This window comes from Arvicanthis niloticus, chromosome 8 (assembly GCF_011762505.2).
Source record: "Arvicanthis niloticus isolate mArvNil1 chromosome 8, mArvNil1.pat.X, whole genome shotgun sequence".
Taxonomy (NCBI): Eukaryota; Metazoa; Chordata; class Mammalia; order Rodentia; family Muridae; genus Arvicanthis; species Arvicanthis niloticus.
In genome coordinates, this window is record NC_047665.1 from 54851986 (window position 1) to 54923864 (window position 71879).

A 71879-nucleotide genomic window follows, 5' to 3' on the forward strand; every position below is an offset into this window, starting at 1 on the left:
ACCATTTATATATTTAAAAAATTGCCTTTCAGAATAAAATTTGTTTCACTTGGGATTTAAGATTTGCAAATATGGAGTGTCCTAAAGTGTTTCTAATTGTTCAATAGGTATTTGAATTTGAGCTACCATCAGAGGATATGAAAATCCTAGATAGCCTGAACAGAAATTTAAGATATGCACCTGCTCCATTGTAAGTCACTCTGATAAATAAGCCACAATTTATTTTACTTTATGTCTTTTTTCAATGAATACTTATTCAGAAATCAAAAACTTCATTAGTTTCTTGAAAGCTGTCATTAGTACATTTATTTTAACAATTTTTTTCCATTTCTGAGTTATAAATATGTTAATACTGAAGATAAAGTTTATGCAGAAAAAGATGTAAAACCAAGGATAAAATATTCAGGAGGACAAAACTCCTTCACTGATTAAATTGATAGTTGTTAAAAAAAAATCTTTTCTCTACAGGTTTAGGCACATCTTCTCCCACTGAGGCCATGGTTATATAATCTGATAGTTCATACATATTTCAAATAAAGACAAACACAGAATATATAATCCCTTTTTACTAGTGGAGATTTTAATTGTCAATAGAAATAAATATAATAATGTTTAAAAGTGATAAATAGTTTGCAAAGACGAGCATGTACATTATCATCACTAAAAGAGGTTTTACTTAATAAAGCAAAATGAAGGATAAGACGAGACTTAATGCAAGAGTGGCAAGCCAGAGAGTGACAAGAACCTAGGAATTCTGACCACCTATTAAGTAGTTTAGTAAGTAATGATTTTTGTCAATTTATGTTTTGTAATAGTGCTAAAGTATAAAGATATACAAATTATATGATAACCTTGCTCCTTAGACATAGAACTTTATCTTATCAATGACATTTTTTATCTGAATGTAACAGAATGTATTTGATGGGTAGTGCTTAAAAACAAATGTTAGTCAAATGAAAATAAACTAGTACTTAAAAGCTGCCTTATCCACATTATTTTGTAATGATTAATGTTCAGACTCATATTAAACAGGATATTCCCTTTATGCTTTTACTGACTGACTGAAATGTGACCTAGTCTTGCCTTCTGTGCTTTGGCAGGCTGAGTGTAGAAGCCAAAAGAAAGGTGCACTTTGTGAATGTCTGTATCATTCTGATCTTAGCAACGAAATTTACTTTGAAAAATCCAGTTATATTTTAAAAACATTTCCTTCACAGTCAAATATATGAAAACAAAAATAGCAAATTCCACAGTCCACAATCGGGCAGGAAAACAAAGTGGTTAAGTCTAATGATAGCATCATAGATTTTGGCTTCGCCTAAAATTAAATAAACCCAAGAGTTAGTGTTTTGCATTTTTCTTTTCATTTTTAGTGGAGAGGGACACCCAGAATACCCCTTTTCTGATGAATTTTAATGTGGAGACCTGTATCATGACTTCAACACACAGTCTCAAAGTTCTTCTATATGGAAAGTGATGTATGTGACATCCCAGCTGCTGCTGATTCAACATATGCCACTTCTGCTCAGTCTGAGCTTCCTGACAGGCCTCCTTCTTCATGTAGAGCTGCATCCACCAGTCCAGAACATGACATTACATTTTCATTATTCTTTGAAATTGTTGTAATGCTTGTAATAAAGGTCTTTCTTTGGTCAGGATTGGTGTGTTTCTTATGTGGTTTGCTCCATTTTGAATCATTGAGACCAAAAATTAACTTCTGTGGAAGCCTGTGGATAGAGTTTAAGAAATGATAACCAATGGGAAAATAGTGGATGGGGACCTTTGGGTCTAAAGAAGTTGCAGTTCTCAGGTATTTATGAGAGTTTATCTGGCCTGTGAGCCAAAAAGAAGACATATTGCATGTAGTTCATGGTCCTCAGTATAGAAGGTGAGGCATTCTTGGAAAGACTGACCAGCAGTGTCTGGCTTTTTTTTCACAGCATCTAAATAACAGACTTCTGGATTAGGGAGTGAGACCTTTTAAAACAGTAAGGGCCCATGAGGTGACAGGAGGATTGAACAAGGCCCTGATCTTTGGGTATAGTGTTATGTCATTAGGAGTCATTCTGTTGCTATGTTGCTTTATCAGAGTAATAGTAGTAAGTTTCCCCTGGTTCCCATGACCTATGTAGTCTCAGGTTCTAGGCCTCATTAACCATGTCAGGTTAGTTGACACTGTTGGTCTTCCTATGGGGTTGCCCTCCCCTTCAGTTCTTCCTCTAACTCTTCCACAGAGGTCCTGATTTCCCCTGGTTTCCACAGGTTTCCCCTGGTTCCCATGACCTATGTAGTCTCAGGTTCTAGGCCTCATTAACCATGTCAGGTTAGTTGACACTGTTGGTCTTCCTATGGGGTTGCCCTCCCCTTCAGTTCTTCCTCTAACTCTTCCACAGAGGTCCTGACTTCAGTCCAATGGTTGGCTGTGAGTAACTGCATCTGTCTCAGTATAGGTATGAAAGGGTGGGGCTGAGGTAGAAGGCAGGATCAGATATGGAGGGAGACAGGAGAGAAGCCCAGAGGGCTGGGAGAATGAATATGGAAATATGCAGCTTAAGGGGGTGGTGAACCTCTCTAAAGTCCCAGAGATCTGGGATGTGAGAGGCTTCCAGGACTCAATGGGAATGACCTTAGCCAAAATACTCAACAATGTGAAGATGGAATGTCTATCTAGTAGATAAAAAGGGCTCCCAGTAGAAGAATGGGGTCACTAAACTACCTTCAAATTTTTTGACCCAGAATTCTTCATGATTAAAAGAAATGCTGAAACAAAAATGGAGCAGAGATTGAAGGAAAGGCCATCCAGTGACCACCTCAACTTGAGATCCATCCCATGGTGGACACCAAACCCTGACACTATTATTGATATCATGTTGTGTTTGCAGACAGGAACCTAGCTTGGCTATTCTTTCCAATTTGTATCCCCTTGATCTTTTGCTTTTTGTTGTTGTTGTTGTCTTATTGCTTTAGCTAGAACATCATGTACTATATTGAGTAGAGAAAGAGGAGGTAGCCTTGTCTTGTCCCTGATTTTATTGGGATTGCTCTACATTTTTATCTAATCAATTTGATGTTGGCTATTGGTTTGCTGTATTAGTTTTTATTATGTTTAGGTATGTGCCTTTTATCTCTGATCTCTCCAAGACTTTTAACATGACAGCATGTTAGATTTTGTCCAAGGTTTTTCAACATATAATGAATGATCATATAATTTTTTTTCTTTAATTTTTTTATATACTGTGGATTACATTGATGGATTTAGAACTATCACTGCATGCCTGGAATGAAGCCTGCTTGGTCATAGTGAATAATTTTGATGTGATGTTTTGATGTGTTCTTGCATTTGGTTTGTGAGAATTTTATTAAATATTTTTGTGTTGATATTCATAAGCGAAACTGATCTGAAGTTCTCATTATTCTTTGTTGAGTCCCCTTCCCTCCACTAGAAGTCCCACCTGGCTATAGGAAGTGTCCATTTCACTCTCCACATTCCCTGCTGATAGAAATCTCAGCTGTAGTCACCCCCATAGACTCCAGGGAGCCTTCTCAGTTCCAGATCTACAGCTAGTCCCATAAATGCCTCCCATCAATTTCCAGTTTCAATCCCAGCCCCCTCTCCACATGTGATCCCTATTTATCATTTCTATATAGGAGTGCTATTTGACTTTTTTTTTAGTTAATTTTGTATCCAGTTACTGTGCTGAAAGGGTTTATCAGCTGTAGGAATTCCCTATTTAGGGTCACTTATGTATGTTCTTTTATCATCTTCAAATAATAATACTCTGACTTCTTTCTCTTCCATTTGTAGCCTTTTGTTTTCTTCAGTTGTCTTATAGTTCTAGCTAGAACGTCAAATACTGTATTGAATAGACAGAGTGGAAAGCCTTGTCTTATTACTGCTTTTAGTGGAAATGCTTTGAATTTCTCTCCATTTAACTTGATGTTGGCTACAGCTTACTCTAAATTACCTTTATTATACATAGGTATTCGCTTTTATCTTTTGTATCTCTAATCTTTCCAGGACCTTTATCATGAAAGAGTGTTGGATTTTGTCAAGAGAATTTCAGCTTCTATTGAGATGATTCAGTAGTTTTTTTCTTACACTTTGTATTGTGCATTACATTTGTTGATAGTTGCATATTGAATTATCACCATATCTCTATGATAAAGCTTCTTTGATTGTTGTGGATGATCTTTCCAATGTGTTCTTGGATTCCATTGCAAGTATTTTATTGACTATTTTTGAGTATATGTTCATAAAAGAAATTATTCATGAAGGTAATTCTTATTCTCTGTTGTGTCTTTATGAGGTTTTGGTATCAGATTTATTGAGGCCTCATAAAATGAATTGGGCAATGTTCCTTCTCTTTCTATTGGCATTAACTCTTCATTGACTAGAATTTTGCACTAAAACCATCTGACCCTGGGCATTTTTGGGTTAGGTGACTTTTATTGACTACTTCTAATTCACAAGGGACTGTAGGTTTCTTTAAGTTTCTTATTTGATCTTGATTTAAGTTTGGTAAGTGATACATATCAAAGAAATTATCCATTGCTTTTACATTTCCAATTTGGTGGAGTACAGATTTTTAAAGTATGCCCTTATGATTCTCTGGACTTCCTGGGTTTCTGTCACTATGTCCTCTTTTTTGTTTCTGTTTTTGTTAATTTACATTTTTCTCACTATGCCTTTGAGTTAATTTGAATAAGGATTTGTTGATCTTATTGATTTTCTCAAAGAACCAATTCTTTATTTAATTGATTCTTTGAATTGTTTCTTTGTTTCTATTTTATTGATTTTAGCACTCAGCTTGATTATCTTTTGCTATCTACTGATTTGGGGTGTTATTTCTTCTTTTCCTAGAGTTTCCAGTTATGCTATTAAGTTCCTAGTATAAGATACTTTCTATTTTTTAAATGTTGGCTCTTAGTGCTATGCACTTGCCTCTTCAAACTGCTTTCATTGTGTCCCATAAGTTCAGGTGCAATGTATATTCAATTTGAGAAAATCTTAATTTCTTTCTTAATTTCTCTCCCTACCCATTTTAATTGAGTAGAGAGTTCTTCTGTTTTCATAAGTTTGTAAAATGTATGGGTTTTTTCTTATTGTCAATATCTGTCAGGAACTGCTCTGCTAAATGTTGGAACCTACACTGCCCCAAGCTTGGGGGCTAAATTGTCCCAGTTTGTACTGCTGCTCTGGTCCATAGGTCAGGGTTCAGCAAGAGAGAGAGAGAGTGAGGACAGACGTAAAGAATAGAGACCAGACAGAGTGTGATTCAGTCCCATTTATTCTTGTGTCTCTCTCTTTCCAAATTCCTAGTCCTAAGTCCCTAATCACAAGTCTCAAGTCCTAAGTTTTAGTCTCTTTCCAAGTTCTTAGTCTCTAGTCTCAGGTCTCAAAATCCCAAGTCCTAAGTTGCTAGTCTCTTTCCCAGTTCCAAGTTACTTTCTTCTGTCTGCCTCTTGCCTTTTATAAGTCTCACTTCTTATGTCACGCCTTTAAGTCTCACACACCCAAGGGAAAATCCTGGGTATCTAAAACAAGATGTTATCCAAGTGTGCTCAGCTGTTGTAGACTGTTGTAAACAAGTCTCTTGTCAGGGTATATGGGTCAAGATGGCTGCAAGGATGATAGCCACCTTCTGTCAGCTTCCCACAAATATCTGTCTTTAATCCCTGGTGATCTCTTAGGAATTATTTTAATTTTCTTGTATCTCATGAGACTTGCTTTGTGTTTGAGTATATGGTGAATTTTAGAAAAAGTTCTTGGAGGAGCAGAGAAGAATGTAAATTCACTTTTGCTTGGGTGAAATGTTTTGTAAACATTTAGTCCATTTTGTTTATAATGTTTGTTAGATTCAGTATTTTTCTATTTAGTTTGGTCTGGACGACCTACCAGTTGGTGAGAGTGTCTATAGAAGTCCCCACTCTCAGGAGGATCAATATTTGTGAGTGTCAAGTTGTGATTTAAGCTATGGTGGTGTTTGTTTTACAAACTTGGGTGCCCTTGTGTTGAGGATACAATATGAAGTGTCGTATTGGTAATTTTTTTCTTTGCTAAGTATATTAGAATAATCAGTCTTGTGTTAGGATTGTTGGATCTAGTGGAGACATATTGTCCTGGATGTTAGAAGAATGTAGGGGCTGTGTTTCCTGACAAAAAATTTTTGTAGGACATGATGGTTGTGGCCATTGGAAGCTCCAGATAAAATGTGTTTCTAGAAATTGGGAGCCGACATTTGGAAAAGGCGAGGCTTCTAAATGTATTACAGAAATGAGGAAGTCAGAGTGTTTCAATCAGATCTATTTACTTCAGTTGGGAATAGAGGGTGAAAAAAGCTCACCAAAGAAAGTCAGAGATAGAGTTAGGGATGAGACTGGGAATTAGGTCTGGAAAAAAAAAGGAGATGGGGAAGATCTATAGTCAGCCTACCTGCTTTTCTGGCAGGAGTAGCCTGTGGGTTAGCAGTGGGTATTGCTGGAGTTGGGGACTAAGATAAAAAAAAAATGAGTGAATGGGAGGGAAGTTAAGAAAGAAAGATCATCACTTGGTCCTGTGGAGGCTTGATGACCCAGGATAGGGGAATGGAACACTAGGCTACTGAGGGAGGAGTACCTTTGTAGAGGCAGTGGGGAGGGAGGAGGGGATGGGGGCTTGTTGAGGGGAAACTGGGAAGGGGATAACATTTGAAATGTAAATAAATAAAATAACCAATAAAAAAAACAAACAAAAAAAGACACTATCTGTAAAAGAAGAAGAGAAAGAAAGAAAGAAAGAAAGAAAGAAAGAAAGAAAGAAAGAAAGAAAGGAAGGAAGGAAGGATCTGTGAAATCCACAGTAGAGGTGGGGAAGAAGGCTGCAGCAGGTGTTCTGTGTTGGAGTTAGTGTAGAGATTACAGGATTGGATTTGGAGGAGAGGAAGAAGTGGTGAAAGTCTTCAGTTAAATTGCCTGGTTTTACTGGCATGCTCAGCTGGTATGTTCCAAGGAATGCCTTCTAGTGTTGGAGCTTGGGATAATGGGAAGACATGAGAAAAGGAAGGTTGGAGTAGAAGATCTTCCTGATCCATTGGGATCAGAGAAGAACTGGGGGATTGAATCTAGATGAACAGAAGAGAGGTGAGAAGATCTTCAGTCAGACTAACTGATTCCCTGGCAAGAGTGGTCTTTGAGTTAACAAGATATGCCCTCTGGGGTCCAGTGCTAGGATAAAGCAACGAGTCAAGTTGGGGGATGAAGATTTGGAGATCCTGAGGATCCTGTGAGATCACAGGAGATGGGTGTTTGCTGGTAATAAGGAAGACTAAAGCATGTGTGCAGTTGTAAAGCTGGTGCTGAAACATAGTGGTTGGGTCTGGAGGAATAGAGGAGAGGTGAAAATCTGTAGTCATCCCTCCAACTTCCCTGACAGGGGTGACCTGTAGGTTCACCTGTTGGATTTGGGTGTTGGGATAAAGTAACAAGTTGAGGGAGAGGGTCAGGAGGGGAAGATCTTTGGGATCTACTAGAGATAAGGTGAGGAAAGGCTGCCACAGGTTTTCTACTGCAGAGCTAGAAATATATTGGGGGATGGATCTGGGAACAGAGGGAGAGGTGAAGATCTGCAGTCAGACTACCTGGTTCTTTGGCAGGAGTGGCCTGTGTGTTAGAAGTCGGTGCCTGCTGGATTTGCAGGGTGGGAAAAACTTTAAATTGAAAGAGAGAGAGGTTAGGAAGGAAAAGACTGTGGGACCCACATGAGATGTGGGCAGAAGAAGAAAGAAAGGCTACATACAGCAGGTGTTCTGTTTCAGAACTAAAGATGAGACTGGGGAATTGGATTTGGAGAAGAAAAAGGAATGGTGAAAGTCTTCAGTTAGTTTAATTGTTTCTCTGGCCCGTTCCCAGGAATTCTTAATGTTATTGAAGGCTGGGATACTGGGATAAGTTGTGAACGGGTCAGACAGGAGGAGAGACTTCAGTAGGTGCTCTGCTCTAGATCTAGGGATGAGACTAGAAGAAAAAACAGAGATGACAATCTGCAGTCAGATCTGCTTTCCTGGCAGAAGTGTCTTCCTCATTGTTTTAATTTTTTATTTTATTGCTTGAGATTATGATGTAGTTGCATCATACTCCATTCTCTTTCTAACCTCAAACACTCCTGTACACTACTCTTGCTCTTCTACAAATTCTCAGCCTTTTTATAGTTATTGTTATATGCTATGCATTATATGTTATATAGTATGTAGTACATAGTATATATTGTGTATTATACATTGTAAATTGTATATTATATATTGTATATTATATATTATGCATTATATATTATCTATTATGCATTATCTATTATCTATTCTATATTATGTATTATATACTATATATTATATATTATATATTTATTATATATGACATATTATGTCAAACATAATTTAATTAAATTTTTGACCAATTGTGAATAAACAGTATAATATTATGTTGTATATATGATATACACACATATTTATAAATAAGCAAATGTAATGTGCTCGTTATGTATTGTGTTACTTGTATATATGCTTTCAGAGCTGACCATATGATATCAGATAATCAAGTGATGTATTCTTCCTTGTGGAGGTCTCTTTCTCCCACTCTCAGTATTTCTTAGCTAGTCTTATACATTATTGCTGTGGTATTGGCACTCTTGTCATAGTTCTATTTTTTTTTTTAAGTGAGTAGCTGGATGATGCTACAATGAGTCACATGGACTCAAGCATGGGAGTTGAAACAAAGAAAGCAGCTCTGAGGGTCCCTGCTGGGGAGTTGCAGGCTGCTCTGAGTCAGGAGAGAGAAGGAGAATGAAAAAGCCTACTTCTTAGGGCAGGTATTGATTTAACTGTGATTTATAACATTGGGATTATTTGCTTTTAGGAAAGATTTATATACAGATTCCATCCGAATCACGTGGGGTATTTTGCCCGCAGTTTGGAACTAGGATAGGGAAAATTAGTCACTGACTTCAAGTAGAGAGTGATAAATCATTACTTGCTCTGTTCAGGTATCAAATAAATGTCTGTGGCTCCAGGCAGAGAGCTAAACAGATAGATGGTATAACAAAATGGCTGCTCTAGGCAGAGAGCTGAACAGTAAGTTGGTATGAAGATAGTTTGCTTTAATAAGTCTTACAAGATACTCAAATTCTGTCTACTATGGGCTCCATGGGAATTCTGAGTTCAAATCCTGCTTTGACTAGCTACCTGCTTATAAGCAGGTATAGATATGTGCAAATCAATTGTTTTAAAGATGGTATAAAGATATATTGATTTAATACACTTCACAGGATACTCAAATCTATCTAACATGGGCTCCACAGGGATCGTGGGCTTTTATTCTGCTTGGCAAAATGGACAAAGCCTAACAAGAGTCACATACACTACTTGAGTTTACTGCATTTGTTTTACATTGTTTTAACTTTCAAAATGAGTGTGATTTTGAGCTTTGTGGTTTTATTATTTCTCTGGTAGAGAGGGCAAGATACAAGCTTTCCTGGTTGCCAACTCAAGGATATGCTGATTTGGGAGAAAGGTTTTGTCTTTGTATTATTAGAAAAGGTGTCCAGTGTCTATACACCTTCCAGAGTAATATGGATCAGATTTGATAGAGGGGGACCCCCAGAGAACTAGATTCCAGGGAATCAAACAAAGGCTGCCTTACTATGGCTGCCTTTGTTTTCAACTATTATCCTGGTTTTATAACAAATATACAGGAGAACTGTGTGTATAATGAAGAGTTCTGCTCTTACTGACATGTGTCCATGTAAGTAAAGCTGGGTGCCCATCTTATACATTTGTATTCATTTGGACTATAGTAAAGTAGGCATGACTAACCTTCAACACTTTCCAGGCAGTTGTAAATCTAGGTAAGATGAGAAACCTCTCTCAGTAAAATCATCATGGTCTCACTGTGATTTTAACAGCCAAGCTTTTCCACTCCAAATTAATTGTTTCAGGCACTCATGATAATTTAATTGACATTTTCACATAATCTCCAGGGCAAAGTGAGCTGCAATCCATTCCTAGCCAATGCTACATGAGTGAGAACCATGTATCAGGCAGTATCCAATTCTATTTTCTGAGTGATGTTTTTAAAAACATCACTTAGTGATAGACATTGTATCACGGCTCCATAGGGTATGAAATTACAGTAGCTTCATTCACCCAGCCGGACCTGAGGTCAACACACAGGACAAGTGCTGGTAAAAGATGAAAGAAGATAAAGATGATCAATGAGCAATATCCTGAATTTGGTTTCTCATCAGGCTTATCATGCAGGTAAATATTTCTGTAATATTTAAGCTGATATAATGTAGGTTTGTAATCAAGAGATATCCTAACAATTACGTTTGAAGGTAACAAATTCCTCTATGACACACCAATCACCCACTTTCCATATATTCAAAAACACCTAGAATTTCTGAACGTTTCTCAATCCATCAAGATCATTAACCTGTGTGAATCTAAATAAATATCAAAATATTGCATCACAGAGCATGAAGATATGGCTCAGAAGTTAGGAGCAATTCTTATCCAGAGGACCTAGATTTAATCCCTGGCATCTCCATGATGGCACGCAACCAGTTCTAGAAGACTAATGCCCTTTTCTGACCTCCATAGGCACCAGACATTCATGTGGTTTTCTGTCTTATACACAGACAATCATACATACACATAAAATATTTTAAAAATATATTGAGAAATAGTAAATAAGAATTAATACAAGAAACATAATGATGTATAAAAGCTGCTTCATGCTCTCCTAAAAGACTAAAATTTGGCCAAGCGTTTAGTAACACTGTTGGTCACCATTTTAATCATTCTTTCAAATATAAAGAAAATAAAATTTATTTTCATATATTTTCTATGGTACATGAAGATTCTGTAGGAAATACTTTGTAAAATTTCTAAAGAAAGCACCATAAACCTAGACTTGCTATCTATTGCCAATTGATATTTATGAGGTTAGCTTGTATGTAGAAAGTACTCAAAAAATTGTTCTGAAATTATAAGCACAGTCTTAGTACGATGGGTCTGTCAAATATTGCAACTTATAATATCAGTTGCAATAACTGTGTTGAAGAAAAAAATAAACAGTAACTACATGCCAAGACCACTTAGGCAGTTCTCAATGTGATATATAAAACACAATAAAACTACCACTTTGGGAATCCTGTTATAACAAACTGTTGGTTCTTTACTTGGTTTAGGTAGACAGCCGACTACTTACTGGAGCCTGTATGATGTCAGTTAGCCAAGGTCACACAGTTTTCTGATGTTTCTATAGTGAAAAACTTGAAGCTTCCTACTCTAACATTGTGCTAACATCTTTGCACACCAAATTCTCAGGGATTTTTAGATCCCATTCCATCACAATTCTTATAAGTATCTTTAAACTTTATTATAATTAAAGTTGGTGCTGTTCCTTTCTTTTAAAAAACAATGCTAAGAATAACTACCATACAATTGGATTTTATATGTGAAAATGATCTTGTTTGTTAAGATGTAAATATATTATATGATTATGATATTTATAGTATTATATAAATATAACTTTGACATCATTTATAAGTGCACCTATGATCAACTCTTTTCCTGAAGTCCTCCATCCTGACTTTTAATGATCCTACTAAGCTAGTTCTCATGTCCCTTCTTTAGCCTAACATATCTCAGGAATGCCTCACTTTCCAGTTCCAAGACTCTAAAGCTAAGCAGCTGAAGAAAGCCCTGACATTGTTGGTTGTTAACCTTGTCACATGTGACTAACCTTCCAGACTGAGACACGTGTACTATGTGCAGTGTGTTCTTATTGAATCATTGAGGATTGCTGACTCATAAATTATCACTATCAGCCATTCCCTGGACTGAGAGCACCATCTACACCAAACCTGAAACATCTATAATATGGGAATCGTTATCTGCAAACGCCATCCACAGCCTACCAACGAAACTAGTTTTGTATTATAATGATTCACAATAAATAAATAAATAAATAAATAAATAAATAAATACCAACAAAAACCCCAGAGAAATATATTTGAAGAGAAAAATTTATATTTATTTCAAAACATTATAAAAACTATATTCCTCTTCTTTGAGATCATTAAGTAAAGCTTCAGCTGAATGTGAGTTGCTAAGCAACCCAGATTGATCAGAAATGACATTTTTATCCAACAGCATCTAGGTCACATCACCAGCATCATGGTCCACATACAGGGACTTCAGGCAGAAGTCATGATTAGGTCCCCATGTTAATATTCCTCCAAAAATGGATATTCTGTGTGGTCAGCCAGGCTAAACAGGAAATGAAAGCAAACATGAGCTGAATGGTTTATATCTGCATCTAGAATGCCACCATCGAGGTGAAAGCTAATTGTTTCATTCCCTGATTAGTTGAAGAATAAGATATTCTTACAGTCATTTACAATAATTTATCAGGAATGTTTTTAAATATCATCTATAATTTTTTTAAAATTATGTCCCTTCACCTAGAACAGAAAACACAAAGACCAGTGTTCATAAATATTCATCTCCCTTAGCTTCCTTCATGCATCAATCAAAGAAAAAAAATGCCAAAAATCTTTTGCAACTTTAGTCTCCAATGAAAAAAGAAAAGCATTATGTCATCTTTAGTTCAACACTAAAACATCTTACCATGCACATTGATGCCTACCACTTTCACTTCTGTTTACCTCTCAGTAATCCGTTAATTATTCACTCATTTCCATCATCTACAATGTACTGTATTTGATTGAGTTAGAAAAAGAATGTCAGTTTTAAAAAATGGGCTTCTATGTCCAGGGAAAAAACAGTAAAATTTATAAACCTGTATATATGAATAACAATTCAAAAATGCAGTGATAAAAATTTTAATTGATAAAATTGGGCAAGAAATGTTTATTATTTATACCAGTGACTCAATAACTCAGCTATATCTCTTCCTGTGCCTTCATTCTGCTCTATAGTAACAAAATAATAATGATAATATATACACCAATTTTATATTGTAGATTTTCTAATCCTCCTTCAAACGTTTTCATATTTATTGCTGCTGAGAATAAAAATTTTCACAAGCAGAAAATATATTGAAGATAGATGATAGATAGATAGATAGATAGATAGATAGATAGATAGATAGAATAAATATGCACATATATGTGCATATGTGCATTCTATGTTTGTTGTCATTTATAACCTATGGTATAGGTTATTTGGTCACTCTGTGAACCCCAAGATTTTGTTGTTTACTGGAAAAAACTGTTTCTAGCTCAGCCCTAGCACACATCTTTAATGCAAAAGCTTTCTGATATTAGAATAGGATTAAATAAAGCCAACCATAGGTAACAAGGATGAGCAAGCAAACAGTTGACAGGAAGTGAACATGGAAAAAAAAAAAAAAAAAAACCAGAGAGAGTAAAAGGAAATCAGGAGAACAGAAGAGAGATACACAGGAAGTAGAAAGAAAGGACAATCAGACTGGGGGATTTTTCTTTTTTCCTTTTCTTTTTTTTCTTTCTTTCTTTCTATTCTTTTTGAGACAACATGTAGGAAAACATCCTTTTGAGACATTAGCTGAGGAGGAGCAATAAATAGTTGGATGCTTCCTTCCCTGACCTAGCAGGCTTTTACCCCAGCATCTGCCTCCTGAGTTTTCATCAGTAAAGTTGAATGATTGGGATACTGTTTTAAAAAATTAGTACCCAAAGTGGGCTTGAACTGTGGTCCCTCAGACTGACTCCCTGTCAACTGGTTGCTTGCTCTGCATCTTGATCTATGGTTGACTTTATTTAATCCTGTTTACAAAAAGCAGACAGATCTTGGTTTAAAGGTGTTTTCCAGTAAACAACATAATCTCAGGATTTACAGCATGAACAAATACTCTACAACAAACCTATGTCCAGTATCAAATCTTGTAACCATAAGAACATGAAGGGAAATTAAGATCTTTGGGTAGCTATTAAAGCTCTTAAACTTTTTCTTGAAGGTTCCCTTCTGATTTTTGAATATGACTTTCAGAGCCTTCTCTGTGTTTTGTGCTGACATGTCCACATCTCAGAAATTTGGAAACAAATGTATTAACTAGATCTATGGGAAACATACTGCAGACAAATAGGCATTTAGTTTCTGAACCCGCATGAATGAGGGAAGAAACCACTTGAATTGAAACACATTGAGCTAAGGTGTTCCTCAACATTACTTACAATTCTGCTGCAAGGTATCGAAAATTTTTGTTCAGGGCATCTAGTGTTTTCATATCCTCAGAGGACAACTGAAATTCAAAAACCTGTCAGAAAAATTACAAAGGTTTTAGCATTTGAATGACACACATATTAAGCATCAAAGGGAAGGTATGTTCCTAAAAATGATGAACATTGTTTACCAAAACATTCATGGTTAATAAATACTAAGTAAAAATGAAAGAAATTGCTTTTGAGACATATTAAAATTGCATAATATTGTAGACAATAGGTAAGCTTGTGAAGAAAAAATGCTGACTTCATAAGCAGGCTATGGTACAGTTTCCAAGGAATCTAGGATAAACTTTGAAATACAAATCATTGTCTTGTATGGGGAGTTAGATTTCTGTGATTCATCAATAAATAAAGTGCAAACAATGCTTTTTCGACGTTATGCAAGTTAAGACTTATCCAAACTCATGTTGAATAAAAGAGCTGGCTTTAAAAGATGTTCTTATTTCAATTTGAGATGTTTTAACTTTAAAATAATTTTCTATATATGCTCACATCTTAAAACATACACAGGGTTAGGTTCTTTGGTGCTTTAAAAATATGGATACAGAAAAAGATGGAGAGATGGACAAGGAAATTTGTCAACAGTTTAACAACTGATAAATCTACTACAAAGCACAATCTGGGTGGCAGGTGAGAGTAAATAAAATAATTGAACAAAGGAAAGAACTCATAAATGTAATTACTTTGAATAAGTTATTTAAAAATTACACTCATACATGGATTTATATTTTACACCTCATGACAACAGCATTCTAGAGAACAGTTTAGGGGAAAAAAATTACAAAAACCCTTGCTAAAATAATGAAATAGAATCTTTTGTCTAACAAGCAAAAGGATGTGATCTCAAACATAAAGTAAAAGTATAAAGACTGTTGTAAGTCCCCTTTGTTTCTGAAATAATGAAAAGAGAATGAAAACAAGAAAAATTGGAAGAAGATAATTCATAAAACACTTCTGAATTACATAAAAATACAATTGAGACTATGCAAATGCAGCAGACTGATTATAATCCACAGTTCTTGGTCTGTACACTGTTGAAGCGGTTTATCTCCTTCACCCCCTGAGTGGTGTCTATTTCTACCCCTTGAATCTTGGCTGCTGTATAACTTGCACTGGACATTTGAATTTTACAGACCAAATGATGGATCTATTCTGTATTTGTCATAAAAGGTTTCTCATTGCCTTGGTTTAGAACTAAGTCTAGGAATAAAACCTGGGAAGCTTGTCAACTGTATGAAATGTATATGGAATTGAGGAAAAGCTCAATCAGTCCTCTGATTTATGGCTTTATGGTCTATAGTCTTGAATTTTGAACCATAATAAGTCCTTTCTCCCTTAAGTAACTTTTGTCAGAATATAGCTTCAGAGGTCTCATCATCCTGAAAATATAAACAATAGTTCCTTGAAGCTATGTGAAGGGACACAGTGTAGACAGATAATTTTCACTAAGCTTAGGCTAAGGTAAGACAAGTTTTTATATTAACAAACGCTAAGGTAAATAAAGTTCTATATATGAAATGTCTACTTAGTTTTTTTAGTAACTGCTCATATTTTATACTATAATAAAATATACTTAGTTGACATTTTAAAAAAATTAACCTAGGGAAGTAAGTATGACAGGAACATATAATTAACTGGTATATGTGTGTTCATGTATGTATGTATTTATATATGCATGTGTGCATGTATGTTAGTATGTATATAAATATTAGAATATGTAAGCATATATGGAAATATGAGTAAACCAAAAGAATTTCTAGAATCAAATTTATTGACTCCAGATTTCTCATTTCAGAAAATAAAGAAGTCCATGGAAAAGGTATAGATGATACTTGGCTGACAATGCAAACCAAATTCTACATAATTTCCAACATAAAGTCATGCTGGATTTATATCATAGACAAAACATTTCTCAAAGCACTTGAGAATTCACATGAATAGGAAAAGCCAGAAATATGGGCTTGATATAAGAAATGTCCTGATAGATTTGAAAGAAGCAATCATATGGAAGATACTGTATAAAAACCCCAAGGACCAGAGCACATCACCTGCAAATTCTCTCTCATCTCATTCTCTTTGAAATTCTGAGCCAGGGGCACGACCCCACACTGAACAAGGTATCGAAGTGCAATCAGGGCAGGACTTCGATTGTTCCTTTTGGCCATATCACCAAGAACTAGATCATTAAAGGGAACTGGGGAGTTCTGGTTCACCCTAAAGGGAAAGTGAGAATGAGTTCATAAGGCCAAGCTTTTGGTTATATTACACAACTTCAAAACACATTAGATGCCCATTCTAGACTGGGTGTGATAGATATGGATAATTTTCAACTGGACAAAATCTAAAATAACTTGTAAGATGAGTCTATCAGATGCCTGAGGAAGATTATTTTATTATGAAAATTGATGTGAGAAGACCTATTTTAATTTTGGCTGGAACCATTTCCCTGATCAGGGAATCCTGGCTGTGTAAAGTGAGAAAGTGATCTGAGTCTTAGTGTCCATCATTCTCTGCTTCTTGACTGTAAGGAGAAGTGGCTACCTGGTTTAAGTTCCTGACACCTTGACTTCATGGCTTTATGGTCTATACTCTTGAATTGTGAACCATAATAAGTCCTTTCTTCCTTGAGTAACTTTTGTCAGAATATTTTAACAAAGCAACAGAAATAGAAACTAAAATACTGCTTCACCAGGTTCTTCTAAAGAAAGATCTCCCCTCTCCTGGAGAACTGAGTGTTGGGGTACTAATTAACAGCCTTCCTTTAGGTTAACTCTTTATACCTTATTACCATTCTTTATATCATTGGGTTCCCAGAACACCATAAGCAATGAGAACAATGTCTTTTGATTTGCAGTAATCTAGTAGCTTACTCTGGTTCAAATAAAGATGACATTCAACCTACAATAGAATATGATAGAAAGATATAAGATTTTATCAAATGCATATATTATGATGAATATAAATGCTTAAAGTCAATAAAGTAGAAAAAGGAAATTTTATATAAAATATTGCCTTTGAATTAAAAAGATCAAACACTGCAATTTTTCTTGAGGGATACACAAATAATTTGAGGGCATCTTCTGTTAACATTTGACTGGGCAAGTTTTATGTCAAAAAATATACTTAAAGCACAGCTAGAGAGCTCATTGGGTAAAGATGTCAGCTGCTAAGCTTAATGGAATCCTGAGGGTGGACCATAATAAGATGGTGAGAAGCATTAACTCTATACAAGTCCTGGTCACAGAATAATTTTTATCTTCACCCATTTTTTTCAATAAACTATTTCATGTCTACTCAGTATACTTACTTCAGGGAAAAGCTCACTTTCCCCTGCCCTCACATCTGCCTGATGGACCAAAGCTAAATCTCCACATTGTTTAACAGTTGGGCACCGTAGCATGTCTCCATTCTCACAAATACTCTAAGAGTCAAAGGTTAAATTTAAAATCCCCTGGGTCTTTGAAATAATGATGTTGTTCTTAGAATCTTTTTCACAAGGTGAAAATCACTTGGACAGAGGGCAACTAAATGGGCTTTTGTCAGAGTATTTTATCAAAGCAACAGGAATAGAAACTAAAATACTGCTTCACAAGGTTCTTCTAAAGAAAGATCTCCCCTCTCCCTGAGAACTAAGTGAAGGGGACTAATTAACAGGCTTCCTTAGGTTTACTCTTTATACTTAGTAGTACAGAAGTGAGGAAAAGCCTGAGAGGTGGAGAGAGAATGCAGATACTCACCTGGTTGCAGACAGGTTTGTACTTCAGTCCTGGCTTGTTGAGGATTCGCTCCAGCTGCCTGTGGTTAAAGTTGGACACCCCAATGGACTTCACCAATCCTGCATCCTTGCACTTCTCCAACATCTGATGATGAAAAGGGGCAATAAAGGGTCATACTTCAAAGAGACTACATGGATATAAATATAACATGGATTAGTTACAGGAAATTTTTTCCAGAATTAAACATATTGTTCAGTGGTAGACACTTGCAAGTGTGTACAAGACCTTAAGTTGGTCACGGAAACTAAAGGTGTATTGCCCAAGTTATCACTGAATTTAAATCCAAAGAAGTCAATATAAGGTGATAATAAATCAAAAGATGTCAGCCAAAGAGGAATTTCTGTAATATCACTAGAAAATCAAGGCTATTGCTACATAAGGTGTCAAAATATCCATATGCCTCCTGTCCTGAGCCCTTCTTCATTTCATCCCCTTACATTTTAGTGATGCCTTCATCCCCTACAACTCCACTAAATATGTATGAGTAAAAATGAATTTCTACACCCAAGGTAACATGGGCTGATTATCCTTTTCTTTTCTTGCTTTATTGTTGTTTTGGAAAGTACTCACCTCCCATGTGTCACAGAAATCCACAGTGTCCAACAGAAATTTCCCTTTTTCATCTACTGGAGATTCGTTATCCCCTGGCTAGAAGAGAAGTAACTTTAAAACAATATTACAAAACATGCATCTTGTCTACAGTAATGTGTTTAAGACTGTCTGGAAGGAGCTAGCAAGATAGTTCAGTAATTAATCACTGGCTGCTCTTTCAGAGGACCTGGGCTCAATTTCCAGAACCTACATAGTTAGACACAACTAGACCATGCCAGTCCATGGGACCCAATGCCCTCTTCTGGTTTTCATGTGCACCAGGCATGCACATAGCAAATAGACATACACACAAGAAAAATACCCACTCATGTTTTTTAAAACATTTAAAAGAGTATCTTGGAAATAAGACAGTAAGCATCCATAAGAGAATGAGGCATCATTCTGTATACTGTGTTTAAAAACTGATATGTGTATAGAATTATATTATCTTTTGAAGCCTAGTTTATTGAATTCACTTGACTTGTGTGAATAATTATATATTTACTTTCTTATAATAATTTTAATTTTAAAAGTATAATGTAGTTAAATAATTTCCTGCTTTCCCTTTACTCCCTCCAATTTCTCTCTATTTATTTTATTTGCCTACATATGAGCTTGTTATCTCTCAAATTCATAGCCTCTCTTTCTTTAATTGTTGTTACACATACACACAAATACACTCACTTATATATTACTGAACTTCTCATTAAGTGTCTTTATGGATATATATTCCCTACACTTAAATAATTTCTAAACAATGAAATGAGACCTCCTAGTTGACTTGTATTCTTTCTTTTGAAAAGAAAATCTTCATATTTTCACTGGGAAACTCAACCATTGCATGTCCTTGACCTACAGCAAGAATTTATATTAATCCTGTCCCAGAATAAGTAATGAATATGAACACATGTGGGCCCAGGTACAGACATGTGTGCCAAGGATGGCCAATTGGGACTGTACACTAAATTGATTTTAGTAAGAAAAGATGCAGAGAAGCTATAAAGCGTTAATAAACTTGAAGCTGAAACTGTCTTAAGGCAACATTTGCCACCAAGAGAGGAAAAAAAAGGGAAAAACTTAATAGATATAGAAAAGATGTGTAAATCCAAGTTTTCCTGGAAGTTACCTCTAATCCGTGATTCTGGACATTGCTTGGTCATGTCAATTCATAATCCAATGAATGCTTTGTGGAATCTACTCGAAAGTTTAGTGACATGTAAATTAACTTTTATGAAGTTATAATAGTAACTTATCTCTACCATCCATAAAAATGATATTCAAGCTGCTATCCAAAGATATGTACATTTAACAATTCAAATCCCCTACCTTCATTGGCACTGGGTACTATATAAGGAAAAGATCAACATAATCTAGTTGAAGGTTTTTCAGTGATTTTTCCAAAGCAGGCTTGATCAGCTGTGGTCGAAAGCAACCACACCAAAGCTACAGATGTTGAAGAATGGAAATTATGCAGGAGTAATAGATGACCCAAATATGCATATTCATTTATTCTACTGCTGAAATATTTTTTTTTGTACTTGAAGGAAAGTTATAAGCATTCCTTTAAACTCAGTGTTTACTTTTACTTAACAATGAGAACTCAGCTATAGTTTGGGGTTAATGTTAGTTCATTTATTAAACAATAAAAAATTACTCAAGGAATAAAGTATATACTAATAACTAATAACTAAGCTATTTTCATATAGAGTTAAATCTTCTTCTACTTTCCTTGACCCATTAATTCAATTGACATCATTAACCAACTTCTGATGCAATAATATCATTTCTGCTGCCTTACTAGATTTCAATAGTTTGCATACTTGTGTACTATATCTTTGTAGAGATGAACAAGTCTTCTCTCTTTACAACCCCAGCTTTAATCTTGTTTTGATTATCTATCTCATCTTCCTATCTCGTCTTCTACTTGGTATGCATAAGCAGTATCAATATGGTGGTATCCAGCATCTAGAGCTAGGCATGCAGCCTCCAGTGACTTACCCTTGGGAACCTAGGGAAGAAACCAAAGGAGGTATTTAGAGATGTTTGTTCTGAGAGCCAGCTCAAAGTGAGCCTAGATGGAAATTTACTATACTAGAAAGAACTTTGTCTTTCAAAGTCATCCTAAGACCAGTTGTTAGGCAAGAACCTAGTACCCTGATCCTTGCATTCTCATATCCTATTCTATAAAACACAATGAAATCTCCAGAGATATTGTAATTTTCACAGAAATATTAGTGTCTTCACAGGATCAAAATTAGCCCATATTTTGTCCCACCTTTGAGCTAATGAATCAAACTTGCTTTCTCAGTATCTTTATTAATTAATTGCAAGACTTTTGTATCCAAGAACCTCCTTACACCCCTGCAATATTGGTTACTTACTGGAACTGATGGATGCTCACCCTATGTTCAGTTGCCTCCTAGCAAGTCACACTAAACTTATGTAATAGAATATCTAGGCCATATGAACATGAGGATGTCTGCTTGGGACAGGACACAGTTACACAGGCACTCCTCCTTGCTCCCAGATAAGACACTGATTAAAAGATTTAAAAAAAAAATTAAAAGAAAATCACAAAAACCAAGCAACACCAGTTTAATAATATAGACTTGGACAGTAAAAACTATCCCATGTTAGTCTTTCTATATATCCATTCTCTGTCTGACAAACCTAAATTGATGCAGAAAAAAACTCCTCTAAGAATATATCCTTATTAAAAGTAACTTGCATATATTATGTTGGAGATTGTAAATTTGTGGTATCAGCCTCTTCATACAAAGATTACCTATTTTAAAAAGACATGATTACCATCTCTCCAGCAGCAGACACTAACCCCCTCCCCACCCACACAGACACCATTGCTGATGCCAAGCAGCACTTCCTGACAGGAGCCTGATATGGATGTTTCCTGAGAGGTTCTACCAGCAACTGACCAATACAGATGCAGATACTCACAGCCAACTATTGGACTGAGCCTGGGGACCCCAATGAAAGAGTTAGGGGAAGTACTGAAGGAGCTAAGGTGATTGCAGCCCCATAGGAATAACAATATCAACTAACTGGATCACCCAGAGCTCCCAGAGATTAAATCAACAGAGTATACATGGAGGGAGCCTTGGCTCCAGATACATATGTAACAACTTTGATATCTTAGTTTCGAACCCACAGCACTCTGTAAAGCAGAGTATGGCATGCAGCCCTAGCTCGAGGAGGAAGCGTCAGGGTGATACATGGAGCATATCCTTGAGCACTACAGACTCGGTGAGAAACCTGGCCTCACACAAACTGAGCAATGGAGAATGGCTGTGACTTCTAAATCCCCAGACATTGTCCACAACACAGAAACACATATACAATCACACCACACTTACAAAGGGTTTAAAAAGTCAATCACAGTACCTTTTCTGATTGTTTTAAGAATCTCTAGAGTGATTTTTTTTTTTTCACAATAAAAGACAGGAACTAAAATTCTGTCTACTAACACCTATTCTGGAAACCAGTCAGGACTTATCTAAGAATAAGGACACTGAGTTATCAACGCTGAGGCTCCAGTAGTGGCCTTGACCTGTTCCTGTGTTTTATGCAACTTTGCAAAAGTAACAAATCCTGAGTATATGTCCAGATTTCTCTGGAGTCTAACAAGAAGGAGATAGATAAACTTGAAGTCAAGTGAAGAGGTCCTTTATCACACAATTAAAAGGTCTAAGGAAGGCTAGAACACAAGAAAGTCCCTCCAGGTTACAAAGAGTCCACCAAGATATTTTTCATTCTGAGGACAAACATGCTCTGAATCCAACATACACTAAGGAATACCAATAATTCACATTTAACTTTACTAGGTCCTCCTCCCCCATCTGAATGATGCACTACAAACTCCAGTAGGTTTCCCACAATTGAGAGTTATACATGGGAGACCTCACTTAGCTCTAGAACATTCGCTGTAAGACGTTGGTGGCTGCCCCAAAACAAAACCAAAGTATTTGTCAAATATTTGCTTCATGCATTAGTCTACAGCAGTCGTTCCCAACCTTCCTAATGCAGCAACCATAAAATACAGTTCCTCACGTTGTGGTGATCCCCAACCATAAAATGATTTTGTTGCTACTTCATGACTGTAATTGTGCTGCTATTATGTATCATAATATAAATATCTGATAACTTGGATACCTTATATGCAACCTCTGTAAAATTACAAAGGTATTGTGACTCACAGATTGAGAACCGCTGATCTACGGGAAGCCACCCTGAGTTACTATGTGCATTTCAACTGTCTTGCCTTTTGCAATGAGAAATGTTGGAGACTGAGGACATAAACAGAGAAGTCCCCTCCCACACTGCAACCAAGAAAGCTGATAGGCAGTCTGATGACTATCTTCTCCTCTATCAAGCAGTGAAACATGGACATAGGAAAAGCCAAGTGCCTGGAACTGTTAGGTCATAGGTCTATCCCTTAAAGTCAGAGCTCACAGACAAGTTCATTCTTAGAGCTGACAGACCCCAAATGGGAACAGTAAACTCACAGGCAGGCCTAGGCCAGAAAAGTAAATCCAAGAAGAAAAAAAAAAAAAAAAAAACCCACAGCTACAGCCTGCCAAGCCCAGATTGCCTAGCTCACATCAAGAATAACAGAGAAGATAAACAAACTTTCTCCCTGTTCCTGAAGTCCCTGAATTATAGCAAAGGTCCCAGTGCCCTATAGCTCCATTGAATGCTGCATTAACATCCACCACCAGAGTTTGGCTTTCCCTTTGTTCCTCACTAAGCCTGCCTCCCTCCTGACTTACCAGGAGCAGGGATCTTCCCCAGAAAAGAGCAAGCATGAACAGAGACCAGCTCTTCTGCCTGAATCCTGATGCACCCTACCCAGGGAACCAGCTCAGTCTCCTACCCACAGCCACTGATGGCAGCTGAGGCTGTTACCTCTATTTAACAAGAGAAAATCAACAAGTGGGGACACAACCAGACTCGATGCAGGGCAAACCTAACTATCTGATCTCTTGTACATGGCTTAGCTCTAGCCTGGAAACACTGAGAATCCTGTATTCTTACCTCATTGGGTTTATAGGTGCCAAAGCCCAGGGCAGGAATGAAGTGGCCATCATTTAGTTTGACACACTGCTGTTTGGAGCTCATTGTCTCTCTTTGCCCTGGCTAAGCACGTCCTGAGTCTTCTGTTGCCATGAAGGGGAAGTGGGCAAATGTCATATATCAACTTCCTGTCTAATGGTTAACAAGGGACACTCCCTTTCTGAAAGTTAGCCATGCCTACTCACCAGCTAATGTTTAAGCATCTTTATCCCCAGCTAATGATTAATCATTGCTACTGTCTAACTAAGGGTTAACAGTACTGTTGGGTGCCTATTGTTTAAATACTACTACTGTTTATCTAATGGACATTTATTTTCGTTTGGCCATTATGAAGCTTCTACTTGATTATGCATCACTGAAAATAATGATGTACCGCATACCATACAACAAAAAGAACAAAGAAGCAAATTGTGTTCTTAAATGGTAAGGACACAAACTACTCACAATATTTTAATCCAAAATTTGTCCCATCTACAAGAAATGCAGGGACAAAGATGGAACAGAGACTGAGGGAATAGCCAAGGAATACCTAGTGCAACTCGAGACCTATCACATGGGCAAGCATCAATTCCTGACACTATTAATGATACTCTTTTGTGCTTGCAGTCAGGAAGCTAGCATAACTGACCTCTGAGAGGCTTAACCTAGCATCTGAGTGAGACAGATGCAGAGACTCACAGCCAAACTTTGGATAGAGCTTAGGTACTCTTGTGGAAGGGTTAGGGGTGGGGGTTGTGATTGAGCATTCTGAAGAGGATAGAGATCCTATATTAAGACCAACAAAGCTGGGCCCTTGGGGACTCTCAGAGACTGAATTACCAACCAAAGAACATACTCTGGCTAGACCTTACCACCTCCCCCCACATATGTAGTAGATCTTCAGCTCCATCTTCATGTGGGTGCCCCTATAGCTGGAGCAGAGCTATCCCTAAAGCTGTTGCTCTTGCGTGGAATCTGTTCCCCTAACTGGGTTACCTTGTCTCCTTTCAATAGGAAAGAATGCACCTAGCCTTGCAGAAATTTGATGTGCCAAGGTCAGGGAATATCCAGGATACCTCCACCTTCTCAGAAGAGAAGGGGAAAGGAAAGGAAATGGGGGTGGAGTAAGGTGGACCATGGGCAGAGACAGCAATCAAATGTAAAGTGAATAAATAAATTATTTACTGGAAAAAAATAACTCATAAACTGACTTTAGTCTTAGAATTTTATAAAAAAGGAGATCAATGTTTAAACTTTAAAAGTTTAAACTTTTAAAAATTTTTCTCTGCAAATTTTTTTCCTAAATTTTTTTATTTTTTTATTGGATATTTTATTTACATTTCAGATGCCATCCCTTTTCCCTATTCCACCCCCCTGAAAACCCCTATCTCATGCCCCCTTTTTCTTTTTGTTTTTATACACTTTTTAAAAATGTTAATCAAAGGCTTTATAAGTTTGGTAATGCTCAATCAGAAGTGTAGCCTAATACGCAGCCTAGATATATCAACTATCTTAGACTGGTGGAGACACGTGAACAACTGCCTCCATATCCTCCCCTCTCTTTCTCTTTCTCTCTTTCATCATCTAGCTTCTCCTCTCCTTCTTCTCCTTCTCTCCTTACTCCTTCTCTTCTTCTTGGTACCCCTCCCACCTTAGCTCCTCCTACATATCACCCTTCCTATTAAAAGAAAACTTTTCTCTCTCAAAATACAGTTAGAGCATAATTATGCCAATTTGTACTAGTGAGGTACAAGATAGTCCTAATACCCAGTCTATCATTTTGTAGACTAACCAGAATACCGGTCAGCTCTCCTAACTAAAACACTTAGTTCTGAACCTGGCTTTTTTTTCTTGGCTTTAGAATGAATGTCAGCTGAAAACCATCCACTAAGATCTTTTCTCTCAAAGTAAATAGCCAGGATTGGCTATGAGACTATAAGTCTTCAACCCTGTCAGAAATCCAGAATGACTGAGTTAACTAAAATTAAGGGAAGCACAAAGCATAGCTTCTAAAACTTAGCCAATTTATAGAGACTGCTGAACACCTGGACACTCCCTATACTACAAAACATTGGAGCATCTGATCTTTAGCCTTCTGGCCCAGGATCATCTGACAGACCTTAGTGATGCAGAATTATTAAGGGCTGATTACTCTGTCTAGGCAGATATAATCAGTCGACTATTCTGCAAGTATGTCCTTTTCTGGACAGTAATTTGTCTGTAGATGGAAAGAGGCAATTCTTGCTTAGTGGCTGTCTCACCACAACTAGAGTAACTCCAAAGATGCACAATTTCTTCTTAGAATCCATGACAGGAAGCTGTCAGGAGAAGACAGGTCTCTAATCAAAATGAACATTAATACAGAAATATTTGTAATATCAATTCTGTGGACTTCTGACGTTTTGAAAACCAACTATTCATGTAAGGTAATCTGGACTATTGTCTGTTAACTCCACTCAGCTATTTCTAAATAAAATATAGAAAACACCCTAACAATAAACTCCAAGCCATGAATTTGCTATAGTCCCTTAACTCACAGGCTAACCATCTCAAATCAGTTGAAAAAGTTAAAGAAGGACTGGGTCTAGGCCTTGTATTCCTAATTGTGCTATACAGGCACAATGCCTATGAGAGTGTCAATATTCATCTCACTTTTATGTCAATAAGAAGCTTGTACCAAAGAAAACCTTAAATTTGAAATCAAATTTAAGAAATTATAACTTCATCTTGATAATAATTATACAGATTTCTACCAATATGTTATGGCTATGCAATAAGTCCTAGCTAATCCTCCCTATTCCCACAAAAGCCACTACTTTTCCCTAGAAAGACAGCCCAATATTAACCACCTTAGTCTCCAAGCCCAGGGAATAGGGGTGCTGACTCTTCATTAACTTCTACAAGCTGATTACGGGCATTGAGATATTAGAAGAGGGGTGGAGAAAGAAGTAAATTGATAAGCCTCTGACGCTGTGTCTTCTCTGCATCCAGTTGGAATTCCAGGACCTCAGAGGTTTGAGCAGGTCTGCTCAGCTTGCTTGATGAGTAGATATACCAAGGCTGTGTATTCTGCAATATACAATTCTCATAACAAATTTTAGTATCAAGATAATTTTTTAGAGGGCTGACATTTTATTAAAGATGTTGGTTCTAACAGCTTTTCTTTTTTCCCCCTTTTTTGGAAATAATATTTACATTTAGAATTTTATCCCCTTACCCCATTCCCCCCACCACCCAGGAACCCCTTATCCCATCCCCCCTCCTCCTGCTTATATGAGGGTGTGCCTTCACCTACCCCTTACTCCCACCTCCCCACCCTCAGATTCCCTCCTACTCAGTGTTCAGCCTTCATGGGACCAAAGATCTCCTCTCCCACCTATGCCCAACAAGGCCATCCTTCCCTACATATACAGCTGGAGTCATGGGTCCCTCCCTATGTGCTCCAAGGCTTGTGGTTTATACCCTAGGGGGCTCTGGTTGGTTGGTATTGTTGCTCTCCTTCTGGGGCCACCAACCCTTTCGGCTCCTTCAGTCTTCCCTCTAACTTCTCTATTGGGAACCCTTGATCAGATTAATGGTTAGCTGTGAGTATCTGCCTCTGGGTATGTCAGACTCTGGGGGACCTCTAAAGAGACAGCCTTATCAGGCTGCTGTCATGACAGCATGCACTTTCTGTCATCCATATCAGTGTCTAATTTTGGTGACTGCACATGGGATGAATACCCATGTGAAATGGTCTCCATACAACCTCTCCTTCAGTTTCTGTCCCACACTTTGTCTCCATATTTGCTCCCTTGGGTATTTTGTTACTCCTTCTAAGTAAGACCTAGGCATCCACACTTGTTCTTCCTTCTTCATAAGCTTCATGTGGTCTGTTAGTTGAATCTTTGTTGTTTCAAACTTTTGGGCTAATATCTGCTTATCAGTGAGCAAATACCATGTGTGGTTTTTTTGTGATTGGGTTACCTCACTCAGGATGATATTTTCTAGTTCCATCCATTTACCTAAGAATTTCTCGAATTCATTATTTTTAATAGCTGAGTAATATTCCATTGTGTAAATGTACCACATTTTTTTGTATCCATTCCTCTGTTGAAGGACATCTGGGTTCTTTCCAGCTCTGGCTATTATAAATAAGGCTGCTATGAACATACTGGAGCATATGTCCTTGTTATATGTTGCAGCATTTTCTGGGTATATGCCCAGGAGTGGTATAGCTGGGTCCTCAGGTAGTTCTATGTCCAATTTTCTGAGGAACCGACAGACTGACTTCCAGAGTGATTGTACCAGCTTGCAACCCCACCAACAATGGAGGAGTGTTTCTCTTTCTCCACATCCTCGCCAGCATTTACTATCACTTGAATTTTTGATCTTAGCCATTCTGACTGGTGTGAGGTGATATCTCAGGGTTGTTTTGATTTGCATTTCCCTGATGACTAAGGATGTTGAGCATTTCTTAAGTTGCTTCTCGGCCATTCCATTCGAGTTTCCTCACTTGAGAATTCTTTCTTTAACTCTGCACCCCATTTTTAATGGGGTTATTTTGTTGTCTGGTGTATAATTTCTTGAGTTCTTTGTATATATTAGATATTAGCCCTCTATCAGATGTAGGATTAGTAATGATCTTTTCCCAATCTGTTGGTTGCCATTTTGTCTTATTGACAGTGTCCTTTGCCTTACAGAAGCTTTGTAAATTGATGAGGTCCCATTTGTCGATTCTTGATCTCAGAGCATAAGCCATTGGTAATTTGTTCATGAACTTTTCCCCTGTGCCTAGGTATTCGAGGGTCTTGCCCACCTTCTCTTCTATTAGTTTCAGTGTATCTGGTTTTATATGAAGGTCCTTTATCCACTTGGACTTGAGCTTTGTACAAGGGGATACGAATGGATTAATTTGCATTCTTCTACATGCTGACCTCCAGTTGAGCCAGCACCATTTGTTGAAAATGCTGATCTTTTTCCACTGGATGGTTTTAGCTCCTTTGTCAAAAATCAAGTGACCATAGGTGTGTGGTTTCATTTCTGGGTCTTCAATTCTATTCCACTGATCTTCCTGCCTGTCTCTGTACCAATACCATGCAGTTTTTATCACTACTGCTCTGTAGTACAGCTTGAGGTCAGGGATGGTGATTCCCCCGGTAGTTCTTTTATTGTTGAGAATAGTTCTCGCCATCCTTGGTTTTTTGTTATTCCAAATGAATTTGCAAATTGCTCTTTCTATCTCTATGAAGAATTGATTTGGAATTTTGATGGGGATTGCATTGAATCTGTAGATTGCTTTTGGCAAGATGGCCATTTTTACTAAGTTAATCCTGCCAATCCATGAGCATGGGAGATCTTTCCATCTTCTGAGATCTTCTATTTCTTTCTTTAGAGACTTGAAGTTCTTGTCATACAGATCTTTCACTTGTTTGGTTAGATTCACTCCAAAGTATTGTATATTATTTGTGGCTATTGTGAAGGGTGTCATTTCACTAATTTCTTTTTAAGCCTCTTTATCCTTTGAATAAAGGAAGGCTACTGATTTGTTTGAGTTGATTTTATATCCAGCCACTTTGCTAAAGTTGTTTATCAGGTTTAGGAGTTCTCTGGTGGAAGTTTTAGGGTCACTTAAGTATATTACCATATCATCTGCAAATAGTGAAATTTTGACATTTTCCTTTCCTATTTGTATCTCTTTGACTTCCTTTTGTTGTCTAATTGCTCTGGCTAGGACTTCCAGAACTATATTAAATAGGTAAGGTGAGAGTGGGCAGCCTTGTGTAGTCCCTGATCTTAGTGGGATTGCTTCAAGTTTCTCTCCATTTAGTTTGATGCTGGCTGCTGGCTTACTGTCTATTGCTTTTACTATGTTTAGGTATGGGCCTTGAATTCCTGATCTTTCCAAGACTTTTAACATGAAGGATGTTGAATTTTGTCAAATGCTTTCTCAGCATCTAGTGAGATGACCTTGTAGTTTTTTTCTTTCAGTTTATATAGTGGATTACATTGATGGATTTCCAAATATTGAACCATCCCTGCATTCCTGGGATAAAGCCTACTTGATCATGATGGATAATTGTTTTGATGTGTTGTGGATTCTGTTTGCGAGAATTTTATGGAGTATTTTTGCATCAATATTCATAAGCGAGATTGGTTTGTAGTTCTCTTTGTTTGGTCTTTCTGTGGTTTAGGTATGAGCGTAATGGTAGCTTCATAGAACAAACTGGGTAGTGTTCCTTCTGTTTCTATTTGAAGGAATAGTTTGAAGAGAATTAGTATTAGGTCTTCCTGGAAGGTCTGATAGAATTCTGCACTAAAACCATCTGGTCCTGGACTTTTTTTGGTGGGGAGACTTTTAATGACTTCTATTTCTTTAGGGTTTATAGGGCTGTTTAGATGGTTTATCTGCTGCTGATTATTGTCCATTTTTTCTAGAGATTCCAATTTTGTTGAGTATAAGCCTTTGTAGTAGGATCTGATGATTTTTTTTAATTTCCTCAATTTCTGTTGTTATGTCTCCCTTTTCAGTTCTGATTTTATTAATTTGGATACTGTCTCTGTGCCCTTTGTTTAGTCTGGATAAGGGTTTATCTATCTTGTTGATTTTCTCAAAAAAAAAAAAAAAAAAAAAACAGCTCCTGGTTTTGTTGATATTTTGTTTAGTTCTGTTTGTTTCTACTTGGTTGATTTCAGCTCTGAGTTTGATTATTTCCTGCCATCTACTCCTCTTAGGTATGTTTGCCTCTTTTTGTTCTAAGGCTTTCAGGTGTGCTGTCAAGTTGTTAATGTATGCTCTCTCCAGTTTCTTTTTGTAGGTACTTAGAGCTATGAGTTTAGTACTGCTCTAAGTACTGCTCTTAGTACTGCTTTCATGGAGTCCCACAAGTTTTGGTATGATGTGTCCTCCTTTTCATTAAATTCTAAAAAGTCTTTCATTTCTTTCTTTATTTCTTCCTTGATCAAGTCATCCTTGAGTAGAGAGTTGTTCAGTTTCCATGTGTATGTGGGTTTTCCATTGTTTTTGTCATTATTAAAGACTAGCCTTAGTTCATGGTAGTCTGATAGGTTGCAAGGAATTAGTTCAATCTTTTTGTATCTGTTGAGGGTTTGTGACCAGTTATATGGTCTATTTTGGAGAAGGTACCATGAGGTGCTGAGAAAAAGGTACATTCTTTTGGTTTTGGGTGAAATGTTCTATATGTATCAGTTAAATCCATTTGGCTCATAACTTCTGTTAGTTTCATTGTGTCTCTATTTAGTTTCTGTTTTCATGATTTGTCCATTGCTGAGAGTGAAGTGTTTAAGTCCCCCACTATTATTGTGTGAGGTGTGATGTATGCTTTGAGTTTTAGCAAAGTTTCTTTTATATATGTGGGTGCCCTTGCATTTGGGGCAAAGATGTTCAGCATTGAGAGTTCATCTTGGTACATTTTTCCATGGATGAGTGTAAAGTGTCTTTCCTTATCTTTTTTGATTAGGTTTGGTTGAAAATCATTTTTATTTGATATTAGAATTGCTACTCCAGCTTGTTTCTTGGGACCGTTTGCTTGGAAGATTGTTTTCCATCCTTTTACTCTGAGGTAGTGTTTGTCTTCATCACAGAGGTGTGTTTCCTGTATGCAGCAAAATTCTGGGTCTTGCTTATGTGTCCAGTCTGCTAACTTATGTCTTTTTATTGGAGAGTTGAGTTCATTTATATTAAGAGATATTAAGGAAAACTGATTGTTGTTTCCTGTCACTTTTGTTGTTGGAGGTAAAATTATGTTTGTGTAACTTTCTTCTTTTGGGGTTGTTGAAAGATTACTTTCTTGTTTTTTCTACATTTTAATTTCCCTCCTTGTGTTGGAGTTTTCCATCCATTATCCTTTGAAGGGCTGGATTTGTGTGAAGATATTGTGTAAATTTGCTTTTGTCATGTAATATCTAAGTTTCTCCATCAATATTGATTGAGAGTTTTGCTAGGTATTGTAGTCTGGGCAGGTGTTTGTGTTCTCTTAGGGTCTGTATGATATCAGTCCAGGATCTTCTGGCTTTTATAGTCTTTTATAGTCTTTTAACACTTTTTTATAGTAAGAAGTCTGGTGTAATTCTTATAGGTCTGCCTTTATATGTTACTTTACCTTTTTCCCTTACTGCTTTTAGTATTTTTTCTTTGTTTTGTATATTTGATGTTTTGATTATTATGTGATGGGAGGTATTTCTTTTTTCATCTAGTCTATTTGGGGTTCTGTAGGCTTCTTGTATATTTAAGGACATCTCTTTCTTTAGGTTATGGAAGTTTTCCTCCATAATTTTGTTGAAGATATTTACTGGCCCTTTAACTTGGGAGTCTTCACCCTCATCTATACCTATTATTCTTAGGTTTGGCCTTCTCATTGTGCCCTGGATTTCCTGGATGTTTTGGTTTAGGAGCATTTTGCATTTTGCATTTTCTTTGACTGTTGTGTCAATGTTTTCCATGGTATCTTCTGCACATGAGATTCTCTCTTCTTCTCTTGTATTCTGTTGATGATGCTTGCAACTATTACTCCTGTTAATCTCTTTTCTAGTTTTTTTTTTTTTTTTTTTTATCTCCAGGGTAGTCTCTCTTTGAGATTTCTGTATTGTTTCTACTTCCATTTTTAGATCTTGGACGATTTTGTTTAATTCCTTCACCTGTTTGGTTGTGTTTTCTTGCAATTCTTTAAGGAATTTTTGTGTTTCCTCTTTAAGGGTTCTGATCTGTTTATCTGTGTTCTTTTCAAATTCTTTGAGAATGTTATTTATGACTTTCTTAAAGTCCTCTAACATCATCATGAGAAGTGATTTTAATTCTGTGTCCTGCTTTTCCGGTGTAATGTGGTGTTCAGGGCTTGCTATGGTGGGAGAACTGGGTTCTAGTGATGCCAAGTAACTTTGGTTTCTGTTACTTACATTCCTGCTCTTGCCTTTCACCATTTGGTTAACTCTAGTGCTACCCTCTCTCACTGGTTCTGACTGGGAACTGTCTTTCCAGTTATCTTGCTTGTGTCAGAACTCCTCAGGGTCCAGATGTCTCTGTGATCCTGTTATCCTGAGCTCTAGCTTCTCTGAGTGCAGTTTCTCCTCTAGGATGTCTCAGGGTAAGGTGTCTTCTTGAGAGCAGACCAGCTAGGTGTACGCTGCTCTGAGTGCAGTGGTTCCTCTAGAATGTCTCAGGATAAGGTGTCTGCTGCTCTGGGTTCAGTGGCTCCTCTAGGATGACTCTGGGTATGGTGTCCCCTGCTCTGAGGTCGGTGGCCTCTCTAGGATGCCTCAGGATATGGTTTTCACAAGGGTGTAGACCCGCTGGGTGTCTGCCTCTCTGAGGACAATGGCCTCTCTTGGCTGTCTCAGGATATAGTTTCTACAAGTGTGCAGACCTGCTGGGTGCCTGCTTCCGCCACTGGGATCCAGAGAGGGGCAGAAGGGGAGTGGAATTCTGCAAGGGCAGGGTTTAGGTACCTGGGGGTGGGGGGATCCTGGGAGCTTCCTACTCCCAGAAGTGGCTCTGGTGCGTAGGGCTGTGCGCAACTGGACCTACCTGCCTCCCTGAGGACACTGGCCTCTCAGGGATGTCTCAGGATACAGTTTCCACAAGGGTGCAGACCCACTGGGTGTCTGCTCTTGCTACCAGGATCTGGAGATGGGCAGAAGGGGCGAATATTTTTATTGGTATTGGCAGAAATTTAATTCTGAAATACACAGTAAAGGGGACAGCACAGAATAGTGCTTAGTGGTTGATAAACAATTAGCAGCTAATGGATTTTTTTCTTATAACATGCAACATGATTTAAATATTATTAATGCATTCATTTCTTAGGTCACTTTAAAATATATGCTTCAAATGTTAAATATTCATGTATATATGCTGGGTGTAACAGAAGAATATGGTCAATCACTTTGGGATGTAATAACAGACATTCATGTGAGACCCAGCTCTTTGCATGGGTGCTGAGATACAAACACTGCTCCCTTGACTTTATAGCAACCACACTTACCCACTGGGCCATTTCTCCAGTTCCTGATTTGAGACAACTATATAACAAATATAACAGTATTAAAATACAGATCAATATTTTATAGCTTATATCCTCATTCAGCATTCATAAAAGAGCTAAATTGAAAATAATCAAATTACTGTGAAATTTAGAGTAGGAGAGTAAATTTAATAAAGTATTGATGAGATAGATTTTTTTTATTCCATTAAACCTAGAATACATAGATTTCCATTAAAGCAAAACATATGGGACTAGGATACCTGATAAATTTTAATGTCAAATTGCCATTTCATATGCATTATATACCAGGTCAGGTTGAAATTTGTAAAACTTAATTATTTTCAAAGAAACAGTTACTGTGATTAATAACTTTTCTGTATGCATTCCAATATTCTAGATTTAATGTCTACCAATTTGGAGTCTGAAGAAGGTGTTTACTAGGAGGTATATAAAAGGACAGAAGAGATTGCTTGGCTCTTAAGAGCATCATCTTCTTTTCCAGTGGACCAAGCATTGCTTCCAGAAACTTCTTGGTGGGTCACAAAGTTCTGTTATACAGGGACCTGATGCCCTCTTCTGGTCTCTATGAGCACTACATGCATGTGGTTGACAGATGCAGGCAGGCAAAATACCTATTCACATAAAAATACATCAACCTATCCACAAAACAGTCGACCCCAAATTTGTTTTGCCTACAAGAAGTGCAGGAGCAGAGATAGAGCAGCGGCAGAGGGAATAGCCAACCAATGACTAGCTTAGCTTGAGACACATCCCATGGGCAAGCACCAATCCCTGACACTACTTAAGATACTCTATTGTTCTTGCAGACAGGAGCCTGGTATAGCTGTCCTCTGAGAGGCTCCATCCAGCTTGGAGCTCATGGTGTCTTGTGGAAGAGTTGGAGGGAGGACTGAGAGAGCCAGAGAGGATAGGGACTGCATAAACAGACCAACAGAGTCAACTAACCTAAACACCCTGGGGCTCCCGAAGACTGAACAACCAATCAAAGAGCAAGCCTGGACAGAACCCACCTACATATACAGCAAATTGTGCAGCTTGGTCTTCATGCAGGTTCCCCACCAACTGTCCCAGGGGCTGACCCTGACTGTTGCCGGCTTGTGGATTCTGTTCCTCTAATTGGGCCACCTTGTCTGGCCTCAGTGGGAGAGGATGATTGTAGGCCTGCAGTGAATTCATGTGTCAGGGTGGGTTAATACACAGGAGGGAGCTGCCACTTTCTTATGGGAGAAGGGGAGAAGACAAAAGTATGTGTTAAATGAAGAAAGACTGGGAGATGGGTGCAGTTTGCAATTAGTGTGTAAGTGAATAAATATACTTATGAACATAAATAAATAATAGTATTTTAAAGAGCTATTAAAATATCAATTATATTTTATTTGTGCCTAGCTTCCATTGTGCAGCATATGTGTGAAATTCATTAATGTGACTGAAAGCACCAGCAGTTCATTCCATTGATTGCTTACTATCAATGCAATGTTATTATGCAATGTTGCATTTGATTACAAGTATGCCTCACATCATATAGAGTTTCTCCTGCTGATGGAAATTAAGGCAATTCCACTTTCTGCACACATAAAAATCCTTTTTAATGGCATCATTATATACCCTTTGATTGTCTTGAGAGAGAGAGAGAGAGAGAGAGAGAGACTATCCACTGTGCGAGTTGATGTGGATAGTCCACATCTCCTACAGAAACCAACCTTAAATGTCATTACCAAAAGCCAAAAACTCCACATGGTTCTCTGCTACCAATTACTATGTGGTGAACATGAAGCACTCCAGTGATTAAAAACCAAACAGTAAATATCGGAGTGGATCTGTCCAGGCGAGAAACTCTTCAGCAGCAATCTCTGTTCCGTGGAAGCACGAGTCATGTTTCATTCACAGTCACACTTTTCTCCTCTGTGTGCTGCCAGGGTCAGAAAGGAGATACTACAGTGAGGATCTGAGGTGAAGCTCCTTCAGGGTCTGGCTTTTCCACTTACACTGCTTGGTAACTCCCAGCTGATCCCAACCCTTTTTGGTTTGGGTGATTCCTTCCCTTAGGTAAGAACCTTAAGGATTCTGACTCTTCCCTAGACCTTCTCAATGAACAAAGGGAACAAGTCTATTGACGGAATGGAATCCAATAGTTTGTGTCATGAACATTATTTTTATATGTGGATGTTTCAAGTCCTTGCCTAATAGTGCAACTTTTGCAAGCTAACATGGAAAAGCTTTGGGAAAAGTGAGAACAACTGGAGTTCAGAGGAAAACTTCCAGACCACAGTATAGCCTTTGCTGTGCCCTGTGCCCTGGCCACAGTGAGGCATGTGTCTGTGGCTCCTTACTGAATAACAAGAAGACATATGTTTGTATATCTTCATTGGCATTCTTCACATCAGAGTTAAGGCACTTAAGCACAGTGCTCTTCTGTTGTGAGTAATGACTGTTTTGTCCCCCCAAAGGTCAGATGTGGACACCCACAATTAATCTCAGTATTCTAGAGGCAGAGAGAGGACACGTGGAACTGGTTGGCCAGTTAGGCCAATGAGAGATGATCAAAGAAAGGTAGATAGAGCTTAAAGAATGACAAACACTTTGATATCTTGCTTTTACAGACATGCATGTTTCTCTCTGTCTCTGTCTCTCCCTGTCTCTGTCTGTCTCTGTCTGTCTCTCTCTCTGTCTGTCTCTGTCTGTCTCTGTCTCTGTCTCTCTCTCTCTCTCTCTCTCTCTCTCTCTCTCTCTCACACACACACACAGAGACATACAGTCGACAACAAAACATGGCATCCATATGGAGTCCTTTTTTTTTTTTCCAACAAGACCTAGGCATTGGGGACTGTTTTGGAGTGTAGTTAATAAACAAACTAACACTCAACTGGGGAACATTGATTTTCCCTTCCCTCTTCAATTGCACATAGCTTTTTGTCTCTGGGAAGGACTTTCTGTCCATTTCCTCTCAGTGCTAGGATTTTGTCTTGTTTGCACCTATTAAGTCTTCTACATGCAATCACTGTCTCTGTGAGCTCATCTGTGTACCAGTCTTATGTCTGTAAAATAGATACCTTAAAGTCGTGTTCCATCTCTGGCTCTTAAAATCTTTCTTCCTCCTCTTCCACACAGATCCCTAAGCCTCAAAGGAAAGGGTTGATAAGACATCCTACCTGGGGTTGAATGCTCCAACATACCTCATTCTCTGTACATTGTGAACCAATGTCCTCAACATAAGACCAGATTTTTTTTTTACCAGATATTGGATACATTAAGAAGTAAGCTTGAACTCTCTGGCACAGGAAAGGACTTTCTAAATGACATCATTGGCACCGTCATTAAGAATAATTAATATATGGTATCTTATGAAACTAAAATATTCTATACACCAAAGGATACTATAACCAAGCAAAGTGGGAGCCTACAGAATGAAAAGTATCTTTAACAATTATACATCTAATAGAGAGTTACTATCTACCACACATAAAACAGAGCAACAATAAAAACACTGAATATCAAGAAAAACAAATAACCCAATTTAAAGTGGAAAATACAACTCAATAGAGGGTTCTCATCTTCATTGTGGGTAGGACTTCAAACTTGTATAGCTCCTGTGGAAATCAGTTTGACACAGTTTCTCAAAAGGCTGAAACTTGATATGCCTCATGATACAGCTATACCAGACTTGGTTGGATACATATCAAAGGACTCTACATGTTACTACATACTTGCTCATCCATGTTTATTGCTTCTCTACTCATAAAAGCTGGAAGCTCAAATCAGTCCAACTGTGCATTAACTAACAGATAGACAGTAAGAATGTGGTACATTTACACAATAGAATATTATTCAATTGTAAAGAAAATGAAATCCTGACATTTCCAGATCAGTGAAAGGCAATAGAAACATTTACCCTGAGTGAAGTAACACAGACCCAAAAAGACATAAAAAGCATGTTTCCCGTATACATGGATGTTAGCTTTTAAGCTTAAAATATGTTTCTCAACCCAAACAACCACAGAAATCAGCTAGCTAGCAAAGGACTTAGAGGAGTAAAAGATTTCCAAAGAAAGGAAAAATAGAATATAGCATTATGAAAAAATAATAGGTAAAGTTGAATAAGATTGAGGGGGATGGGACACCAGGCTAAAGGGTGAAATATGGAGAAGCATAACTAACACAGGGCCCAAAGCACATTTGCAAGTAAAGAAGTGTGGAGCAGGGGGTATTGTTGGAGGGTTTGTTTTATTATTTTATTGGATTCTTATACCTCCACAACCTATCAAACCCTTATACAACCTGAATCCCTTCCAGCCACCCAACAATAGCAGGAGGGAATGTATACTGTGGGGCACACTGTAACACAACACACCTTTCACAACAAGAAATATTTTTCTTTCAGGGAGAAGGTTGCAAGGGCACAGGGGCAGGTATTAAGGGATGGGGCCATGAGTGGGATCAGGGTGCATAATATGAAATTCACAGGAAATATATAAAAAGTTAAATAACAAAAAATGTAGAGTGCTAAGACTGTTTCAAATCTAAGTTGATAGGACCACAAAAAGCTGTGTGTGTGTGTGTGTGTGTGTGTGTGTGTGTGTGTGTGTATGTATGTATGTATGTATGAGCGTGTAAGTGTGTATGTATATAGTGTGTGCGTGTGCGTGTGCGTGCGTGCATGCGTGTGTGTGTGTGTGTGATATTTGCAAGTTTATGAGGAGACCTTGGATGTAACAAAGATCCCTTGAAACTGGAGTTATAAATGGTTGTTAGACACTCTGTTCCCTAGTAGTCCCAGTCCCTCAGGCTTGTCTCTAGCACTAGAACAAAACAGCTTTCCTCTGTCTACATCTCCTATGGACCCTACAGATGATCCCTTCCTGCCCCCACCCAACACTCATCACTGTGTCCCAGCTACCAGCTCATGTGGACCTCCCAGGCTCCACCACAGACTACATCTTCCAGAAGATCAGGTGGCCTGTCAGCTACTCTGTACTGTCTGATCCCATAGACCGTCCATCTCATGATCTCCTTCTCCTTTATAGCTGCACCCCATCCTCAACACCAACAGGCATTCCCTGTGAACATGCCAGCTAAGCAGAGTGACAAAATAGGCAACACACAGACATGACAGTCTCTAAAAATTCAGTGATGAAATCAAAGAATGTTATGGTTTACAAAAAATATTATCCAGGTTGCTGAAGTATTTTTGGCTTCTTTTTCAAAGATCAAGTGTCCATAATGTGTGTGTTTGTTCCTGGGTTTTCCATTCCATTCCACTGTTTAACCTGTCTGTCTCTGTACCAATACCATGCAGTTTTTAATCAGTATTGCTCTGTAGTACAGCTTGAGGTCAGGAATATTGCTTCCCCCAGAGGTTCTTTTATTGTAAAGAATTGCTTTGATATCCAAGAATTGTTTTATTTGTTTCTCCATATGAAATTAAGAATTGCTCTTTCCATGTCTATGAAGAATTGTGTTAAAATTTTGATGGGGATTGCATTGAATCTGTAGATAGTTTTTGTAGGATGTCCATTTTTACTATGTAATCCTAACAATGGGTGAGCATGGGAGATCTCTTTACTTTCTGAGGTCTTCGATTTCTCCTTGGGAGACTTAAAGTTCTTGTTATACACACCTTTCACTTGTTTGGTTAGAGTTACACGAAGATGTGTTATATTATTTGTGACTATTATAAAAGGAAGTTTTCCCTTATTTTCTTTCTAAGCCTGTTTATCATTTGTATAAAGGAAGGCTACTGGTTTGTTTGAGTTGATTTTATATCCAGACACTTTGCTGAAGTTGTTTATCAGCTGTAGAAGTTCTTTGGTAGAATTTTTGGAGTTACTTATGAATAGTAGCATATCAGCTGTAAATACTGATACCTTGACTTCAATTTTTGCAAATTTGTATCCCCTTCATTTCTTTTTGTTGTCTATTGCTCTAGCTAGAACTCAAGTACTATATTAGATATGAAGAAAGTGGGCAGCATTGCCCTGTCCCTGATTTTGGTAGATTGCTTCAAATATCTCTCAATTTAATTTGATATTGGCTGTTGGTTTGGTGTATATTGCTTTTATTATGTTTAGGTATGGACCTGAATTCCTGATCTTTCCAACACTTTTAACTTGAAGGGGTGCTATATTTTGTCAAATGCTTTTTCAGCATCTAATGGGATGATCATGTGATTTTTTTTTTAGTTTGTTTAGATAGTGGATTATGTTAGTGGATTTTCATATATTGAACCAAACTTGCACCCTGGGATGAAGCCTACTTGATTGGGGTGAATGATGGTTTTGATGTGTTCTTGAATTCAGTTTGCTAGAATTTTACTGAGTATTTTTGCATTGATAGTCATCAGTGAAATTGGTTGGAACTCCACTTTCTTTCTTCGTTGGGCCTTTGTGTGGTTTAGGTATCAGAGTAATTGTGGCTTCATAGAATGAATTAGGTAGTGTTTCTTCTGTTTTCATTTTATGGAATATTTTGAGGAGTGTTAATATTAGCTCTTCTTTAGGTCTGGTAGAATACTAGCTGAAGCCATCTGGCCCTGGGCTTTTTTTGGTTTGGGAGGATTTTAATGAATTCTATTTCCTTAGGTGATATGAGACTGTTTAGACAGTTTACCTGCTCTTGATTTAACTTTGGTAAGTGGTATCTGACTAGAAAATCAACCACTTCATTTAGATTTTTTAGTTTTGTTGAGTATTGGCTTTTGTAGTAGAATCTAATGATTTTTTTGGAATTTCCTCGGTTTCTGTTGTTATGTCTCCTTTTTTATTTCTGATTTTAATTTGAATACTACTTCTGTGCCCTTTAGTTAATTTGGCAAGAGGTTTATCTATCTTACTGATTTTCTCAAAGAACCACCTTTTGATTTTGTTGACTCTTTGTATTGTTCTCTTTGTTTCTGCTTGGTTGATTTGACTAAATTTGACTGTTTCCTGCCATTTAATCTCTTGGGTGTGTGTGCTTCATTTTGTTCTAGGGCCTTCAGCTGTGCTGTTAAGTTGTTAGTAGTGTAGGATCTCTCCAATTTCTTTAGGAGGGCGCTTAGTGCTATGAATTTTCATCTTAGCACAGTTCTGCTTTCATTGTGTCCCATAAGTTTGGGTATACTGTATCATTATTCTCACTGAATTCCAGGAAGTCTTTAATTTCTTTATTTCTTTCCTGATCAAGTTATCAGTGAATAGAGAGTTGTTCAGTTCCATGGTTATGTGGGGTTTCTGGTTGTTGTTGTTGTTGTTGTTGTTGTTGAAGTCTAGCCTTAGTTTGTGGTGATTTGATAATAATGCATGGGGTTATTTCAATCTTTTTGTATCTGTTGAAGCTTGTTTTGTGACCAATTATAAGGTCAATTTTGGAGAAGGTACCATGAGGCTCTGAGAAGAAAGTATATTCTTTTGGTTTAGAGTGAAATATTCTCCCTATATATTTGTTAAATACATTTGGTTCATAACTTCTATTAGTTTCACTGTGTCTCTGTATTGGGATATTCTTCCCCTCCCCACACACACATACTACATTTTATAATAAAACTCAGTAATTTGGGAGGAGCTCATGTGGAGGAGAGAGGATTGGAAGAGGAGCAACTAAAGGAGGAGAGAGAGAAAGATGGCTGTGGATGGCTGCTAGTGTCTCTAGTAGTCTAAGGTAGCAACTTATCAAAATGTTAAATGTTGGGTTTCAACTCTAATTGTATGGGCATCCTGGTAATTGAACATTTCCAATTATATAAAGCCTTTGAATAATACTAAGCTTTAGAGTCTCATTTCCACCGGGTACTACGTGGATGGCAGGTATTGCCTGGGGTTCAGGCAAGCTTTGTGGAGACAACGTGGTGGATTGGCAGAACCATCTCCCACGCTGGAGTCTCATGGGTACTAGGGCCAGTGTTTCTGGCTAGCTGTTTCTAGCTGTGGTACACATGTGGCCTCTGGACCCTTCCAGCTGTGGAGTGCTTGGTTTCAGGCTGTGGAGCATAGCCACCTGAGCTAAGCAGAGCCTCTGCCACATAAATAATCGGCCCATGCAAGTACCATTTTAAATATTAACCTCAACATGTCTCTGTTTAGTTTCTGCTTCAATAACCTGTTTATTGGGGTGTTGAAGCTTCTTACTATTATTACGTGGGGCTCAATGTGTGTTTTGAGCTTTAATAAAGCTTCTTTTATAAATGTGGGTGCCCTTGCATTTGAGGCATAGATGTTCAGAATTGAGGCTTTCTCTTGGTGGATTTTCACTTCGATGAGTATGAAATGTCCTTCCCCACCTTATTGATAACTTTTGGTTGAAAGTCTATTTTATTGAATATTAGAATGGCAACTCCTACTCATTTCTTGGGACCATTTACTTGTAAGACTTTTTCCATACTTTTAATCTGAAGCAGTCTGTGTCTTTGTTATTGAGATGTGTTTCTTGTGTGTGGCAAAATTCTGGATTCCACGTATGTATCCAGTTTGTTAACTTAAGTCTTTTTATTGGGGAATTTTGTCCATTGATATTGAGAGATATTAAAAACAGATGATTGTTGGTTCTTGTTATGTTTGTTGTTATAGGTGGCATTATGTGTATGTGAGTCTCTCCTTTTGGTTTTGTTGTGAAATGATTAATTTCTTGTTTTTTATTAGGTGCAGGTACCCCCTTGTGTTAGAGTTTTCCTTCTAGAAACCTCTGTAGGGCTGAATTGGGAGATAGATGTTGTTTAAATTTGGATTTTTCTGGAATATTTTGGTTTCTTCATCTATGATGACTGAGAGTTTTGTAGGGTATAGTAGCTTGGGCTGGCATTTGTGTTCTATAGAGGTCTGCATGACCTCGGTCCAGGCTCCTCTGATTTTTAGGGTCTCTGTTGAGAAGTCTGGTGTAATTCTGATAGGTCTGCCTTTATAAGTTACTTGGAATTTCCCCCTTACCACTTTTAATATTCTTTGTTTGTTCTGTGCATTTAATATTTTGATTAATGTGTGACAAGTGGATTTTCTTTTCTGTGTTGGCTTTCATTATGTTTAGGTATGTGCATTTAGATTCACAGAGGTTTATGTTCTTGAAGAGGAGTTAAGCGCCTTCAACTATTTTGAATGCTTTGTGAAATATGAATATTCTGGTGAAGAGAGGAGTGGATGGCAGAAATTTATTTCCTTCACTAACTTCAAGTAGGCTATAAACCTGTATAATATCACCTTAACCCTTTTAGAAATATTATCCATTACAAGAAGCAGAGACATAGTGAGTTCTATGTTTTATCCACTGAAAGTCCCTTATTTCCTGGTCCTTCCTGAATTTGTATGCTGACATTATAGTGTGGCTGGCAAAGCAGAATGCAGTAAAACAGGAAATTATGTAGCAAGCAAAGAAAAGCCACATTTCCAGACACCTCTCTTTAAAAAGTTCTGTCCTGTGATTTGTCATTTATTCTCTTGATTCTATCTTTTGCTGCACAAATGTTTTAAACTTTGGGGATTTCTCAGCATTTTTTATTTTGTTTCTCATTACTTTTAGATATCACTGTCTAAGGCCTGGTTTCACTGTCTTGCCATCAAAATTGAAATCTTGGATAAATTTTAGGATGATTTTCATATATTATATGAGATAAAGGTCTGAATTCTTTGTTTTGCATTTTGCATTTCTGTTGTACTCAATTCCATCAGATAAAATCTGTCTTAGTATCAATGAAAGATTTTGACCTCTTGCAAACATCACTGGATAGCATGCATTGATATTGATTTCTGGGTTCTTAAATGTACTATGTGTTTATTTGTCTTTATTTCAAAGACAATCTTTTAAATGTGACTTATCTTTTAACTGTACATGAGCATAAAATTTAACATATCAGTGAAGTATCATATGATGTTTTAATAATATTTAAATCTGTGATAAGCTGATGTTCAGTAATATATATAGAAATAGACAGATAGACAGATGATAGATAGATAGATAGATAGATAGAATGCATTCTATCACTTCACAAATTGATTTCTTTTTTATAGAAAAACATTCAAACTATTTTAGAGGTTTTAAAACTATACTTATCCTACTATACAATACCACATTATACTTCCTTTTCTACACCACCTATTTCTTGGTGTGCATTATTAGTCTTTCACTCTCTCCCTCCCCCATACTCTCTCAGCTTCTGTAATGGCCATTATACTCTTAATTTCTCCCAAAGCATCATTTTTACAAATATTACAAATTTGTGGATGAGCTGAGTGCTTCTAAGTAATGCTTATCTTTTTTTTTGTTTTGACATGTAGCTCTCGTGATATAATTATTCCCAGTTTCATTTATGTGTTAACAAATGGTAAACAACGCTGTTTTAGGTGAATAGCTTTCGTGTGTGTGTGTGTGTGTGTGTGTGTGCTTGTGTGTTCAATGCATTCTTTACTTATTGCTCCGTTAATGAATGATGGATACCTAGACTCATTTGTCAGATGTCAGAATGATGATACCTTCCTGTTTCTTTTGCCCATTTGCTTAGAATACCTTTGCCCATTTCTTCAGTCTAAGGTGGTATGCATCTTTGATGGTAAAGATTGTTTTATGGAATCAGTCCTGTTTTCTGATACATTCTTCTATTCTGTTCTTCAGTGGCAAGACCCTGAGGGGGTGGGGAAGGAGATCAGAAAATAAACATAATTTAAAAATTGGATCTTATGACATCTTGTATAGTATGCTAAGTAAGCTTATTAAGAAGTACAGTTTTCAGTATATAGATTTTTCTGTATAAGTATATACATTTCTCAACAGAGGAATATGGTAGAATAAGCAGAAGATTACCACAAAATAGATCAAAGTTAACAGGAAGCTAATCAAGCAGGATAACTCAAGTACAACACTCACAAAGCAGATAAAGGCCTTGGGATTGATCATCATATCCCCTTTCAGTGGGAAGAGTTGAGTTTTTCACAATGAAGCTTCAGCTCCTATAAGACCAAGGCTCCAGATAACTACTGGCTTTGTCAAACTTGCTTCTTACCTTAGACAAGAAGTTATGTTCCTTCTCCATGAAACAGGCCCTAAGGGAAACCCTTGGATCAGCTTGGTTCTCAATATCTTCAATGCATGAATAACTTCTAAAAACCCCAGAGATTAGACCACAGATCTTCAGTTTGGGGTTATAAATATATTCTTTTCTCCCTCATTTCAGATGAGCAGTTTTTCTGGGAATATTAGTCCAGGTTTAAAGCTGTGGTCTTTTGGAATATGAAGTATGTATCCAAGACCTGATTGCCTTCAAAGTTTTTGTTGAATAATTGCCTGTTGTCTTTATTGCTCTGGTTTTATATGCTACATGTTGTATCACTCTAGCACCTTTTAAGACAATTTATTTTTCTGTATATTTAATGTTTCAAGTTCGATATACAATGAGGTGGTTTTTCCTGGTCTTGTCTATTTGCTGGTCTATTAGCTTTTAAACCTAGCTTGGACTCTTTTCATGGATTTGGAAAACATTCAATTTTGATTTTATTTAAATGTATTCTTTGTGTTTGGCTTGAAGTTTTCCTCTACTATGCACCAGAATGAGGAACACTCCTCCATGCTGGTGAGATTGCAAACTGGTACAACTCTGGAAATCAATCTGGAAATTCCTCAGAAAATTTGAAATACATCTACCTGAAGACCCAGTTATACCACTGTTTGGCACATACCCAAAAGATGCCCCACCATACCATAGGGGCCTTTGCTCCACTATGTTCAGAGGGGCCTTATCTGTGATAGCCAGAAGCAGGAAACAGTTCAGCTGTTTCACAATGGAAGAATGGTTACAGAAAATGTGGTTTATTTACACAATATAATGCTATTCTGTTATTAAGAAAGAAGATACCATGAACTTTGCAGCCAAAGAGATGAAACTAGAGAATATTATCTTGAGTGAGGTAACTTAGAGCCAAAAGGACATGCATGGTATGTATTAGTACTAATAAGTGAATATTACCCAAAAAAGTACAGAATACCTAGGATATAATCTACAGAACTCAAGAAAGTTAACAAGCAGCAGGGCCCAAGTAAAGATGCCTCAATCCCACTTGGGAGGGTAAAGAAAGCATTTATGTGAGGCAGAGGGAGGGAGGGACCTGGATAGGAGAGGAAAGGAGGAGGGGAAAAAGGGAACATCATCAGGTCTGGTGGTGGGGGAGACAGAAGAGAAGCCCTGAGGGCCATCAGGATGAATGGAAGTATGCAAACGTGAGGAGGTGTGGAAGGTAATGGATCCTACAGAAAATACCAGAGACCTGGAGGTGAGAGACTCTCAGGACTCAAAGGGTCCTTAGATAAGATGCCCAACAGTGGGAAAAAGGAACTTGTAGAGTCCACCTCCAGTAGAAAGCAGGCCATCAAGTAGAGGGATGGGTTGCTATACCAATGTCAAAAACTCTGACCCAGAATTGTTCCTGTTTAAAAGAACTACAGGGACAAAGATGGAAAAGAGACTGAGGGAAAGGCAACCTATGCTCAGTTCAACTTGGGGTTCATCTAACGGGGAGGTTTCAAGCCCTGACACCATTACTGATGCTATGGTGTGCTTATAGACAGAAGCCTAGCATGGTTGCCTCTGAGGGGCCCAAAAAAGCAGATGACTGAGACAGAAGCAAATACTTACAGTCAACCATTGGACTGAAGACAGAGACCTCTTTGATTGATTTAGGGAAAGGCTGAAAGAAGCTGGGGAGAAGGGCAAACTCATAGGTCAACCATGATTCTCAACTAAGTCAGACCTCTGATGTCTTTTAGAAACCGAGCCACCAACCAGGCAGCTTGTCACAGGCCCCTGACACATATACAGCAGAGGACTGCCTGGTCTGGCCTCAGTGGGAGATGAAGCAGCTAACCCTGGAGAGACTTGAGGCCCTGGGGTGTGAGGAGGCCTGGTGTGGGGAGGGGTGCATCCTCTGAGACAGAAGGGAGGAGGAATGGGGTGAGGAACTGGGATTATGGACCAGGAAAGGAATAATGACTGTATTAAAAAAAAACAAAAGTAATTAAAAATGAAGAAAAATGTACTGTAAATATGGATGCTTCATAATGATAGGATCTCTCTGGTTGCAGCAAGTGGCTTTGGCAAGCTTCCCTTGACAATAACTGTACAGTACCATAGTACCAAGGGCAACTTAGGAAGAACTTTCCAGTTCAGTAATGAACCCCATCTATTGCTGGGATTTTTAAAGACCGAATATAAATAAAATAATCCCTTTAAAATTACCTCTCAGAGATCCTAAATGATCCATTCATTTTTTTAAAGTGCTTTTCTTTAATTAAGTGAGCAATTCTTGTACCTTGTTGTCACCCTGTGATAGTTTGTCCTTCCTATGTTACATTCAACCTGTGAAGCTCTCCACTGAGCTTTGTGTTTGATTAAATTGTTTTTAATTCTTTAAGTAGAATTTTATAAACACCCTTCTAATTTGGGAGGCATTATTCTGGGATTGTTAATTTTGAATAGGGCAGGTCATCTTGGATTTTTATGTTACCTGTGTTTTGTACTGGGACTTGAAACACTAGGAATTCAATCTTTTGCTTATCCTTTTCAGTATTTTAAGAAACTCTTCCTTGATAATGAGGCCCTGTTATAGAAAACAATATCTATGCACCTCATTGAATAGAGAGGTCCATCTGGTCCTTGCATGTAGCCTTCAACCATAGGTTCTAGTCTCTTTGGAGACAAAAGGTATAATGCAGGCTACTAGAAAGAGAAACTTGTATACCAATCCAGCCACAAAACCCATGACCTACAATCTTTTCTTTCTGAAAGATGTGCTAGGGCAATGGTGGCATAGAAGTTGTGGAAATGGACAAAAAATGGTTCAACAAAAAGCCAATGCCCATGGTCTACCGTGCTTGGATGGCCAGAACAGGATGTATAGAGACCTAAGATACAACCAAACACTACTGTCACTCCTAAAAGACTCAATAAAATGATTCTTAATGATATTCTGTGACAATCATAAATCAGTACTTTGTGCACTCATCATCAGAGAGGCTTCCTCCAGACACATTTGGGAGTGGCTACAGAGACTCCTAGCCAGACTTATGGAAAGTCTAAATTAGAGGACCCCATCTGGTCCCTCTCCTTGGAAGTTGGGAATCCTGTTGAAGAGAGGAAAGAAAGATTGTAAGAATCAGAGGGAATAGAGAACATGGTCCAATCAACCAATCAGGACACACATGGACTTATGGAAACTGATATGGCAAGCACAGGGCCTGCTGGGATCTGCACCAGTTCCTCTGTATATATGGTATAACCATACCATGTTATCTTGGTGGGGTTTTGTTTGTTTGTTTGTTTGTTTGTTTGTTTGTTTTGTATTTTGTTGGACTCATAGCAGTAAAAGTGGATGTTATATCTGACTCTTTTGCCTGCTCTTGGGATCCTTTTCTTCCTATTCGGTTGCCTTGTCCAGCCTCCTTATGAGGACTTTTGCCTTTTCTCATTGTATCTTGTTTTGTTCTGCTGACTGTTGTCTTCAGAGGCCTTTTCTTTTGTGATGAGGAAATGAAAGGGAGTGGATCTGAAAAAGAGGGAAGTGGTGGGGGCTGAGAGGACTGAAGAGGGGGAACATTATGGTTAGGATTTATTGTATGAAAGTCTTGCCAAACAATGAGGAAGAAATGTCTTCTTTCAGTGAGAATGTTTAAAATATTGTGGCAGGACTAGACAGTATTATGGTTATTATGTCATTTTGTTTTGCTAGCTTGGTGTTATGAGTCTCAAGCTCTGTCTCCATACCTCACCTCAGAGGAAAATATCAACTGTAATATTAGACTCTATCCAGGTCTATGTTCCTGATTGCTGGGTTTCTCTTGTGAATTATTACCTTCTTATCCTAGCTCCAAGGCTATCTTACTGCTGAGCTTTTCCTCTGTGATGGGCAGTCACTTTGTTTCACCTCAGTTTCTGAAGACTGTTTCAAACCTGTGTGTGGCTCTGGCTTTCGATGGAAGCAATGCTTTGGCTCTGGACCCACACCAAGCTGGGGTTTGGGCTCTAGAGCTTGAAGTCTGGAAATAGCTATACCAGTGGATTCTACATTTTGGAGCAAGTATCTGACACTGAGCTGGGTGAGTGCTTGGCTTGATCTAGAGTGCATCCTCAGCTTAGCTTGCGTCTGTAAAGTTGGGTGTCCTAAGAATACATATGGAAATTTTCCTGGTAGAGTAGGTGAGGTGATCTCAGCTTGACAAGTGGATTTGCTTATAGAATTTATATAGTATATGGATTCCTAGAGGCATGGAAGGGACTGTGTGCTGGAGTTACAGTTCTCTGACCTCAAATTGACCTGTCTGATTTGGTGCCCATCATGAAGGAGCTGTAGTTGTGGGTCTCAGGATTTAGGTAAAAGTTCAAGGTTGTGGTGAGAGAAAACCAAGGTTGTGGTGAGAGACTGAGAATGGGCTTGGGTTGGGATTACAGGTTTATGACCTCACACAGAGCTGGTTTGAGTTCACATAGGCTCAGAGGTAAACAGCTGGAGTGTTGCAAAACTCTACTTATTTTTCTAGCTGATTCATTCATTGCTGTGGGCACAGCTTCTTAAAAGAGCCTGAGATTGAATTTGTAATTTCATAAATCAATATTTGTTAACATTATGTAACCTTAATTTACAGTGGTTACTCAAGAGTTGCTGACCACTTTCTGATCAGATTTAAGGATGACTCTAAAAGATATAATTTATGTCTGGTTCTGTTAACCAACCCACTAATCTGTAGTTTTCTAGGTCATAGGTCCTCAAGGAGAAACTATTATACTTCTGCTAAATGGATATACAAATAAACTGCCTGCTACATATTTATCTTTATTTCTACAGCCTAGTGTAGCTCCCAATCCATACCAAAAAGCTCCTTTTTGTAGTAGATGGCAATTTATACAACCTCACAATTGGTCAAAGTACAGAACATAAGAGACTGTAGATTGATCAGTCTTAATTAGAAATCTATATCAAAGGTTTTTCTCTAAGGCTCAGAGATCATCATGAGAGTGGGAGGTAGAAGGATGATGAGGCCCAAATGTAGTGGAGGACTGCTGTGATACACGTTTGATTTTTCTTAATACGTCAGGATTTTGTACACATGAACTCAAAGCAGCTGTACCTGCATGAACAGTCCTCACAAGTTTAGAACCATTCATAATTCCATCATTAATCAGATGGGTCTTACAGATTCCTACTCCTAGCTAAAGGGCTATCATTAATTGATGGCTGTTAGAGGAGAGAGAAATTGTTTTAATCATGTGTAGCTTCTGATAGCATGTCCATCTTGGAGTATGTCAGCCATGCACATACAAGTGGTACTAAGTGGACTCTGGATTTAAAGAAGAGCTCATAGATTAAGAGGACAGTGAGGGTCAGGAGGAATTGGAGAGAAGGACATAGGCACAGATTTTATTAAAACACACCCATGTATGGTATTTTAGAGAGACCCTTCTCAATTATATTCCAGTCTTCACTTCTTTTTTTCTCTCTACTTATTCAGGTTTTCTGTCCCACTGCATTAGGGAAACACCTGTGAACACAGGATGATTCCTAGACTCAAGGAGTGCACACTCTATTTTTATAACTGAAATCATGAAATCATGCCCTGACATTCTCGTTTCAGGTTCTCTGTGGTCTCACCTTTATGGACTCATCTCCCATACAGCACAGAGATCTACTGTCTCAAACAACACTTTTCCATTTTCATCTTCTGTAAATTTCCCCTCTGATGGCTGTAATAAAAGCAATTGTTATAGAAATCTCAGCTAAGACATGCATCCCACCCATTGCAATGGCCTTAGGATGCTACAGTAAACAGAAAAGTAAACATCCATGTAGTAATTGGAGAACAGCATCATTTATCAATAGCACAGACAAAGTTAATTAGGCTACATGATGCAAATGGCATACCTTAATTGATATCGGGTAATGAATAAGATAGAGGTCAACAAAATCTAGTTGAAAGTTTTTCAGTGATCTTTCTAAGCCAACTCGAACCAGTTCTGGTCGATGGAATGTACACCAAAGCTGTAGGGCTAAAGAATGGAAGTTGTCTTAGATTAAAAATAATCAGAATTGAGAAATTTTGTAATGAGTAGAAAATGATAACCACAGGGAATACTATGCACTTCAGTTCAGATGTGTATATGTATGTGAACTTCAGAATATTGCTGGTTACTAATAGTCAGTTGAATTAATATGGGAAAAAAACTACTAAAGATATAAAATTTATCAAGACATAATATTCAAACCTCTGAATATTGTCTTAGGGTTTTACTGCTGTGAACAGACACCATGATCAAGGCAACTCTTATAAAGACAACATATAATTGGGACTGGCTTACTGGTTCAGAGATTCAGTCCAGTATCATCAAGGCAGGAGCATGGCAGCAACCAGGCAGGCATGGTGCAGGAGGAGCTGAGAGGTCTACATCTTCATCTGCAGGCCACTAAGAAAAGACTAGCTTCCAGGTAGCTAGGAACGGGATATTAAAGTCCACATCCACAGTGACACACCTACTTCAACAAACCACACTTCCTAAGAGTCATTCCCTAACCCGAGCATATACAAGCCATTTCATTCCATTTCTTGGCCCCCTATTGGCTTGTTCAAACATTCGAGTCTTTGCGTGCCATATGGAAATGTAGCATAATACAAAGTACATTTAGTCCAACTTCCAAAATCCCCATAGTCTATAACAGTGTTGACAATGCTAAAAGTCCAAAGTTCAAGGTTCTTCTGAGATTCATCCAAACACTTAACTGTAATCCACAAAGACAGAAAATAAGTTGGGAAAACTCCAATATCTGCATCTTCGTGTCTGATGTCAAAGTAGTCTTCAGATCTCCAACTCCTTTTTCATCTTTGTCGACAGCAACAAATTTCTTTCTCCTAGGCTTGTTCCACTACCTGTTAGCAACTTTTTTCAGCAGGTATCTCACGGCTGTGGCATCTTGAATATCTCTGGTCTCTAAGGCACCTTCAATGTTACTGCTTCTTGTTCCATTGTCTGAGATCCACACATGATCTTCTAGGCTCCAAAAAAAGGGCTTGGGTCACTTCTCCAGCTTTGCGCTTCGTAGCACTCTAGGTTCTGCTTGACTTCACTGCTGCTGCTGTTCTTGGTGCCCATCCCATGGTACTGGCATCTCCAATACACTGGGGTCTTCTGCTGCAACTAGACTTCACCAATAGCCTCTTACAGGCTCTCTTCATGGTGTCAAGAATCAATTTCTGTGCATAATCCTTTCAGTTCTGGGCTGTGAACTGCAACTGAGGCTGCACCTTCACCAATGGCCTTCCATGGCCTCTCACAATGCCAAGCATCAGCTGCTTTCCACGACCCCTTCATGCCTTCAAAACTAGCACCACCTGGGAACTCTTACAAATTTCGAAGTGCAGCTGCAGCATGAGGCACAACCTTGGCTATCTCTGGAACATAGCTTCTTTGTACTCTCAGAAAACAGTTCCCAGAAGATTTTGCTTCAGTGATGCTGGTCTCTTAATTACTACTAATTTCTTACCTCCAGCTAAGCACCATTAATTGTCCCGGTAGTCTTCTCCTCTTGACCATAAACCCAGAGTCAAATGAGCAAAGCTGCTGAGTTTTGTTGATTCTTGTGGCTGGAACACGGTCCCCTTGTTCTATTACATTATCACAAGCTATCTGTTTTTCAACTTCTTCATTGCCTAGGCTTAACTGTCCTGGAACTTGCTCTGTAGACTGACTTTGAACTCATGCCAGTCTCGTAAACGCTGGGATTAAAGGTATGTACCCCATGCCTGGATCTAAAACTTACTTAGTCCCAGGCTGACCTTGAATCAGAGATTTGCTTTCCTCAGTCTTTTGCAATTAAAGGCATTACTACCTTTTACTACCATTACTATCATGCCTGGTCCTAAACTTAGCTAGGTGGGATCTTACCCCATGGTCACTACTCCCTTAGTTCAATTTAATATCCTTGGACACAGGATCAGCTTCATTTCAATTCCTGGTGTGAAGTAATAATACTTGAACCATATATTTCACATTTTTTTCTTTCTAAGCTTGCTATGCTTCTTTAAAATGCTCTTAATGAGACTTAACCAGAGAACAAAGATTCTCCTGGTGTTTTTCCAGATTTCCTTTTTTCAATGAAATTCATATAAATCTCTTTTTTAGCCTTGGGTAGACTCTTCAGATAATGGCACAAGGCAGCTACATTACTCACCAAAATACCACAAAACAGCCACATACTGAAATTCTTCTCCACTGACCCATCTTGGGCTGGGTCTGCACAGTTCAAATCAATCTCAGCAACAAAATCTTTCACATTCTTATTAGGATAGCCCATAAAGCCCCACTTAAAGAATTCAAATCCAAAGTCCCAAAATCTACATTCTTCCAGACAAAAGCATGTTCAGACCTATCACAGCAATGCCTGACTCCTGATACCAACTACTGTATAAGTTAGTGTTTTACTGCTGTGAACAGACACCATAACCAAGGCAACTCTTAAAAAACAACATTTAATTGGTCCTGGCTTACTAGTTCAGAGATTTAGTCTAGTATCATCAAAGTGGGAGCATGACAGCATCCAATCAAGAATGGTACAGGAGGAGCTGAGAGGTCTACACCTTTATTTGCAGGCCTTTAAGAGAAGACTAACTTCCAGGGAGCTAGGACTAGGACATTAAAGCCGCCGGCACCCACAGTGACACAGCTACTCCAACAAGGCCACACCTCCTAATAGAGCCACCTCCTAGTCGAAGCATACACAAAAGCTAGATTTTTATAAGTATCCCATTTCTTCAATTCCCTGGAAATATGTTAGCATTTTTTATTAATATAAGTCATTAAAATGTGCTTTGTACACTTAATAATCATTAGACACACATTTCCATGAACTAGATAGATGTCATTTAACATTCCATGAACTCTGATATCCTGTTATTTTCAGTAGAAAAGAAAAAATATTAATATTTTAAATGTTCAGGACATTCTAAGCCACCCAAGCCATAAAAAACCCGAAGTTGAGCAAGTTGATTTCTGCGTTCACAGATCCAACTGAGTTATGCTGCACTGAAACTGAGCTCAGGAAAGAAAGGGATTTGGAAACCATACATTTCTATAGAGTAAGAAGCCTGTTTCTCACTGGATGAAACTAAGATTTATATGTGATAATATATGAATAAATATCACACCAACAAGCATACTTCACCAAGGCAGTACTATAATTTCAGATTTTTTATATCACCCTTCATTAATTCATACACAAGCCTACTATACACACAATACCTTTGTAGTGAGAAATATGTCTTCTCTCTTCACAACACCATCTGCAATCTTGCTTCAAATAGCCTGTCTTGTTTCCTTTTCATTTTTGTACTCATAAGCAGAATCAATATGGTGGAACCCAGTATCTATTGCTACTTTAGTAGACTCAAAAAATCTTACTTGCAGGAACCTAGAGGAGGAAGAAAGGGTATGATTTAAATGAAGATGTGCTGAGAGATGTGAATTTAAAAATCACCATCAAGCCCCTTAATTAAATGACAAGGCATCAGTTCCTAGAATCAGATTTCTTGCTTTTCTTTTCCATAAGGCCTTACAGAGCTTCCAATAAGTAGAATGAATAACATAGACAGAAGCACTTTCTCAAAAGTTGAATTTTACCTGACTTGGGGTATTCAGCAGAGAAGACTGATTGGACATAGATTTAAGCCAATAAAAAGTCTTTATTAGCTGGCCTATGATTATACTGAGCATTTAGGATACTAGTTTTTGGCAGGTGGTGCAGTCTACAAGTTTAGTTTTACAGCCTGAATAAAATCTCCATCCTGTAGTCAGTTGTGCTAAGTTCTAGGGGGTTACTAAGGTCGAGGGCCCTGCTACATTTCCCAGTGGCCTTACTGAATGAGTAAAATCATGGACTTATCCTGTTTTAGTTTAAGATGCTGTTAATCCAATTAGAATGAGAACTAAAGTTTAGCCAGTGCCAATAGCAGAGTAGGTAACTTGGGGGACCAGGAGAGCAGAGAGTGGTACCAATTATTTCCCAACCATGGCAAGGTTGTTTTTAAAAATTACCATTGATTAATTTGGATAGAAACAATTGATTTTCCTTCAAAGCTAGAGATAGTTTTCTTTATTTCATAAGAAGTATGTCCAGGTCTCTACAGATTTGTAGGATCATTTCTGTAATGGAATCTAACTGATGCTGTAAGGCCTCAGGTCCTGATCAACCAGTATACTTACTTGGGAAAATATCCGAAGAGGCATGTTTAGTCAAACCACTACTACATGCCCACCAAGTTGCCTCAGAGGTCCAGTAATATTGTTATCCATATGAAATCACACATGAGGCAGAATAGCAGGCATCAGTATAAAGGGAAGTGCCTAGGCTAAAGGTTTCAGATATTAGATAAATGTTATTCCCTTATAAGTCTTGTAACATTAATTTGGGCTGACCTCAGCCATAGTGAGTTTTGTCAGTCAATGGGCAGACAATCTGGGTAGTTCTTATCTATATATTGTACAGTGGCTGATTGTCTAAGCATAACCAGAAACCCTGGCTGATTTTTGGCTAGGAATGATCAACTCTATCCCCAGGGTCCATTGCTGTGGCACAGAATCTGACTCTGCAGTTGTTGTTTTGTTTTGTTTTGTTTTGTTTTGTTTTGTTTTGTTTTCCAAAGGCCAGAATTCTTTTAAGGAATATTTTATGAAAGCCTCATTTTTATGACCCAGTTTTTACAAATGGAAATTCGTTGTTTCTGGTAACTTAGTGGGGAGAGGAAGCTGCAGGATGGCACAGAATTATAAAGTCTATTTTAATCACAAAGTTAAAAATTTATATTGCTCATACGTGTGTGTGTGTGTGTGTGTGTGTGTGTGTGTGTGTGTGTGTAAAGATGGAGTATGAGATTGCCGGTCTTTAGTCACACTGGCTAATACCATCCCTGTATCTGTTTTCCCCTGTTCCCAGTCTAGGCCCGAGGGTGGTTAGACCATGACCCTGTGTTCATACCATAATGTAAAACAAAAGTCCCAAAAGAAGGTAGAGGGCCAGGGAATGAAAGGTCCTGGGACCCAATTAAATATTGATTTCCATGTGTCTGTCATCAGAAACACGTCATTTGGTAGCATCCATAGCTATCACTTTCTTGTTCTGAGTGTGGTGAATCCACTGTTTAATGCCAGCTACCTACACAGCCATAGGAGTGGATAGAATCACTATATGGATTCCTTTCTGAGTTGATTTTAGTTCCTCCTGGGTTATATGCTTGACCCAGACACTATCATCAGACTGGAACAAGGGGAAACTGGTGGTAGACTCAGAGGTTGGCTGAGTCTCTTAAATATTTCAACAAATACCCTTTATGCACGACTGAAATGCTTATAGTGACTTGAGAGAGGAATGGCTAGAGAGTTCTGCCAACTGTTGGTCTCTGAGTCTGGGAAGCAGTGAGGGAAGTCCTTCAGAGATAATCTTTTGGGGGGATGGGGGTAAATGGCTCCTTCTATGGGAGGTAACAGGCTGAATCTGAGCAAGTCAATAGGTCTCTCCATCATTGCTGGACTCTAAGGAGAGTTTTGTTAGAGTTTATTTTAGCATTTTGCTTATTTTTGTCATCTCTGAGGTCTATAGGTAAAATGAAGTTTAAAGCGTTAGCTGTTAATTGAAAGATTTTAGCTAGAAAAGCCGGGCCATGGTCTGATTCCATTGCTAAAATGATGCCAAAGCAGTGGACCAGTTCCTAGAGGAGTGTTTTAGCTACTATTTAAGCAGTTAGAGTCCAGGTGGAGAGTGCTTATAACCATCCTGAAAAGGTATCTTTAAAAACCAGCAACTAACTGTATCATCCCTTCAACAGACTGGATCTTGGTGAAGTCAGTTTTCGAGAGTTTGTGAGAATGTTGGTCTCTCATTTGGACCCCTTCCTGGATAAGAGTTCTTGTTTTATATTCACTTCAGTACAAAGCTGGTATCTGGCTGAGACATCCCAACTTAAGCTGGCCAGTCTAGGTATAACATACCTTGGTCTGAGCAACTCTGAAAGTTCTGTGGACCTGAGATGAGTAGTCTGGTGAAGGTTAGTTTCCCAACAGTCCAATTGTTTCTAGAAGAATGATCTTTCCCTGTGACATCTCTATCATTTCTTCTTTACCACAGAGTTTCAGGCAGTACCATGTTGTGGTATGTCATCAGAGTACAAACAAGCCACACTGGTTTTAAAGTTGTCTTTTGGGAAGCAAAGTCAGAACCACAACAGTTGAGGTTAGCAATTTGTAATGGAAGCCAAATAGCCTGGGAAAGTCAAGATTTTCTAACATAATTTTTCCCATCCATGAGAATTCTTCTTTATACATTACAATGTGGGCATAGATGGTATGAAATCATACTGATTTCTGTCTGTGTATACAGTTGTGAACTCTTTTCTTTTCCCTATCTGATAGCCTGAGTTCAGATCAATCAGTTGTGTTCTCTGGGCTGAGATACCTGGTTTGGTTAAAGTAACTACTGAAACTCCCATGATACCTACTTTCATTTTTCTCCTTCTGACAGTCTTGGATGAGTGCTTGAGGCAAAAGTATAGCTGAATTGATGATGATGGGTTTCTCAAACCAGTCTTGAGGGTGGGCCAGAAGTAGAACTTAGTACTGGGTCACAGTCAATAGATAGCCAGTGGTTTGGTTATCCATGGAGTAAGGCCTAAAATGGTTCATGGGGTGCTATGAGTATAAGATCTTGAGTGAGAGTTAAATTGTTTTCTTTCCTTTATTAAATTAGCAGTAGCTATCACAACTCTTAGATTACTGGACCATCCTGTGGCTATAGGATTCTCATTTGGACAGGTATGTCACAGGGCATTTCTATAGCCCAAATGTTTGGGTTAAAATCCCTCTTGTCTTTTGTTTAGTCTCAGTCCACAAACTCTGGTGTTCAGAGGCATCAATATCCAGCTGCAAATAGGAACACTCAAATCTGTCTCTTGGTTTTTGGAGTTGAGATCCAAAGAATGGCAACAACCCTTTTCTGAGACATGCTTCTTTTGCCTCCCTTGGGCTGCTAGCCAAGATAGGTAGCTTACAACAAATTTTGGCTTTCTTAGCCAATAGTTTATAACCTAAGAATTGTAACTCATACACAAGTACCTCAGTAACCTTTTATGAGGTTTCTTGGGCAACCTCTGATAGAAGAACAAGAAGTCTGTATTTAGTGTGTTTAAATCCTGGGGCAATCTGGTCCAGGTATGTTACCTGTTGTAAACTCCCAGTGGGTCTGTCCATTTAAATGCAACAATGTAGTTCAGATCAATCACTCACCCCTGTCAATGGAATGCTGAACAGTGGTGCATCTTTCAGATCCACAACAGTGTAGACCTATTTCTCTAGAAAAATCAGATTCATGAGAATCAGAAGTCCTAGATTTCTTCATAGGTTGGAGAGGCATATTCCAGAGTGTCTGGTAGGACACTAAGATGTCTGTATCTTTAAGCCAGGAAAAATGGACCATAATTTCCCCTTTTGTTTCCAAGGTCACTGGGTATTGTTTAACCAGGGCAGAAGTAGCTGATCTAGAGGTTAATTGAACAATGATAGGAGTTTGGTGTTGGGCCAGTCCTAGGGGATGGATTGCTTCTGACAGGGTAAGACACCAAAATTTTGCTGGACATCTGTAAGTTTAATTGCATCTCATCTTTAGAAAAGGTTATGGTAGCTTTCAGTTTATGCAAAAGGTCTTGTCTCAATCAACTCTTTGTTGTTTGACATTCTTTGAGAAACTTCCAACAACTGGGACCTATGTTACAAAATAGGTTCTTATCCAAATTTTGGAGCCATAGAAAAGCCCTGTGATATACCTGTTCATATGATTGGACCTTGTAGCCACAAGATGGTTGACTTGTCTAAGAGTGGTGGTGACAACTGCTACTTTAAAATACCCTATGTAACTTTTTTCAAATATCAGGGACCGGCCAGCTGGGTAACATAGAAACCTTTTTGGTAGCTGTCTTTAATCCTGCAAGCTTCACTTTTATTGCTGAACCATCTTGTCCACTCATGCATTATTGACATAGTAGTGTGACAGAATAAAATGACCAGAGTGGAAATGTCCCCATAGTAAATGTGGGAGTAATGTGGTACAGGTTTCTATGAGGATTCCTCCTAGGTGTTTTTATGAGAATTTTCCAAAGGAAGACACAGAACTTTCATTCCACCAACTTTGAAATGTAACAATGCATGAGAAATGTGTACAAGAAAATCTCTTAAATTACATCCTAAAATGTCTCACAATCATTACCTTCAGCCCTATGCAAGCATACCACATATTCTGCTTTTCCAAAGAAAATTATAAAGAAAATAGAAGCAGTCATTAAAAGTCTCCCCACCAAAAAAAGTCCGGGACCAGATGGTTTTAGTGCAGAATTCTATCAGACCTTCCAGGAAGACCTAATACCAATTCTCTTCAAACTATTCCACAGAATAGAAACAGAAGAAACACTACCCAATTAATTCTATGAAGCTACAATTATATATATATATATATATTCACTGCTAGCAGAGGCAGTCAAGACACAGTTAATATTTCCAGTTATAAAATAGAAAACAAAATCTGGATGTCAATAAGAGTGAGATCAGGAAGAGGGCTTGAACTGATTCTGCTGTGGTACTTTAAATCTTTGGAATGCAGACCTTTACTCTGTGTCACAAAACAAATTGTGGGTGGGTAAATTTATAGTCTTCAAATTTGCATTTAGAAATGTGAACTCCCATCATTATGTAAGAGGGTTTTACTGGATCTGTCATCACTTAAAGCCCAAGTTTATTCTTAGCAGACATCTATCTTTCTACAGTAGCATTTTAAATCATTGTCTTCTCTTTACATTTGAGTCATGGCTCGAGAATTTATTTCTTAAGGGTAGAGCAGAAAGTCAAATATAAGCATGCCCATACAGTTTAATAATTCTAAAAACTTTCTTTAATAAAATTACAATAAAAAGATGGTGGTTTTCATACTATTCTCCCAACATCAGCCTCACTTTATTAGAAGGGAGGGGATTTGTCAAGGTGAAACTTTAGATGAACACATTGCTCTCTCTTGTCCTTTCCACTACTTTGGTTACTTCAAAACAACTACGTTCTGTCACAATCTTCACAGTTATCCAAGAGGTACATGCATGGATGCAAAATTCAGCTAACTTTTCCAATATCACACAGTAGAATAGTCTAAGCAAGATTGTAGACTCTCGACTTGCTTCTAGGCTACTAAGTTCTCCACTTTACATACTTCATGTTATAGTCTCATCTATCAGTACAGGATCCAATAGTTCATAGAATCTTCCATCAGGTCAGAGCTCTCCAAGTTTTTATATTTTACATGCATGTAAATCTCCCACAGTTGTCAGTATTATGTGGCAAAGTCTACTTATCTCAATTTCAACATTTACTGGGAATTGCTGGAGGTGTCCTGCAGGAGAACAGACATACTCTTCTGCCTATTCTATGTTTCTCATTTCCAGTAACTCCTGACACACCTATTTTCTAGTGTTTATCCTTACTGCAAACAAGGAAGGAAGCTATCCTGTATTATAGAGATAAACAGAGAAACAACTCCCAATTTTATTAGTATCAAATCAAGGAAGCTGTGAGGCAGCTCTGTGGCGTTATGACTTTCATATTTAGAATGAAGCTGGGAAATGAACTGAAACAGGGAAGACAGTGCTTAGATCAATAAATCACCAATATCTGAGAATAATCTTTCACTAATGGCCTAATCAGATCCTGTTAGGGTAAGTTCTACCTGTTTTTGTTCTTAACATGGAATAGCCCCAGCTGGTAGAAACTGTGAACCAGAGATGAAAATGGAGAGTTCAGCTCCTACATATCATGTGTCAGTTTTCTTTTGAGATGTGCCACCCCAACCCTTCACCTTTTGTTAGCTCTGGATTTTGGTAAGTAGTGGCATGAGGTGGCCATCATTGAGTCCCACACACTGCTGTTTGAAACTCATTGCTCTTCACTCTTCTGATCATGTAAAGACTACATACTTTTTCTTTCATTTATACAGGGTTAAAAAGGATGGACAGAGTCTAATTCCTAGTGTCTGTTCAATGTTTAACCAATAGCATGTGGGGGGGGGGGAATGAGGTTGACTCAAAGCAACCATGGAGAGCAACCAGAACCAGTTAAGTGATTTATATGATTGTGGTTTCTTCCATAAGCTAGAGCTACTGACACTAAAACAATTAGTTTTAAATAACTTTTCTCTTCATGGTCTCTATATTACTGTAGTAACTATAACATTGAATAATTACCTATAGCTAGAAACTGTCAGAATTGTATTTAATATTTATTTTATTTCCCCTCTTCTTCCATCTCTCTTTGTGTATGCAAGTGCACATGGCAGTGGGAAGTAGACATAGTATCACTTGGAGCTGGAGTTCTAAGTGTTTGGAAGTAGCTTGCCAGAGATAACTGGCCTAAACTCTGATCCTCTGACACAAAACAAGCTCTCTTGACTATATGCCATATTGCCAGCAAAAGAATATTTTGTTCTTGGTGTAAAATTTTTGCATTATAATGATTCTGGTTATTGTATATGCCATAAAGCAAAACATTTTATACTATATACAGAAGGTTATTAAGAAAATCTTCTGAGAAGTTCATACATTATGACTCTTTGAAATTCATACATTATGACTCTTTAATTCTAGACTCGAAAGAGTCATAATGTATGAACTTCTCAGAAGATTTTCTTAATAACCTTCTGTATATAGTATATCTAGAATTAAGTAAAGATCAAACCAAAACAGAATAACTTTTTAAACTGTGTCCTAGACAACAAATAATTTCAGTTTATTTTTCTTGTCCTCCTCCTCCTCTTCCCCCTCCTCCTTCCCTTCATCCTCCTCCTCCATCTTCTTTCTCCTCCTCCTCCCTTCTCCTCCTCTTCCTCCTCTCCCTCCTTCTCTTCCTCCTCCTCCTCCTCCTCCTCCTCCTCCTTCTTCAAGCTCTAAGATGATTGGCTGTAGGTATTCATTGAAGAGCTGGTATAATTCTGCTATAATATCCTTCTGGCCCTGATTTTTTTTTAATTTGTAAGGATTTTTCTTACTATTTCAGTTCTTTCATTTGTTATAGGCTGATTTAGACTGTTGACTTCTTTTAATTTGATAGTTTGACTGGATCTTGAAATTCATCCATTTCTGTGATGTTTCTCAGCTTAATAGACTACAGGTTTTTGATATGCTGCTCTTAAAATAAAATAAAATTTTAAAATATTGTTTTTAAAACAAAATAAGAACTTTAAATATTTAAAATACTTAAAATATAAAGCAATACTCTGAACATTTTCTGTCTGTTGTAATGTTTTTTTTTCTGTTTATTTCTGAATGTGCTAACTTGAGTCCTCTCTTGGTTACTTGGGCCAGTGGTAGTCTGTTGATCAGATTACTTTTTTCACAGAACTAGCCTGTAGTAAGAATTTCTTATTTCTTACTAAGAAATAAGATCCCAGTTATGTTATGTAATTGTTTTTGTTTTATCCCAGGTGTGCAATATAGAGATGATTCAAATTGCCCACAACCACTAAGTATAATTGTCTTGTCCTCTAGCAGGGGCATGATTTTTGCCAGATGCAGATTTGGATTTCTTGGTTTTCTTGAGGGTACAAATGCTAGAGCCCCATGGAGGCTGCTGGTCATCCTGCAGGTGTGCTCTCTGCTGCTGGTCCCTGCTGTTGTCTTGGCTGTTTGCTGGTTTGTTAGATTGTTGGATGGAGATATCCTGGTGATAAAGATTGGACTTGCCTCTAGGAATTTTATGCCCCTAATCAGCAGGATGTAGTCTAATGAGATCAATGCCCTTTCCCCTTCTAACCTTCTTTCTTGCCTACCTAGATTTGAGGAGATGGAAGGGATTGAGTTGGAGAATGGAAGTAAAGTTTAAAGAACCAAATAAAGTAGTCAGAAAGTATCATTATCCTAGCCCTCAGATTTGTTTTTTTTTTTTTTTAAACTTACATCACTTTCCTTTTTCAGTTTACTGATGTCTACTCTGATTTTTATTATTTTATATTTTCTATTGTTTTTTCTTGTGTTCCAAATTTTGAGTTGTATCACTAAGCCATTTATTTGTGATCCTTCTGATTTTTTTTTCTTGTAGGCACTTAGAGATATAAATTTCCCTTGTCAATGTCACAAGTAAAACTCACAAATTCACAGCAAAACTGTGTATTTACTAGAAATCCATCTGTTGCCAATTGTAAATGTTATTGCATTGTGGTTAGTTAAGAAACAGAGTCGAAGATGGTGACTGTGGATCTGGAAACCACCCCTACCACTAATCCCCCACCTGAGGAAGAATTAAAAACAGAGTCTAATCAGGAGGCTGCTAACCTAGAGCACTATATGACACACCCTCTACAGAACAGGTGGGCATTCTGGTTTTTAAAAACATAAAAGCAAAACATGGCAAGCAAACCTTCAATTGATCTCTAAGTTTGATACTGTTGAAGATTTGGGGGCTCTATACAACCTTATTCAGTTGTCTGGTAATTTAATGCCTGGCTGAGACTACTCACTTTTTAAGGAAGGCATTGAGCCTGTGTGAGAAGATGAAAAACAAACAAACAAACAAACAAACAAGGAGAATGATGGCTAATTACATTGAACAAGCAGCAAAGACGAAGTGACCTCCATCGCTTTTGGCTAGAGCCACTGCTGTGCCTTATTGGAGAATCTTTTGATGACTACAGTGATGATGTGTGTGGAGCTGTTGTTAATGTTAGAGCTGAAGGTGATAAGAGCAATATGGTCTACTGAATGTGAAAACAGAGATGCAGTCACACACATAGGGAGGGTATACAAGGAAAGGTTAGGACTTCCTCCAAAGATAATGATTGGTTATCAGACACAGCTACAAAAAGTGGCTCCACTGCTAAAAATAGGTCTGTTGTTTAAGAAGACACCTTCTGAGTATTCTCGAAAGAGATTGCATCACAAAATCGAGATTGGGAGCTGAACCAGAGACTCATCAAAGCAAAGTGGACTGCACTGAAGCTGATTCCATCCAAGTGTTGCTAAGATATAAGAGAAGTCTCATTCGCCTTTGTCTTGTACTTCTGTGCTCATTCTCCTCGCCCTCTCCCAATTTTTGCTAGTGTCTTCACTATCCCAATCAAAGAATTACAGTATATGTCACCCTAGAACCACAGATGTGTTCCTGGCCTGCTCTGTAACGGCCAGTTAGAATTACCATGACACACACTTTTGCCTTTCCATAGTATTCAGAAAAGAACTTGTGTTTCTATTACCTTAGTAGTAAAAGATCTGGTTTGTTCCACTCCATGCAGGAGCAGATTTTGCTGGTGTGTACAGAGTCTGAGTACAGCTTTCTAGCAACCTTCTATTTCCTTTCACAGCATTGTCCTTGTTGTCCTCTTGCTGATGGCTACTAGATTTTAATTTATTTGCTTCCCTCCTTGGTAATATTAGTGATTCTGATTTTAGTTTTTCATTTGTTTTGCTTTTGTTTTTTCCCTCATGTAATATCGGTGAAGGATCCAGGAATATGACAGAAAGGTGGAATGAACATTAAATTTGTGCATTCTTTGGTAATTTTTTTTGTTTTTGTAACTACAAAGATTTGCTACAAATTTATGCCTTTCATTCAAATCAGTGATCAATGTCTGTGTGATCCCTAAACATAATTGTGGACTATAAAAATGTAACACCATAATTACATTCCTAAGTATAATTAGTATGTCTGCTTTTGTATCTTTATGCTGTACTTGAACACTTTGTATTACTTAGGTTATTTTGCTTTGGTTACAATGGCTCAAGTAGAAAAGCAGTCCCATCCATATTAAGACAGTGTACAAAACTGTAAATAAAATGTGTAGAGTGAATTGAATTGTCTTTTAGACAACTAGATTTGTCCTTTTATTTCTCCATCTCTAGAAGGAATTTGTACTTCATATTACAAGGCAGTCTCTTGTGTCTTCTTAGAGTGTCTTCCCATGCACTACCTCAGTTTGGAGCACTAGTTTATTATGTTTATTATAATTTTTAATAAATTAAATAGGTAGTATCACATTAAAAAAGAAACAGAGAGTCATTTCAATCTTTCTGAATTTGTAAAGATCTGTCTTGTGTCCCAGGTTATGGTTTAATTTAGAAAACATTCCATGTGTTACTGAGTAGAACATTTATTCTCTGATGTTTGCATGAAATTTCTGTGAATATGTTAAGTCTATTTGAGGTATGAAAATTTGTTTTTTCTATTTTTTTGTCTGATTAACTGTCTATTGGAGAAAGTGTGACATTCAAGTCATCCACTAATGAATTGGTGTAATCTATGTCTTTAGATCTAGTTGTACTTTTTTTATGATATTGGGCACCCAAAAGTCTGATGTATATCTACATCTATCTATATCTGTTTATTTATATCTATCTATATCTATATTTAAATTTGGGATAGTAATGCCCTCCTGGTTAACTGTTTCCCTGATAAGAATGAAGAGTACTTTTTATCTCTCATATTTATTTTTAGCCTATTTTTTCAACTATTAGAATAGCAGCAACTGCTTACTTCCTGTTCCTGTTTAATTGTCCAACATTTTATGCTAAGTCAGCACATAGCTTTAAAAATAAAATGTGTTTCTTGTAGACAACAAGTAGGTAGGCTTTGTTTTTTCATCCATTTAGTAAACCTGTATACTTTGATTAGGAAATTGAGGCCATTGATATTTAAAGTAATTATTGAATTGTGTGTGTTACTTGTTGTCATCATGATGTTGATTTTGGTGTTGTGTCATCATATATTTAATATTACAAAGTTAAACATTTGTGGTCATATTTTATATATAACTGAAAATGCATAGTTGCAAATCATTCTCAATTTTCCTGAAAGTGCAGATTATGAATGATTCATAAAATGACATATTTTTCACTTTTCTGAAACTAAATTATATTACCTCTGAAACTGAGAAATATGTTTATATATAAAAAGGCAATAAAATCATTGAGTTAATAATTTGTTTAGGACTTCCAGGTAAAAACTTAACACTTGAAACTGCCTAAATCTGAAACTGCTTTGCTTAGTATAAAATGGTGAACTTTGCTCCTTATAGTCTCAGTTGTTAGAAGTCAGGTATTTGCCCAAACCTGCCTTCAGGGACTCAGTGACTCAACAGCTGCATCATCACTAGCTGCCAACCCTTTAAAAGCCCCTTCCTACCCTAGACACCACAGATTGTTCTCTTGGTCTTCTTTTTCGTCTATCTAGCCATCTGCCTTGGCCTCTTTCTCATTCGTTTTTGTTTTTGTTCTCAGTCTCTCTGTCTATCTACCTGTCTTTGCCATTCTCTCTGTCTCCTGGTCTCTCTGTTGATCTGCCTGTCTCTTTCATTCTCTCTGTCTCCTAGTCATATCTCTCTGTCTCTGTCTCTGTCTCTGTCTCTGTCTCTCTCTCTTATATCCTCCCACCCTCTATAAACCTCTTACTTGAGATCTGTTACATAGTGTGATTACTTTGTGGCATACCTTGGCAATGACTTGTCAGGTACTTCTGCTGCTTAATCCTAACATTGCCCCAATGACTTGGCAGGCTCTACTGGTGCCTAGTGCTCTTCCCATGGGTGTTTGAAACACACCATGATCCTACGTGCCCAGTCCACCTGCAACAAATCCACCTTGCAGTCCTCTGATCACTTGGCCTTCCATTCATCTTGAACATTCAGTGTAAATGTTTCTCTGAGTCTCTAAAGGAGTAACCCACCTCTGACTATTTCCCTTGGTGAATCTTTTTTTTTTTTTTTTTGAGAATGTATTTTGTCTTCTTGATTTGTTTGAAAGCTCTAGCCCCAGGCATTTGTGTCTCCTCTGGCTTTTAGCCCAGTACCTTGAACTGTGAGGTAACTGCTTTTTCACTCATTCCTCTCTACATCCTTGGGATGCCTTGGACTTTAGGCCTTGGACTTCTCTCATAAATTCAAGAGAGTAAAATGTGAACATAGTTACCTATTTTATTGTGAGTAATCAGTTAAAAATGTGTAAGTTAATAAGTCTTAGCAAATGTTACAAAAGAAGTACAGGTCTCAAAGAACAAAGCCTTATGAGGTTCATATACTTGTCATTTACAATTTCTGGCCATATGCATGGAAAAGTCTACATTCTATTCAGTTCTAAGTAACATGCAGATTTATGATTTTTCAATAAATCTATTTTATTGACTATTGGAGTATTTATATACATCAAATATCAATGAACTAGAACTGTGACTGAAAATTTTAAAATGACGCCGGGCAGTGCTGGTACACGCTTTTAATCCCAGCACTTGGGAGGCAGAGGCAGGTGGATTTCTGAGTTCGAGGCCAGCCTGGTCTACAGAGTGAGTTCCAGGACGGCCAGGACTACACAGAGAAACCCTGTCTCAAAAAAAAGAAAAGAAAAAGAAAAATTTTAAATGCTTAATAAAATCTTAAGTTTTATAACTAAATATTGAGTTATTAAATGCAATTTTTTACCAACAATTGAAGAATGTTTAATTTCAGAATATCAACTTCTTTAATCAATTCAGAGCCTGAAAGGAAATATTTACTTCTATAAAGCTGAGTAAAATAGAGAATAAGATGGGTATTTACTGTAGCTTAAATGGCAAGGGAGAAAAGATCCAACATCATCTTATATTTAGCAGTTAGCTGTTTTCCTTAAAAATGCAAAGAGAAGTGAGCTACTGAAAGACAAAGCAAGGTGAAACATTACCACTGTGTCTTAAGAGTCTGGAAGTACCTTGGAGACCATATAGTTCACTGTCTAATATAGTGTTCCTATCCCTCAGAGTTCAAAGTCTAGTTTGAAGTGTACAAAAATTAAATTCCAGATATGATTTATCATAGTTTTCCTAAAATGAAAAAGGATTTCTCTCTGTGACTTTGGTGAAGAAAAGTCACAATCAAAAGAAAGCTTAATTATCCTCAAAACAATGGAAAATTGTCACACAAATATTATGGAAGATGTTAAACACAATAGCATTTTACAATTCACTACACAGACTAGTAAAGGATGAGTGGTCAACTTGTGGGAACCTCCTCAGAATAATAACGCACACAACAATGAGAACACTATAGAGATGTATTCACTGAAACTAGGATACTTCTTGGAAAACTTCCATTCCAAGTCCAATATGCATTTTTCACTTCAAACTTTGAAATCTTAAGGTAGGGTGAGCAGGCAAGCAAGCAGGTTTGCCAGACGCATGCATAGCAGTTAGCTTTTTGGTTTTCTTTTCTTTTTTTATATATTGGATATATTTACATTTCAGATTTTATCCCCTTACCACCATTCCCCCCACCACCCAGGGACTTCCTATCCCATCCCTCCTCCTCATATTGCTATGAGAAGGTGCCCCTACCTACTCCCCCACTCCCACATCCCCACCCTCAAATTCCCCCCCCCCCGCCCACTCAGTGTTCATTCTTCATGGGACCAAAAATCTCCTCTCCCACCTATGCCCAACAAGGCCATCCTCCCCTTCATGTACAGATGGAGTCATGGGTCCCTCCCTATGTGCTCCTAGGCTGGTGGTTTAGACCTTGGGGAGCTCTGGTTGGTTGGTATTCTTGCTCTCCTTATGGGTTCACAAATCCTTTCTGCTCCTTAGTCTTCTCTCTAGCTTCTCCATTGGAGGACCCTTGATCAGATCAGTGGTTAGCTCTGAGCATAGGTTTCTGAATGTGACAGCCTTTGGCAGACCTCTAAGGAGACAGCTATATCAGGCTCTTGTCAGCATGCACTTCCTGCCATCCACATCAGTGTCTACCTTTGGTGACTGTACATGAGATAGGTACCCAGGTGGAATGGTCTCTAGATGGCCCCTCCTTCAGGTTCTGTCCCACACTTTGTTTTTATATTTGCTCCCTTGAGTATTTTTGTTACTCCTTCTAAGTAGGGCTGAAGCATCCACACTTGGTCTTCCTTCTTCATGAGCTTCATGTGGTCTGTGAGTTAAGTCTTGGCTATTCCAAGCTTTTGGGCTAACTCCACTTATCAGAAAGTAAATCCCATGTGTGTTCTTTTGTGATTGGGTTAACTCACTAAGGATAATTTCTAGTTCTATCCATTTACCTAAGAATTTCTCAAAGTCATTATTTTTAATAGCTGAGTAATACTCCATTGTGTAAATGTACCACATTTTTTGTATCCATTCCTCTGTTGAAGAACATCTGGATTCTTTCCAGCTTCTAGCTATTATAAATAAGGCTGCTATGAACATAGTAGAGCATATGCCCTTGTTATATGTTGGAGCATCTTCCGGGTATATGCCCAGGAGTGGTATAGCTAGACCCACAGGTAATGGTATGTCCAATTTTCTGAGGAACCTCCAGACTGATTTCCAGAGTGGTTGTACCAGCTTGCAACCCCACCAACAATAGAGGAGTGTTCCTCTTTCTCCACATCCTCCATTTTTAATAGGGTTATTTGGTTGTCTGGAGTCTAAGAGTACAGAGCTAAACAATGAATTCTCCACTGAGGAAACTGGAATGGCTGAGAAGCACCTTAAGAAATGCTCATCATCCTTAGTCATCAGGGAAATGCAAATCAAAATAACCCTGAGATACAACCTCACACCTGTTGGGGGCCGACTTTTAGCAGAAAGCGGCTATCAGCTTTGCAGCCATCTTGAGCCATATACCCTGACATGAGATTTAAATTACAATAGCCTACAACAGCTGAGAACACTCTGATAATCTTGGTTTAGATACCTTGAGATTAAAGGTGTGTGAGATTAAAGGTGTGTGACTTAAGAAGTATAGAGATCAGGGTTAGAGACAAGACCTAAAGGCATGATTAAAGGTGTAACTTAGAGGCGTGGCTTAGAAGTGAGACATATAAAAGGCAGAGACAGAACAGATCAGATTTGAGACAATAGAAGACATTAGAGAGACGATAGAAGACAGAACCAGAGATCAGAGAATATAGACGGAGATCAGAGACTATAGAGGGATCATCAGAGATGAATCTCAGACATTAGGTAGAATCTGCCGTCACCCTCACTCTTGCAGAATCCCCGACCTAAAGACCGGAGTGGCAGCTTGGGCCGGGATACAGTGGCCTCCCAAACGTGGGTCGGCCCGGGCCTCAACATTTTGCCTGGGCTGCAACATTTATTTTGGCCACCCCAACGTGGGACTAGTGCGGTCCCCAACACACACCAATCAGAATGGCTAAGATCAAAAACTCAGGTGATAGTAGATGCTGGCGAGGATGTCATCCCTATAATGATAAATTTTAAATTGAGGAAACAGTTTATGGATCATTTCTAATGGCTATGTACAAAATATTTATACAACATAGGACTGTTTAACATCTCTTGTAGTAAGGCTTTCCAATGATATCTCTTCAATGAACAATGACACTTATAAGTAGGTATTGAAAAAAAAGTTTCTTTATCATGCTCATACAAAATGATTGTTTAAATGCAATGTTTTAAGTCAATTACTATCAAAATCCATGACTTAAGTAATAAAGAAGGCAATGAGAGTACAGACTGTATAGAAGTTATTGGCAGAATAATCTTATTTATGGCTTTTAAATCTGTTAACATCCTCCATTCCCCTGATTTCTTTTTTATAACAAACACAAAGGAATTCCATGGGGTGGTAGATTCTTCAGTGTCTTGAGCAGTTAGGTGCTCCTGCACCAGCTGTTCTAGTACCTCTAATTTTTCTGATGCCAAAAGTCGTTGTTTCCCCTACACACACACATCTCACAGGCTTTTCAGTTGATCATTTTAAAGTAACGGCAGTTGGCACCTTTGAAAGACCAACACTTGTTGTGTCCTGCTTTGGAAAACCTAGGCAGTCTGTGGTTGTTTTTGATAATACCTTTTAATATTTTTCTCAGAAGCATTCTTTATTTATGTTTTGTTTCTGAGATTAAAGGAATGTTAATCTGTGCTTTTATTACTGCAACAAATCATGTCCCCATAAACTCATGGCTTTATTAAACACATATGGTTTTAATTTTCCAATTTGTCCTTCTGGCCCTATACAATCAGCCCATCTTACACTTTGTTTTCCAAGAGATAAAGTTCCAACCCCTAGAAAGCTGAATATTTACCTCTTGAAGAGGCCAATCCAGATGCTAACATTTTGGTGAAATTATTGTTACATCTGCTCCCCTGTCTACTAAACATTCCATTTCAATGCCATTTATTTGTACTTTTAGCTTGGCCTCTGATCATTTAGAGCAGTTTGCCAAAACATTTGTTTTCTGTTCTTTCCTGAATATTTTGTTTTATCTACTGAAGCTGTTCTGTCCTTGATTATACCCAGAGCTGTGTTGTTTTAACAACAGGCAATAAATCTGTTATTTGCTCTGTGAATTAGTTTCTCTGATGCTGACAGGGAATGATTGAACCAAATTTGATATCTGAGCCTGAAGGAGGCCTCCTATGGTATTTCCAAATAGCAAAGAATTACCTTGGCTGTCCTTTGCTGATCTACATTTATTAGTCCAGTGCCAGCTTTTGACACATCTTCTGCATACCTTATAGGAAAAGGTACCAAATACAAACAGAAAATGAAGATAAATGAGTTGAGATTGACATAATACCCACTATAATTGCTATCAGTCTGGTGATTCATATTTTTCCTTAATAGCCATAGTATTTTTGAGCTAAATACGAAAAAAATAGATTGATAAGTTACAAGCCTTTGAAAGACTCTTGAATGAAAAAAAGGAAAATAGTCACTGAGAGAGGAATTTAGACAAGAATCTATCATGACACCACATGATAAAACTGAAGAAGGGCAGCCCAAGGATGTAAAAAAAAAAAATCTTTGTTTATCAATCTTACTTTGCAAGACATACCAAGAGATGATAGAGACTCCCAAGGTTATAAAGAAGTTAAACAGAGTCCTATAGACATTAGTTAGATTTAAGGAGATTTAAGGAATTGGTCCTTTTATATAGTATGCAATCACCTTATATGAAGCAGATATTACATTCATGGGCAACTCAGAACGCCCAAGAATAGAAAGATTTGGCAACAGCAATATTGGAAGTTTGTTCTCAGTTGCAATTATGGACATAGTGGAAAGAGGAAGCTAAGGCCAACAACAAAATAGGACTAGAGGTATTAATATTTCCCAAGATCAGTTGCTAGGTGAAGGTCTGAGTAACAAAGGCAGCTTGAATGTGGGGAGCCGACAGAAGGCGGTTATCATCCGAGCAGCCATCTGGAGC

General features: G+C 37.8%; 1 protein-coding gene and 2 pseudogenes across 6 annotated transcripts in view; 2 read left to right on the forward strand and 1 right to left on the reverse strand.

Moving 5' to 3' along the window:
* The window catches only part of LOC117713704 (aldo-keto reductase family 1 member C13-like), a 17485-nt gene extending 15830 nt beyond the window's left edge, over positions 1 to 1655 (forward strand). For all 5 annotated transcript variants that reach the window (XM_034510152.2, XM_034510155.2, XM_034510154.2 and 2 more), the window contains 2 exons: positions 108 to 190; positions 1374 to 1655. In XM_034510152.2, coding sequence (XP_034366043.1) covers positions 108 to 190; positions 1374 to 1416 — 126 coding nt within the window. In that variant the 3' untranslated portion in view covers positions 1417 to 1655. The remainder of the gene's footprint in view (positions 1 to 107; positions 191 to 1373) is intronic.
* A 10512-nt stretch (positions 1656 to 12167) lies between these two features.
* Positions 12168 to 60640, reverse strand: LOC117713719 (aldo-keto reductase family 1 member C13-like; annotated as a pseudogene). The gene is made up of 9 exons (XR_013112253.1): positions 60553 to 60640; positions 53923 to 54080; positions 50555 to 50671; positions 18607 to 18684; positions 17998 to 18120; positions 17049 to 17158; positions 16309 to 16474; positions 14210 to 14292; positions 12168 to 12302 (listed from the first exon to the last, which is right to left on the reverse strand). The product of XR_013112253.1 is annotated as an aldo-keto reductase family 1 member C13-like (transcript).
* Positions 60641 to 62936: 2296 nt separating this feature from the next.
* On the forward strand, positions 62937 to 63590 carry LOC117713720 (eukaryotic translation initiation factor 4E pseudogene; annotated as a pseudogene).
* The last annotated feature ends 8289 nt before the right edge of the window (positions 63591 to 71879 follow it).